Genomic DNA, 67,241 nt, shown 5'->3' with positions numbered 1-67,241 from the left:
GTAAATGTAAACGAGTTATAGAAGAGAAAAGGGAAGATTTTTAACGGTTTTTTCGATATATGTATCTCGAAAAGTAACAAAGCAATCGATACTTACAAAAAATCAGTCGATAGATTTTTTTTATAACCTAAAACTTTCTAATTTAAAATTTTTTGATAGGAGCTATAGTTTTTTCGTTATTATAGAAAACCCGATTTTGCAACTTAAAGAACAAGAAACTCAATTTAAAATTTAATTTTCTAAACGGTCATATTTTTTTTCTCCAGGTAATAATTTCTGTAAGTACTTCTCTATAATGCTTGGACTATTAACCCTACACTGTATACTTTATGAATTAATACAAAATTTGCAATTTTAATTAAATTTTCTGTCAAAATTACTTCTTGCGTGAATTTTGGGCAACTCTTTAGCTTCTCCATATACTTCAAATAAAATCGTGAAATATTATACGCAACTCGTGTGCACCTATTTTCACTCGTAAGAGTGTCGCATTACTGGAAAAAGAATTACTTTACACTTTATTGCGTAAATAACTATTTAATGTCTTGTACCAAACCTCTATATTACGTTAGTCTTTTGTGCAGTTTTAATACAAAAACACTTATTAAAAGGACGACGACCTTTGTCGGCGCACACCCACTACTTACGATACTAATTACACATTCGATATAAGTACTCGGTTCGATAGATTACCTAATAAAATGCCGTCTAGTCTACGGCTAGGTATGGCTTCGAACCCCACATCATCAATCGGGTTTCATTAATAACGATGACCGAATAGGAAAAGGCTTGTTTGTATTTTTATTTGCGATAACGGCTAAAAATATAATTGCTGTAACTTGTACGGCAACAATAAATATGAATGATCCCCGACATGGTTTGGTATACTTCACAACAAGGTACACCTGTATTCTGCCGTCCTTATTTAAAATGTCCTGACAGTTTAGTGGCTTTTGTAATGTTATGCGCCTAATTATCTTAAATGTCATATTGAGACAGTAGGCCTTTTTAGTAGTGACGTCAGAATTTCTCTGAATTTTTACTAAATCGATTTTCGACCTTATGTACTTTGGATATAAGTGCCAAAAAAGCTTTCTTTGTCATGACCTTAAATATCGCGATATTCTGGCAATATCTATTAGAAATATTTAAGAAGTTTCAAACCCCAAGTGTCAAACTACAAGAATTATAGAATTTATATTTTTAAATTTATAGAACAATATTGACTTTTATAGTAATTAATAAATTAAAATTATATCAATGCTACTGAGCATACGCATTACAAATAACTTCATGTAAGCGAAGTAGCCTCGCAACAGAATATCATTCAAGAAAAGTTTGGTTCTGGTTCAGAGTAAATCTATAATAAACCACTTGAAGAAAAAAACACTCGATAAACAGACTGACACAGCACAGCACCAAGAAAAACAATAAAAATACTTGGTAGAACTAGAAAATGCCAAGATTAAACAAAAGAAGAGAAAATACGCTAATGATGACAGCTATAATATAACAACAAGAGCTCACCTGCGTATGAGGCTATTCTTCCCGTGCATGCGCATTATGAATAACACGCGAATGTTAAATGTTTACTTTATTTAAATTTAATTCTTTTATATTGTTTTTTGTAAGTTTTAAGCACATAAGTGTATCTATTTTACGAAACACATTAAATATTTTTAAATACTTCTAAATCCCTGTAAAAATAAATTAATTTGATATCCAGATATCCAGTTTACCATGGAAGTAAGAAAAACGCCGCTCTTCCCTTCTTGGATGTTTTGGTTGAGAGGAAACCAGATGGCACTTCAGGACAACGAGTATATAGGAAGCCAACTCACACAGACAGGTATCTGAATGCGGTGTCCCACCACCACCCAGCCCAAAAACAGGGGATCATAAATACCTTGATTCATCGAGCGCGGATCATCAGCGAGCCAAGACACTTGGCCGAAGAACTAGAACACCTACGCAAGGCCTTGAGAGGGAATGGCTACACGCCGAAAAATATAGAACGAGCTATCAGGAGGAGACATACACCCATTGGGAAACAGGAGTACTTAGCGACGACGTACCTTACCTTACGTGAAAGGTTGTACAGATAAAATCGGGCGTCTTTTGAAGAAGAGAAATATCAACACAGTAATCACTACTGTAAGGAAGGTGGCGGCAGCGTTTCCAAAGACCTGCAACAACGACCAGCTCCAGGGCCCCGGTGTGTACAGTACTCCTTGCTCTTGCGGAAAGGTCTGCATAGGACAACCTGGAAGGCACATCAAGACGAAGTTAAAGGAACACAAAATTCACCTCAAAAATAACAACTGGGAAAAATCGGCAGTAGCAGAGCATAGGGCGGACACAGGACACACAGTGAATCTGAGTGAAGCCATCATGGTGGTGAGAGAGAGACAAGATTTTGGCCCCGACTATACAGAGGAGCTTTAGAAATTTACAAAAATCCGAACAACTCCAACAGGGATGGTGGCGTGGATCTGCCAGGTATATGGAAGAGAGTCATCCGTGAAAGCAACCCACTGGAACGTCAACAACGCGTACGAGATCACCCACCGGAACATCATGGACCAGTGACCACATCAAATATAAATATTGACAAGACTAGTAGATCTCCAGTTTCAGAGTAACTTCTGAAGAAGAGAGCGATATGTCTCTCGAAACGTCAAGTGTTGTAAACCGACGACGTGGCAACCAGCCCGGAAATCAACCAACCAAAATTAATTTGAAGTTGTTCATTTCTATAGTAGGTATCTATATAAATAGTAAACAAGGGTCAGACTCGATCTGTACAATTTCAACTATGATAATTCGTTGCGGGTTGCCTAAATATGTGACGTCATATTAAAAGAGTCTTTATATTTGATGTGGAATGCTAAGGAATTTTATCTGTTTCTATGGTTGCCACTTTGTTATAAACTTGTTAATTGATAACTTTTAATATAGTCCATTGAAATGTTACATTTTTTTGGGCTTAGCGTGCAAAAGTCAGAGCACGCAATTTTATTTTTTGGATGTCAAGAGGGGGTTAGTGTAAAGTTAAATCCATGTTTGTGGGGTCGCAACCCTTTTGCATCGGCCGCCATCTTGTAAAAAGAACTGTGAATGTTTTTTATACTACTACTTACAGTATCAGGCAAACTATTCATCGCACAGAAAATTTGTAAATACATTTTTTTTGCAAATTTGATTCCATAACGTTTAGTCGTAGAATCAAAAATAACAAAGTTATTCACGAAAATAGATAAAAATTTGAGAACAAATTTTCTTTTGGTCGTTATAACTTTTTTCTGATCATTTTACAAAAAAAATACATCAGAGCATTTTGATATAGGGGTTTTCAAGGAATAACTTCTATTACAAACTTTTTCAAATTTTATTTATTTATTAGGGTTTTACAGCGATGCGAAATTTACACTATTCTCCAGTACTAGTAAGTATACATTAATATGAATGATTAGGCATATTTCTCTCATTTTTCCATTATTTTTATAAGAAACATTTTAATAATTGACATTGCAATGTTGTTAATTAGTTATTGACTCTTTTCCCCACCCCCTACGAGGTTGAGTCTGGTGGCGCGTTTTTTACGTCGTATCCCTAGTAGGCAGAATCCACATAATAATTAGTGTAATTAAAAATATCGAAATATATTTCCCAATCTACTGTGGCCTCAGTCTCTTTGATGGGCCAGGATGTGGCTCAGGATCTGGTTGAGCTTCCGATATTGAATTGTTGAGGAAGGATGGAGAATGAAGTGGCGTCATTGTTGGCAGTTCATGTCTCCCCAGAACACATTCAGGCACACTGCAGAACATTTGAGGCCTGCCTTCCGACATCCACACATTGCTCCACAGTTTCCCTTGCATCGGCAGAATATTAACTTTAGAAGCTGGAGGTTTTGAACTTTGAACAGGCATCAATATTTGTCCATACTTTTTCCAGACCCAGTTTTGAGGGTCGTTGTAATTCCCGAGCCACGACTGGACCTGATGATAGACTCGGAGGTTGTACAAGCGGGCTGTATCTTGTGTTGGAGGAAGTGAAGACAAATTAAATGTATTCTTTGTCACTCACTTGGCGAATCGTTTATATCTAAGACTGTCAAGAGAATCATCATCTTTATTGCCACCATATAAAGAGATGAAAAAACGTTCGCCAACTACAGTGAGCAAAGTAAGGTCGACTCTCTCATTGAGGAATAACGCTGTTCCAGTAGCTAACTCAGGACGTGTCTCCAGGGCTGTGAGAAATTTCATTTTACCGATGTTTTAAGCTGCTGAAGTCGTGTCACATCCTGAGAAGGCATGGAGGAACAACATATTATCCACAATGACGTCTCCGTACATAAAACTTGATGGACAATATAATTGTTCGGCTGTACGTCCTTTTGATGGTTTAAAAAAATACATTTGAATGTGTTCTTGCAAATGCCGTGAGCAAGACAAGAATATCGATATCTTCGGCGACAATAGTGTCGAACGATTGGGATGCAGCAAGAGCAGAGCGAACAAGAGCGGAGCGAACGATGGGGGTATCTGCATCTGATTCTGCTTGGTCGACACTGAAACCCACCTCTTGTCCACAAAATTCAAAATATTGTCCACAAAACTCAAAATACTTTTCACAATTAAATACGTCACGCACGCACGTGGTAGCACAACTGGAAGAAAACTTTGAAGCACACATCTTATGCCTATTCATTCATATTAATGTATACTTACTAGTACTGAAGAATAGTGTAAGTTTCGCATCGCTGTAAAACCCTAATGAATAAATAAAATTTGAAAAAAGTTTCTAATGGAAATTATTCTATCTATCAAAATACTCTGATGTAATTTTTTTGTAAAATGACCAGAAAAAAATGTATAACGCCCAAAAGAAAATTCGTTCCCAAATATTCTATAAGTCTTTTTCGGGAAAGTGGTGAATGGAAAGGAACATATTTTCCTAGAATTAAAAAAAAAACAATTTGAAAGAGTGAGATCTACTAGTTCTGGAGAAGCCTGAGACTGTGCATAGAAAAGAATGATAAATTTCTAATCAAGATGTTGAGGTTAGGATATTGTTACTGGCATATTCTCAAGAACCGTCTATATTTATTTTAATTTTTTTGTTTAAATCTTATAATCATAATTCCGCACCGACTAAATTAAAAATTATTAAAACAATAAAATCAAGATTCCGTTAAAACGGAACATTCGAACATTCGGTTTCACCGGCTGTGATTGGTGCAATTTTTTACAAGATTCTATTCAACCAATCAGCGATCGCATTATGAGTGTAGACGTCATTTTGTCATTGTTTACTGTAAATGAATCATTCATATTAGTAACAAGATTAAGGAATTTTTTGTTACCAGTACCAGGCCTGCAATGTTGGTTGCCTAAGCTGGACGGTCACGTGGCTTGTAAATATTTAGGAAGGCTATGTATATTATGGTAATTCTCATCAAGTTAGATGTTAAATGTTATGTTAAAAATATATATCGAACTGGAGGTATTTAGAAATAGCAAAAATAAATGTTATAAGTAGAATTCGGGGCTCTGTCGGATAATCATAGCCATCGCGTCGGCCTTTCGCTACAGTGCACCATACAAAACCTGTAATAACGGCAGTTATTGGTTTCGCGTTTGCTTCGTGTATACGTGTTTTAATATTCCAATAATGCCGAACGCGCGAAGGGGTGAAAAACGTCCTTTCGCTGATAAAATTAGCAAATTTATTTATATTTTATTTAAACCTACTTCCCCGAGCTCTAGTTATAAGCCAAAAAGTTCTCAGTATTTCAGGTGATGTAAGGTTCTTGAGGAGGCATGGCNCAGGACTTTCGGCCATAAACTACTATTGTAAAGTTTAAATAATTGTTAGTTGAAACAAATATTAATGTTTTGTGCAGAATTTGTGTACTTGTTAAATTTTTACATTTTAAATAAAAACTGCAATACCATGTATTTTTTTCTCATACACGTGTACATGTCATCCTTATTATAAGAAGTATAAAAAATACATTTGCTTCAGTAATAAGTCATATGTAGCAAATGTATTTTTTATACTTATTAAATAAATGAAACTTTAAATTATATTATTTGTAACCCATTCGTCGCATGAACTTGCCACCCGCCTGCATGATGGCATACCAATTGTTTTGAAATTGCGTGTTGCCTATTATTTATCCTTATAAATAAGCCTTCTTCTTTTTTCTGTTTTGTGGTGTTCGCTATGGCGACATGATATTCCAGATTTTTGTGCCTAAATTGCAAGATATGGATGTAGACGATATGTGGTTTCAACAAGACGGTGCCACATTCCATATAGCCCGAGAAACAATTGAATAATTTCCTGGGGGTGTAATTTGCCGTTTTGGTGAAAAAAATTGTCCGCCCAGATCATGCAGATCAATAGATCAGAGCCGTTGGACTTTTTTCTCTGGGCTTTTTATTGGAAGTCTAAGGTTTATGCCATGACCATCCACGCCTTGAAGGAGGAAATTGAGTCATGAATCAACAAAATTCAGTCGCATTTATGCAAAACGGTCATGGAATATTTCGACAAAAGAGTGAGTATGTGCCTGCAAAGCCGTGAAGGCTATTTACCCGATATGCTATTCTATACTTATTAGTCCAAGCATTCTGTGACGGCCCATGTTAAATTTGCAGAAATTATTACCTGGACAAAAAAATATGACCGTATAGGAAATTAAATTTTAAATTGAGTTTTTTGTTCTTTAAACTCGATCCAAAATGGCGAACATGGCCAAAAAAAATCGCAAAGGTGCACAAAACGGTTTTTCTTAAATAACTAAAAAACTATAGCTCCGATCGAAAAATTTTAAATTAGAAAATTATAGGTTTTAAAAAGACCTATCGCCTGATTTTTTATACGTATCAATTGCTTTGTTACTTTTCAAGATAAATTTAAAAAACCGTTAAAAATATTTTTTTTCTTTTTCTATGACACATTTAGGTTTACGTTCCCATACTTGCTATTTAGGGTAAATACAGGCCGCTTCAAGCAAAAAAGTACATTTTTGAAAAATTTAAAAATATTAATTATTTTTCGAGATTTATCGATTTTTTGGAAAAAAGGTGCTCTCGGAAATTGGCTATATCTTCTCAGCATATGGCCCCACAGTAACGATTTTTAGTTTATTTTCTTCCTAAAGAATTGTGTTACCATGCTATTAAAAAATTTTGACGATTTTATTAATTTTAAGGATCAAAACTGACTTTCAAAAAATCGCACTTATTTTGGGTATGTTTTTTCAAGTAACTATGTCAATTTTTACTTTATGACAACGACTTTCATAGAAAGAAATTGGCTGACATTTTTTCACGAATTTAAATAAAAAATGTAAATAAAATCTAGAAGACGCAATTAACATCTTACAGCGATTCGCTTAGTGGAGGTTAATACTAAATACCTATATTTTCAAGGAAAAAATAATAGGATATGTTTCACTGATTTTTAGTATTATTAATTGAGTAATAAAGTGAAGCGTACAGGCGCGCGTTCGCTCTAGGAACTAATGACGTGCAATCTAAATGTCTCGCGCTTGCAAAATACTTATTCTGGGGTCGTTTGACGAGATAAACACGAATATTATAGTCATTTTCGCCTTAGAAGTAAAATAGGAATATTTAATTTTTATTTAATTTACATTTTTTTGTTACTTCTGTGGTCACTTTAATAATTATTTACTATTGCAATACTATTTTTTGTGTAATTCTTTAATTTTTTTTTCTAATTACTAATTAACACAATTACTAATACTAAAAATCAGTTAAACATATTGTATTATTTTTGTTACTTGAAAATGTAAGTACCTATTTAACATTAACCTCCATCAAGCGTATCGCTGTTAAATGTTAATTGGGTCTTTTATATTTTTTTTAAATAAAAAAGTTACCTCGGCTCCTGGTCATAAAAATTTTTTGTTTAAATCGTGAAAAAATGTCAGCAGTTTCTTTCTATAATAGTCGTTGTCATAAAGTAAAAATTGAAAGTCATTTTTTGATACTTAAAATTAATAAGATCGTGAANGCGACAACAGTGTCGAACGATTGGGATGCAGCAAGAGCAGAGCGAACAAGAGCGGAGCGAACGATGGGGGTATCTGCATCTGATTCTGCTTGGTCGACACTGAAACCCACCTCTTGTCCACAAAATTCAAAATATTGTCCACAAAACTCAAAATACTTTTCACAATTAAATACGTCACGCACGCACGTGGTAGCACAACTGGAAGAAAACTTTGAAGCACACATCTTATGCCTATTCATTCATATTAATGTATACTTACTAGTACTGAAGAATAGTGTAAGTTTCGCATCGCTGTAAAACCCTAATGAATAAATAAAATTTGAAAAAAGTTTCTAATGGAAATTATTCTATCTATCAAAATACTCTGATGTAATTTTTTTGTAAAATGACCAGAAAAAAATGTATAACGCCCAAAAGAAAATTCGTTCCCAAATATTCTATAAGTCTTTTTCGGGAAAGTGGTGAATGGAAAGGAACATATTTTCCTAGAATTAAAAAAAAAACAATTTGAAAGAGTGAGATCTACTAGTTCTGGAGAAGCCTGAGACTGTGCATAGAAAAGAATGATAAATTTCTAATCAAGATGTTGAGGTTAGGATATTGTTACTGGCATATTCTCAAGAACCGTCTATATTTATTTTAATTTTTTTGTTTAAATCTTATAATCATAATTCCGCACCGACTAAATTAAAAATTATTAAAACAATAAAATCAAGATTCCGTTAAAACGGAACATTCGAACATTCGGTTTCACCGGCTGTGATTGGTGCAATTTTTTACAAGATTCTATTCAACCAATCAGCGATCGCATTATGAGTGTAGACGTCATTTTGTCATTGTTTACTGTAAATGAATCATTCATATTAGTAACAAGATTAAGGAATTTTTTGTTACCAGTACCAGGCCTGCAATGTTGGTTGCCTAAGCTGGACGGTCACGTGGCTTGTAAATATTTAGGAAGGCTATGTATATTATGGTAATTCTCATCAAGTTAGATGTTAAATGTTATGTTAAAAATATATATCGAACTGGAGGTATTTAGAAATAGCAAAAATAAATGTTATAAGTAGAATTCGGGGCTCTGTCGGATAATCATAGCCATCGCGTCGGCCTTTCGCTACAGTGCACCATACAAAACCTGTAATAACGGCAGTTATTGGTTTCGCGTTTGCTTCGTGTATACGTGTTTTAATATTCCAATAATGCCGAACGCGCGAAGGGGTGAAAAACGTCCTTTCGCTGATAAAATTAGCAAATTTATTTATATTTTATTTAAACCTACTTCCCCGAGCTCTAGTTATAAGCCAAAAAGTTCTCAGTATTTCAGGTGATGTAAGGTTCTTGAGGAGGCATGGCACCTAATGATGATTATTGATTGCATAGACTGTTTAGATACTTTTTCGTTTGTGTATTATGTGCGTTGCAATTTAAGGTATTCTTCCGATTTTGAGCTATTTTGTAGGGTGTAGAAATTAAGGATTTCTGAACATGAAGATCGTATAAGTATTGAAGATGAAGGTGCAGTTGTAGTAGTGAATATAATAATAACGAGAATTAGTCCATAAGTCGGAGACTTGTGCGGGAGAGGAGGAGAGGAGATATCAAAGAAGCAAAAACGAATTTCTTAGAATATCCTTGTTAAGAATATACAGTGTGTCCCACTTAAGATTGAACGTTCCATAGCTCCCCTATAAGTCGTTTTAGAAAAAATATCGTTAAACAAAAGTTGCTTCTAGTTTTATTGTTCGTCCCTATAAAATATTTTCAACTATACAGAGTGTTGTTCTTTAAATAGAAAAGCCTGTATATTATGCTAGTTTTAGGTCAAGGACGCTTCGTTTCCGAGTTATTCAACTTTTTTTGAAAATTTTCCCGATTATATCATTGTATTTAACATCAAATATCTTCTAAGTTATTTATGATACGGATTCACGGTTTTCCCCATTCGATTCAGAGTAAACTAATTTTCTATTATTTTGGCTCTATGGAAAGGAAATTATTCTTACAAGATGCAGATTGTGCGGCACTTTAAATTTCAAAATTTTCACTCATACAACTCATTTTTCAAATGGAACTACTATTTTTTTCTTCTTATCATTCAATTTTATTGAAGAAAATGTATATCTCACTTGCTTTAGGTTAAGTACATACATATTGTTTATTTAATTTGTCCCCATAGTTAAAAAATCTAAGATTCACTCGAACTTTATACAGTTTTATAGAATATGAAAAATTAATTAAAATGTTTCAAAATTAAAACATTTTTTTCTAAAAATATTCAAAAATAATAACTCTTATCGATAATGTAAATTTAAATTTTGGGTAAATTACATAAAGAGTGTAAAATTACATGCTTAATGTAACTTTACTTGTATTATGTAATTTTACAGTACATACTTACTGTAGCGTCAAAATAACCAGTGATGTGATTTGACATAAATTTTTTATGTGTGGTCAACCCATTTGAAAGATATAACCAAAAACAGATTTTTTACAAAAACTTTAGCACTCTATATCTCGGATGTTTATATGATTTTTTATATCTAGTGAAGGTAGTCTTTGCTTTTAAAATTATTTACACTTACTTTTAAAACTAACCTTTTGCACCTTCAAATCTTTTGTTTACAAAATTGAAACAAATTGCGAAAACTATTTATTTAAAATTAATTAAACTATGAAATATATCAACCAAATAGTCTATCTAGTACACTATACGCTAATATCCCGTGAAGAAGTCACATCTGTGAAATAATCATGATGTTATATACCGTTTCCCATGGTGATTACTTTTTCAGGTGTTCATTAAAAATGTCTAATTTGGCCTGTTGAAAATCGAAGCATCCGCTATGTGATGCAACACCAAGTGTCGACAGATTCGTCCGCTTGGTACAGACGCTTGAACATGGCATAAACCACAAACCCAAATGACTGGTATAGTATAGTGCCTCTTCCGCATGGAAAACAGATAAAAGAAGAATAAACAAAGGCAATTAAATGGTGTAATTTGAAAAAAAAATCAGCGGTTAGCAGAACAAAAAAATTTGATTTTTTGCTGTGCCTGTACCTTTATTTATCATCGAGATACAGGACGTCAAAAATAATTACGTAAATTGTTAGTGTCGTAGATGCCATGTTTTTTGAAATATTAGAATATTCAAAAGACTGCGTTGACCTTGGAACAAGTACCTGCCAGACAAAGAAAACATGTCTATTTAAAAATATATATTATTTTCTTAAAAATGTACAAATTATGTAGGTATGACTTAAATATTGAATAACAAAATTTGATTAAATTTTTGCAGAGACTAAACATTCACAAATTGATGATTTTTAGGAAATATGGCCATTCTATACACAAGACGTATAAAAAAAATATAAATAAAGTATACAATTATACTTATAATAATATAAGACAAACTTGCAACATTTTTGAGGATCTATTTTTTTACACATGATAAAAACCACCCCGTATAACTTTTATTTTAAAATAGAACATATTTTCTTTACCAGACGATCGTCAGCTGTTCCTTGCCAAAGCCTACACAGTTTTTTCAATATCACTTTTTCAAAATATGAGCTTAAGCAAAACTAAATACAGTTTGCCATTTTTTTGAAATTTGGTACACACTTTGATTTTCTATTAAAAAAAAATATAATTAGGTAAGTATGTACTTACATTTTGGAGATAAAAAATGATCAGAACAAAACGTTTAAAAGTTCAAAACAAGTTTATGTAAAAAAAATTACGTCTTAAGTACTGTTATAATGTCTAACTTTTAATGCCGACTACTGTTGGAATAATAATAACAAGATAAAAACCTCAAATATCTATTATTATGTCGCGATATTATAGCTGTGTCCCGATATTATAGCGACGTCGGCTATTGATTTTGTCAAACCTTACTACTTACTAGCCACCGGATAATATTAATTTCTCAAAAACACGGCTACAAATTATTATACATGGTGTTTTGGAAAAAAGGACCATACATTCATAGGGTGACAGAACACCAAAAAAAATAATAATGTTATCTTACGGACCGTAGGTTTATCGTCTGAATTGTTTAAATCACATTTTAACCATATCTTTTCCATAAACCAATATAATGCAAAAAATTGTACAGGTAAGTTTTTGAGGGTGCTATTAGTGTTATTAATTTATCACCACAGTGTGTCCTGAAACATCTAAGAAAGATCTAAATCGGTATATTTTCATCCAAGGAAATGCTATGGTCCATTCGTTTATGAACACCCTGTATATTAAAGGATGTAAGGTGATCGACTTCGTAAAAACGGTGTGCTTTTAGCGATTTCAACAAGAGTACTTTTTCACGTAAAATGAAATTGTCGTAGTATGCAGTGTGAGAGAGCATATGTTTCTAATACCCGCAACCATAAAATTTCCTTAATGATTTGAAAATTCTGCCGCCACGACGGTGAGGAATCCCTGATTGCCGACAAGGCGTAGTAGATGCTCTAAACGATGCCTAAATGTCATCCATTCTTTCGGACGATACAGGGCGATGACAACGTATGCCTATCTCTTCCCGAGGTCGCCGACAAGCGCAAGGAGCGCCAACAATTTCGCCACCCTTCCCAAGAAAAATGACGAAAATAAAAAACATCGAAGAAACTTCAAACTCGCACCCATAAACGACCTTAGGGTCAGTATTAACCAAGATTATTTCCAACCCTTAAACCACTAAGAGACGTCCGTAATCGTCGAAGTCGCAGTTTTTCAAACTCTTTTCAAAAATTATCTAGATTTCGACCGGACCACGCACCAGGCCGCCCGGCGGAATTCACTTAACCAGAGTACGAACATCAACTCAAGTTTTCCACAGTTTAATAACCAGAGCACGGATGCCTAGCCAGAGCGTGTACCCGATCCGAATCTCAAAGATTTGTATTGTATAAGCAATAACCGCGTTGTATACATTGTATTACAACTTAAATAGTTCAATTAAGGTCATGAATAACGCTCACATACACAGTTTTCACGCCGTCATTCACATACAGCTTTTAGCTGACACGTTAAAGGGGAAGCGCTAGAGGTACCTGGAAACCCTAAATCAGAAAGCAGTCGACTAATATCCTAGCACTGCAGGTGAGAAAGGAAGCAGACAAAAAGGCTCCCCGAACCCATTATGAGGGTTTACGACCCTCTCAACATGTTAAGGGGACATGATGGTACAAATTGTACAACCAAATGAACTGAACCATTAAAATCCGCGACATGGCGCCCAACATGGAGTTATATCACCCAATGAACGAATGATATCTAAATTCGCGACAAAATTTTACCTTTAAGTATGTGCACATACACTGTAAAAAAACTAACTTAAAAAAAGTTGTCCTAAAATGTCACTAAAAAGTCATAGTAAACGACTTCTAGTAGAAACTAAAAAATTAACAACACTGATAAACATCCTAAAAGGTCTATCTTTGCCAGATTTCAGTGCATTTCATTGTTTTTTGGAAATGATATGACTAATGCTTGATTTTAAAAAATATTTGACATGTATGTCACAGAACAAATTCCATGGTTCATAAAACATATCGTTTATCTTATATTCTATCAGCTCCTCAATTTAAGGTACCCTTTTCCAATACACCCTGTAGGGTTATTTCCATAAATACAGCTACACAGAGTGTCCCACCGGGAACTACGTCGATCGTGTCTAGGAAAGTATTGCTACGAAAATTTTGAAAATTTGGCAACATGGCAATCAACCTGGGGCGAACACAACTAAAATGTGTAGAACTCTCCAGCACTTCCGGTTATACCGGAAGTCGACACCAACTTCGTTATTTTAAATGGGACACCCTATATATTATTGCATTTTCGGATTCTACGTGAAATTTGAGGGTCACTTTATTAAATATTCCCTATTCTTAGCAATTCTTTTCAGGAGCATGATATCAAGTGGATTTTTGGTACCTGCAAAGGGCATAAGTAACACTAAATTATGGTATACTAATAAATTAAAATATTTAAAACTAGGTGTTTAAGTTTTGCAGTTACATTTCATAACTTCAAACAGCTATAACTTTGTTAACTTAAATGAAACACCCTGTATTTTTTTACTCTATCGTATACAGATTCAAATTTCCTTTCAAGCCATATAAGCATTGGTTGCCGTTACTACTTTTAGAGATATTTGCAATTTTCTATTTTTTGCAGTTTTTTCGTATCAGACCTATTGTCAAATTGGCTATGACCAGAAACACTCCAAAACAATTAACTGAAATAACCCGGTGGGACACCCTGTATATATAGATTATTACATACACATAAAATACTTCAAAATATTTCATTACATTCACACTAGCATTTCTTATTATGTTACATGTTTGGCGAAATTCAATAAATTACAGTATACGTGTTAAATATTTTAAGCAAACCTTTTGAATTATATTTAATTTTACTACCATGGCATTAAGCATTCTAGAACAAAACCAATTCCGCAAAAAGAAAATAAAACTACATACTAAAGATGCGACCTTCAGTGCGGCCTCTGAGAAACTTACAACAAAAATTCACTCCCTAACGGTACTGCATGCAAAATTTTGAATAATGAATGCGAACTTTTGTCAAACTATTCACGGCGACACCTGACGTTACCGTTCAGTTTTATTGATATGCAGGCTAACCGCGGCCTAGCTATGGACGCAGTAGGTTAATTTACTGTAATAAAACGACTCTTTTACGCGATACACCTCACAGGAAACAAAAAAAGTGAGGATTATACAAGAGGCAAACAATAATTTTTCTTTTTAAAAAGTCGGTAGAAAGAATTTTTGAGGTTAAAATAAGACCTTGTTTCTTATAAACGTTTATCCAACAAATGATATACAGAGTGTTAAAGTTTGTTATTTTTTCGATTTTTTAGAAATAATTTCCAAACAGATTTGAATATTGGCATAAAACTTGGTATACGTGGGTTTTTTTAAATGCTAAATTTAAATATGTCATTGGTTTAGATGCTGTCTATAGAGGGCGCCACCTATAACCGTATGCTTTAGTTAAATTGGCTCTAACTTTTTTGCTACCCTGTACATTGACTTTTCGTATTAGTGAGTTTATTGCCTTATCAATTTTAAGCAAGAAAGGTATACTTGGTCGAAATCGCTCAGACCAACTATTTCCTAGATATTAAATGCACACCATATTTTCAAATTTAATTAAAAAATTAACTATTACGGTTAAAATTTTAAAATTTATTTTCGCCATCTAATCAGTAATGGAATGATCTTGAATTTTAGCTGTTTACATTTTTTGGATACAACTGTTTTCGAGGAAAACACTGCTGATTAAACGGTAGTGTTGTCATTATCAAAATAATTAGAGAAAAAACATAGTAGGCTATGACTGTGTAATTGACAATCGTATTCTGTCGAATTTATCGACAATTTAGCTGAAAGTTTCATTCGGTTCTTAGTTTTGATGAATCTGAATTTTTTAATCTGATCAAATGAAGTCAAACAGACCAGAAACCTAGGAATGCAAAAGATATTTAACCCCACTGACTGCCGCTATTGCTAGATACAACTACTCTATGAGCTGCTGACCCTAACTAGCATTGAATTACTTCACCAATACCCACCAAATAGCTGGTAATAAATCACCACTGGCCTACAAAAAAAATTCATATACTTTTTGATATGGTATGATACCTTCATGAATTTTGAAACGCTGCAGACGATAGAGCCATCAGAAATGCTCAATTACGTCAGTGTTTTCACTAACCTCAAAAAATGTTTGTTCTTGTAATTGTTTTTCCTATCTCTTCTGTTCTTAAATATGTACTTCCAATTCCTTGTAAAAATAAACTAATTTCAACTTGTTCATTTTTATAGTATCTACGTAAATAGTACACAAGGGCCACATTCGGTCTGTACACTTTCAACNCATCCTTATTATAAGAAGTATAAAAAATACATTTGCTTCAGTAATAAGTCATATGTAGCAAATGTATTTTTTATACTTATTAAATAAATGAAACTTTAAATTATATTATTTGTAACCCATTCGTCGCATGAACTTGCCACCCGCCTGCATGATGGCATACCAATTGTTTTGAAATTGCGTGTTGCCTATTATTTATCCTTATAAATAAGCCTTCTTCTTTTTTCTGTTTTGTGGTGTTCGCTATGGCGACATGATATTCCAGATTTTTGTGCCTAAATTGCAAGATATGGATGTAGACGATATGTGGTTTCAACAAGACGGTGCCACATTCCATATAGCCCGAGAAACAATTGAATAATTTCCTGGGGGTGTAATTTGCCGTTTTGGTGAAAAAAATTGTCCGCCCAGATCATGCAGATCAATAGATCAGAGCCGTTGGACTTTTTTCTCTGGGCTTTTTATTGGAAGTCTAAGGTTTATGCCATGACCATCCACGCCTTGAAGGAGGAAATTGAGTCATGAATCAACAAAATTCAGTCGCATTTATGCAAAACGGTCATGGAATATTTCGACAAAAGAGTGAGTATGTGCCTGCAAAGCCGTGAAGGCTATTTACCCGATATGCTATTCTATACTTATTAGTCCAAGCATTCTGTGACGGCCCATGTTAAATTTGCAGAAATTATTACCTGGACAAAAAAATATGACCGTATAGGAAATTAAATTTTAAATTGAGTTTTTTGTTCTTTAAACTCGATCCAAAATGGCGAACATGGCCAAAAAAAATCGCAAAGGTGCACAAAACGGTTTTTCTTAAATAACTAAAAAACTATAGCTCCGATCGAAAAATTTTAAATTAGAAAATTATAGGTTTTAAAAAGACCTATCGCCTGATTTTTTATACGTATCAATTGCTTTGTTACTTTTCAAGATAAATTTAAAAAACCGTTAAAAATCATTTTTTTCTTCTTCTATGACTCATTTAGGTTTACGTTCCCATACTTGCTATTTAGGGTAAATACAGGCCGCTTCAAGCAAAAAAGTACATTTTTGAAAAATTTAAAAATATTAATTATTTTTCGAGATTTATCGATTTTTTGGAAAAAAGGTGCTCTCGGAAATTGGCTATATCTTCTCAGCATATGGCCCCACAGTAACGATTTTTAGTTTATTTTCTTCCTAAAGAATTGTGTTACCATGCTATTAAAAAATTTTGACGATTTTATTAATTTTAAGGATCAAAACTGACTTTCAAAAAATCGCACTTATTTTGGGTATGTTTTTTCAAGTAACTATGTCAATTTTTACTTTATGACAACGACTTTCATAGAAAGAAATTGGCTGACATTTTTTCACGAATTTAAATAAAAAATGTAAATAAAATCTAGAAGACGCAATTAACATCTTACAGCGATTCGCTTAGTGGAGGTTAATACTAAATACCTATATTTTCAAGGAAAAAATAATAGGATATGTTTCACTGATTTTTAGTATTATTAATTGAGTAATAAAGTGAAGCGTACAGGCGCGCGTTCGCTCTAGGAACTAATGACGTGCAATCTAAATGTCTCGCGCTTGCAAAATACTTATTCTGGGGTCGTTTGACGAGATAAACACGAATATTATAGTCATTTTCGCCTTAGAAGTAAAATAGGAATATTTAATTTTTATTTAATTTACATTTTTTTGTTACTTCTGTGGTCACTTTAATAATTATTTACTATTGCAATACTATTTTTTGTATAATACTTTAATTTTTTTTTCTAATTACTAATTAACACAATTACTAATACTAAAAATCAGTTAAACATATTGTATTATTTTTGTTACTTGAAAATGTAAGTACCTATTTAACATTAACCTCCATCAAGCGTATCGCTGTTAAATGTTAATTGGGTCTTTTATATTTTTTTTAAATAAAAAAGTTACCTCGGCTCCTGGTCATAAAAATTTTTTGTTTAAATCGTGAAAAAATGTCAGCAGTTTCTTTCTATAATAGTCGTTGTCATAAAGTAAAAATTGAAAGTCATTTTTTGATACTTAAAATTAATAAGATCGTGAAATTTTTTTAAGAACTGGTAATATAACTCTTTACGAAGAAAATAAACCGAAACGTTACTGTAGGGTTATCTGCGGAGAAGATCTAGCCAATTTTCGAGATCGCATTTTTTTTTCAAAAAATCGATATACATATATCGAAAAATAATTAATATTTTTAATCTTTCAAAAATGTACTTTTTTGACTTGCCGCGAACTATACTTACAGTAAATAGCAATTATGGGAACGTAAATGTAAACGAGTTATAGAAGAAGAGAAAAGAGAAAATTTTTAACGGTTTTTTCGATATATGTATCTCGAAAAGTAACAAAGCAATCGATACTTACAAAAAATCAGTCGATAGATTTTTTTTATAACCTAAAACTTTCTAATTTAAAATTTTTTGATAGGAGCTATAGTTTTTTCGTTATTATAGAAAACCCGATTTTGCAACTTAAAGAACAAGAAACTCAATTTAAAATTTAATTTTCTAAACGGTCATATTTTTTTTGTCCAGGTAATAATTTCTGTAAGTACTTCTCTATAATGCTTGGACTATTAACCCTACACTGTATACTTTATGAATTAATACAAAATTTGCAATTTTAATTAAATTTTCTGTCAAAATTACTTCTTGCGTGAATTTTGGGCAACTCTTTAGCTTCTCCATATACTTCAAATAAAATCGTGAAATATTATACGCAACTCGTGTTCACCTATTTTCACTCGTAAGAGTGTCGCATTACTGGAAAAAGAATTACTTTACACTTTATTGCGTAAATAACTATTTAATGTCTTGTACCAAACCTCTATATTACGTTAGTCTTTTGTGCAGTTTTAATACAAAAACACTTATTAAAAGGACGACGACCTCTGTCGGCGCACACCCACTACTTACGGATACTAATTACACATTCGATATAAGTACTCGGTTCGATAGATTACCTAATAAAATGCCGTCTAGTCTACGGCTAGGTATGGCTTCGAACCCCACATCATCAATCGGGTTTCATTAATAACGATGACCGAATAGGAAAAGGCTTGTTTGTATTTTTATTTGCGATAACGGCTAAAAATATAATTGCTGTAACTTGTACGGCGACAATAAATATGAATGATCCCCGACATGGTTTGGTATACTTCACAACAAGGTACACCTGTATTCTGCCGTCCTTATTTAAAATGTCCTAACTGACAGTTTAGTGGCTTTTGTAATATTATGCGCCTAATATCCTAAATGTCATATTTAGACAATTCTGAATAAGCTGATTTATTATGTGATGTGAAATACTAAGAAATTTTATTTATTTCTATGTTTGCCACTTTGTTATGGACTCATTCATTGATCTCTTAATGTTTTTTAAGGGAAGTCTAGGATTGTGAACAGAAAAAAATATAATAAATTCCTAAAGACGGTTGCGGAAAACAAATTTTTCACATCGAGATGTTGAGATTAGGGTAGTGTTACAGGCATATTCTCAAGAAATTGTAAGTTTTTATCATTTTCAGCTCGGTTACCGTCTATATTTATTTTGAATTTTTTTTGTCTAAATCATCTAATCCTAATTCTGCATCCACTAAATGGTCTATCTTGAAATACAGTCTTTATAAATGATTACAAGCTACGCAATCAGTAATTTTATTTATTTCCTTCATGTTAACAATAAAATTTTGATAAAATTAAAAATTATTAAAACAATAAGATCAAGATTACGTTAAAACGGAATATTCTGTTTCACCGGCTGCGACTGGTGCAATTTTTCACAAAATTCTATTCAACCGATCAGCGATCGCATTATGAGCGTAGACATCATTTTGTCATTGTTTACTGTAAATGAATTCATTCATATTAGTGATAAGATTAGGGGATTTTTCGTTACCAGTACCAGCTATGCAATGTTGGTTGCCTAAGTTGGGCGGTCACGTGGCTTGTAAACATTTATGAAGGCTATGTATATGATAGTAATTCCCATCAAGTTAGATGTTAAAAGATATATCGAACTGGAGGTATTTCTAAATAGAAAAAATAAATGTTATAAGTAGAATTCGGGACTCTGTCGGACGATCATAGCCATCGCGTCGGCTTTTCGCTACAGTGCACCATACGAAACCTGTAATAACGGTTGGTTTCGCGTTTGCTTCGTGTATACGTGTTTTAATATTCCAATAATATCGAACGCGCGAAGGGGTGAAAAACGACCTTTCGCTGATAAAATAAGCAAATTTATTTATTTTTATTTATACCTACTTGTTTATTTATTTGTTTACGACGAACACGCCTATGACTAGCCGACGAAAACCCTGAGCTCTAGTTATAAGCCAAAAAGGTCAAAAGAATTTCAAGTGATGTAAGGTTCTTGAGGAGGCATGGCGCCTAATGATGATTATTGACTGCATACTGTTTAGATATTTTTTCGTTTGTGTATTATATGCGTTGCAATTTAAGTTATTCTTCCGATTTTGGGCTATTTTGTAGGGTGCAGAAATTAAGGATTTCTGAACATGAAGATCGTAAGTATTGAAGATGAAGGTGCAGTTGTAGTAGTGAATATAATAATAACAATCATAATATCTCTACTCCTCATTCTAACTACATGAATTAGCCCATAAGTCGGAGACTTGTGCGGGAGAGGAGAAGAGGAGATATCACAGAAGCAAAAACGAATTTCTTAGAATATCCTTGTTAAGAATATACAGTGTGTCCACTTAAGATTCAACGTTCCATAGCTTCCTTATAAGTCGTTTTAGAAAAAATATCGTTAAACAAAAGTTCTATTTTTATTGTTCATCCCTGTAAAATATTTTCAACTATACAGGGTGTTGGGTTTAGCCAACCAAGCGCGCTAAAGAGCGCTAACCAAGTTTAGTTCTTTAAATGGAGACAGGCTAGTTTTACGTCAAGGACGCTTCGTTTCCGAGTTATTCAACTTTTTTGGAAAATTTTCCCGATTATATCATTGTATTTAACATCAAATATCTTCTAAGTTATTTATGATACGGATTCACGGTTTTCCCCATTCGATTCAGCGTAAACTAATTTTCTATTATTTTGGCTCTATGGAAAGGAAATTATTCTTACAAGATGCAGATTGTGCGGCACTTTAAATTTCAAAATTTTCACTCATACAACTCATTTTTCAAATGGAACTACTATTTTTTTCTTCTTATCATTCAATTTTATTGAAGAAAATGTATATCTCACTTGCTTTAGGTTAAGTACATACATATTGTTTATTTAATTTGTCCCCATAGTTAAAAAATCTAAGATTCACTCGAACTTTATACAGTTTTATAGAATATCAAAAGATAATTAAAATGTTTCAAAATTAAAACATTTTTTTCTAAAAATATTCAAAAATAATAACTCTTATCGATAATGTAAATTTAAATTTTGGGTAAATTACATAAAGAGTGTAAAATTACATGCTTAATGTAACTTTACTTGTATTATGTAATTTTACAGTACATACTTACTGTAGCGTCAAAATAACCAGTGATGTGATTTGACATAAATTTTTTATGTGTGGTCAACCCATTTGAAAGATATAACCAAAAACAGATTTTTTACAAAAACTTTAGCACTCTATATCTCGGATGTTTATATGATTTTTTATATCTAGTGAAGGTAGTCTTTGCTTTTAAAATTATTTACACTTACTTTTAACACTCCGTATAAACACCTTTTGCACCTTCAAATCTTTAGTTTACAAAATTGAAACAAATTGCGAAAACTATTTATTTAAAATTAATTAAACTATGAAATATATCAACCAAATAGTCTATCTGGTACACTATACGCTAATATCCCGTGAAGAAGTCACATCTGTGAAATAATCATGATGTTATATACCGTTTCCCATGGTGATTACTTTTTCAGGTGTTCATTAAAAATGTCTAATTTGGCCTGTTGAAAATCGAAGCATCCGCTATGTGATGCAACACCAAGTGTCGACAGATTCGTCCGCTTGGTACAGACGCTTGAACATGGCATAAACCACAAACCCAAATGACTGGTATAGTATAGTGCCTCTTCCGCATGGAAAACAGATAAAAGAAGAATAAACAAAGGCAATTAAATGGTGTAATTTGAAAAAAAAATCAGCGGTTAGCAGAACAAAAAAATTTGATTTTTTGCTGTGCCTGTACCTTTATTTATCATCGAGATACAGGACGTCAAAAATAATTACGTAAATTGTTAGTGTCGTAGATGCCATGTTTTTTGAAATATTAGAATATTCAAAAGACTGCGTTGACCTTGGAACAAGTACCTGCCAGACAAAGAAAACATGTCTATTTAAAAATATATATTATTTTCTTAAAAATGTACAAATTATGTAGGTATGACTTAAATATTGAATAACAAAATTTGATTAAATTTTTGAAGAGACTAAACATTCACAAATTGATGATTTTTAGGAAATATGGCCATTCTATACACAAGACGTATAAAAAAAATATAAATAAAGTATACAATTATACTTATAATAATATAAGACAAACTTGCAACATTTTTGAGGATCTATTTTTTTACACATGATAAAAACCACCCCGTATAACTTTTATTTTAAAATAGAACATATTTTCTTTACCAGACGATCGTCAGCTGTTNAATGCGACATTTACTTAAAACTTTGATCTACTAACCTTAAATGTTTTTCTTTTTTATGTGTTTTGAATACTATTTGTTGTGCTAGGTTTTGGTTGAATATAAGTGCTATAAAAGATAACTAAATTCTGATATGTCCCAGAAAAGTATAACGTAAGAGTATTGTTACAACGAAACCATTTTTTTAAATATATATTTCTCGTTACAGTTCGTTTTTTACCCGTATTCCTAAAGAAAATTTGGATAGTTCTAAACAAAACGGGTACGTACTTTAATATTAATTATAAATTATGTATCGCATTTTAAGAATAATAAAATGTACTGTATTTATTAACAACTTTAAAAAGTGCAGTTCAAGTAATATTTTGTACAATAATTATCCTAATACATGTGCATATAGGGTCAATTTATCGGATTCGAGAGAAAGAAAACGAATCAGAACGTTAAGTAGTGATGATTCAAATGAGGATATGTAAGTTTAATATATTTTTTTAAATGTAAATCTAATTGTCAGTTTTAGATCTTCAAAATCTAACGATGAAGTAAAGAGAGAGAGCACCAGTGGTAAAACGGCTATTGGTACAATAAAATTGCCCGAGAATAGGTAACTTCATATTTTATTTATTTTTTTATTTAATAAGGTATTTCGACCATTTACTAGATGTTTTTACTCTTAAGCCTCAGTACTTCATCAAAAATTCTTTGTCTTAGGGGTTAACTTATTACAAATCTGATAAAAAGGTAATATAAAATCGTAAATATAAAAATAATTTTGTTATTCAAAAAATTTATTGAAAACTCATTTTTTACTTGCATTGCGTCAATAAGCATTTTGTTGCTGAAATACAGTAAAGCATATCTTTGAAACTTATAAGACAATTACAATGTTTTTAAATACATCCCCATACATATCTCTACACTTTTGAAGTTTGTATAATCCCTTGAGATTTCAAACGATCGCAATAATCAAAAATATGGTACTAATACACAAATATTTTCCCTCCCGTATAGCTTAAAGAGAAGAAGTGGAAAAAGATCACGTATTTTAAGCAGCGATGAGTCCGATGATGATGTGTAAGTAGAAAAAACATTTTTGAAACGAACTATCCTCTAAATAAAACACAGTTCTAGTTCCAAGCAATTGAATTTAAAGGACGAATGTGTTAAATCAGAAGTTCAATCTCCACAGAAGAGAGATACCAATAAACAGGTAGAAGATGTAAGTCAGGATGAAATAAAAAAAGAAATAGAAAGGCAGGATGATGCAGCGAGAGAAGATTATCAAGATGTTGATAAAAATGAAATAAAATCACCCGATAAGCCAAAGATAAATAATTTAATATTTGGTAAGAGAAACTTTAGCTAATATCATTAAGGAGGTTTATCGGGTACTGGGGTATGTCTAAAGTCTTACGAGAGTTTCTGTAGATTCGCTAGTGACTAAAGTAGTAAGCCTTTACATTTGGCAACGTTGGCTATCAAGCATATGGAGGTTAAGTTAGTCAACAACAGCAGTTTGAAGGAGAATTATTATAAATTATTTTTCTTACAAGTACCTAATCGATTTCTATGAGCTGTTGCGCATTCTAAGTGAAAAGACCAAAAAAAATTTGCGTTCTCATAAGACTTCGTACTAAATCATGAAAAATTATTTTATTAATATCTCGTCTCTTAGGTATCCAATCTAGTCATATTTTTTTTGAGGATTTTCTTCATATTAATAAGCTTATATTAATTTTTTTATGAATATTTGTTTGTCATTTCCAAATCAGATAAACCTCCTTAAGTTGTAAAAAAATTCTTTGAAAGTAGAAGTATGTTGTATACAACTATATTATAACATGGTGTTTCATTTTTTAGAAGCCAGAAAATGTACATTTTTCTTATGGCAATAATATGCTATCTATTATTCCAAAATATATTTTCAATTCTCGTGAAAGTGCTCTTTATCTTGTGCAACATTAAACTATTACTTGTATAATGTCATTAGTTTTAGTAGTTTTATTTTTAACTTAAAAATGAAAAGAAATGGTCTTGTTTAGAAACATTTTTTATAGGAAAACAGAAAACCAGTGATGATAAAAAGAAGAGCACTTCAAATGTATACAATCCCAATCAAGTTAATTATGATCCAATTAAACATGCGTCTTGGAAATATAAGGAAAGGTAAGCATTAGTGTTTTGTCCCAGTTTACTGTTTTTGGTGCCTTATTAAACCAGTTTTCTTTGTATTTTTACATGTATTATGATTTGTAGGTATTACTTATTTAACTTGGGAAAAAATAATTTTCATTAGAATAGTAAAGAATAGTGTCCAACTTTCTTTTGGAAAAAAAAATACATTTTTTATTGATTTCTGTAACTAAAGTTTCAGCGCAATTACAAAAAAATAATTTTTATTTTAGAGTTCCATATAGCGCTTTGGCTAGAACATTGGAAGAAATAGAAGATGTTTCAGCAAGATTAAAGATTATTGAAATATTGAGTAACTATTTTAGATCTGTAATAGTTTTAACTCCTGAAGATTTATTACCTAGTGTATATTTGTGTTTGAATAAACTAGCCCCTGCATATGAAGGTAAGTGATTTTTGTAGAGTGCCAGACGTGAACTGATTCCATCATCCCTTCATAATGCACTTATTCAATTTCTAAACCCCTTAAAACCGTACTGCACTGGACCCATGACGGGCAATGATGTATTACTTCGCATTGAATATGATCCTACTATAGTTATTTATTTTCATTTTATATTTTGTATATTTTTAAATAAAACATTGATCGATTCAGGTCTGGAATTGGGGGTAGCTGAAACCAGTTTAATGAAAGCCATAGCGCAGTCTACTGGCAGAAGTATGGCTCAAATTAAAGTGGATGCGAAAGAAGTGGGGGATCTGGGAATTGTCGCTGAAAAATCTAAGTCTAACCAAAAAATGTTATTTAAACCAGCGAGACTCATGGTAAAGGGAGTATTTGATAAATTAAAAGACATCGCAAAAATGACTGGTCAGTCGGTTAGTATAATTAAATATTAAATAACTTAAAAATTAGGTGAATGATAGTCAGTCTGCTTCAATTAATTAAAATAATTTTTGGATTATATAAAGTGTAAACAAATTAAAATTATCTTATAGTAACATAATATAACAATGCGATATTATTCTAAAAATGTATATATTTTAGTCGCAAACCAAAAAAATTGAGAAGATCCAGTCGATGTTTGTCGCTTGCCAGGATTCCGAAGCTAGGTTCTTAATTCGTTCTTTGGCAGGAAAATTGAGGATAGGCCTTGCGGAACAATCAGTGTTGCAAGCGTTAGCTCTGGCTTGTGCCATGACTCCTCCCGGTCAAGAATATCCCCCTAAAGAACTTAATGTGGCTAAGAAAATGTCTGCGGAATCATTTAAAACGGAATATGACAGTTTGGCACTAATATTAAAAACAGCTTATTGGTAAGTTCATCAGATTTTAATAAACACTGGAATCTAGTACACATAATAAAAAAAGTGATTATTTTGAATTACGAAGGTTTCACCAGTTTTATTGCCCAACATTCGGTTGGCAATGCCCGTTTAATTCATCAAGATTATTTTTAAACTATATCTTCAGTCCAGATATTCAGTCATATGTTTCCATATTTCTATGTTTAAAATTACACTATGGATTTGAAATATCTTACCGATTATTTTTATATTAAAGAAGCTTTTTATTCATAAAAAAAATATATACAGGGTGTCCAATAAATAATATGATGTATGTCTGCTTTTGACGCGGATTTACATAGGTCGGTTGTCTATCTTCTGTCATAGCTCCACGTTGGGCGCCATGACGCGGATTTTGCTCGGTTTCACTAGCATATGGTGGAGTTGACCTACTTTTATCTTCCCGCAGCAAATTAAGAGGGGGGTAATAAACCCTCCAAATGGGTCCAGAAGGAGCTCTGGGACGATTCTGTTGGTAGCTGCGATGTCTGCGGAGCTTCGCGAAAATTTTTTGAAATATCGGTGAAAAGTTGAATTGTTTTCTTATTTTTGGATGAGAATTTCACAAATATTTATTTTTACTCACTGTATAATAAAAATAGCTTATTAGAATTAAATGTGTGTGATGCAGAAATTTGTTTTAGTGAGTGTCCAAGTTACGATAAAATAATACCAGTTCTATTACAACAAGGAATAAAAAAATTACCCGAATTTTGCAAATTGACACCAGGAATTCCTTTAAAACCGATGCTAGCTCATCCCACGAAAGGTATACAAGAAGTTCTGCAACGATTCGAAGGGCATAAATTTACGTGTGAATGGAAATATGATGGTGAACGAGCGCAAGTAATAAAATACTATCGTAATTATTCTTGCTCGTTATTAACATACATACTTTGTAGATCCATATAAATGGAAAGGCTGTGCATATTTTTAGTAGAAACCAAGAAAATAATACAACAAAATATCCGGATGTTATTTCTAGACTTGACAAATGTACGTCAGATGAAGTGAAATCATGTATATTGGACTGTGAAGCTGTAGCTTGGGACAGGGAAAAGAGTCAAATTTTACCTTTTCAGATTCTAAGTACCAGAAAGCGAAAGGTAGGTGTTTTATCCTGCATCTCTATACTTTTCAGAAATTTGAAGGCTATATCAAACTATTATCAAGATATTAAAATAGTATTATTAACCTTATCCTGTAGTAATAATTTCCACAAAATTAGTAACTTAGACGATCTAATTATCTATCTTTCCAAATCAAATTTTTTAATATAAATTTCATATGCTGAAAGAAAAAAGACGAACTTATAAATATTTTTTTTTACCCATTTTGATTTTCTTGTGGTTACCTTTCAACCTTTCTGGATAAAAAGGGGCCCACGTGAAATAAAAATAAGTTTCGCGTTCCGTGGAGTGAAGCAAGAACTCGATCGTCGCAAGCCACCCATATCCGCAAAATTACCAACCGCGAACCTAGAAAAACGCTGAACAACATGGCGCCCAACGTGGGGCTCGCTCCGAACGAAAATATGGCGCCCAACGTGGGGTTCGATCCGAACGAGAACAATATCAACAATTAGACCAAGGGTCGGCAACTGGCGGACCGCGGTCCAGATCCGGACCGCGGAAGGTAAAATACTGGACCGCCAAAAATTTTTTGAAAGTATAAATTACTCAAATAAATTATTTAAAAAATGTTTTTTACGTTTAAGTGCCAATCTTATCATTTTTTCTAGTATTTTACAATTGTGTGAGTGTGGGAGTTCTTAATGGTTAGTAAGCAGGTTAATTTGAGTCCAAATTAAAATAAAAAAAATAATATGAATTTTTTTTTGGACCTCGTTAAAAATTTTCAAAAGTATCCGGACCCCACACAAAATTACTTGCCGACCCCTGGTCTATACCCATTCAAATGAACAGAGTATCTTTGTCTTATTTCTGACTACTTAGGTACTTATTATATTTTTGATACTTTTTCATGAAAATCATGGGGTTGAAAATGTTGACTTGAACGGACCCTAATAACTAACAAATTCTCAATGTTTATAATAGTACTGTTTCCATATAATGAATTAGTTTTCAATGACACATAATGTATCCCATAACTCATAACACATCGTAACACATGCTGTATATTATATGAGAATGTATAAAAATTCATAAAATATTTGCATACGGAAATGACGTATATTTCCAGTAGCATTTCATTCATAACCACTACTCCATTACCTCAATTATTCCTGTTCCGGTAGAAGAATCACGATAAAACTACCAGCATCGATAAAAAATGTTATTTATGCAACAAGTGTATAAAGTAACAGGTTTTTCACTAGCGCGACAGTCGCAAGAGTGAAAAGGATACTTTATACACAAGTTGCATGTATAATTTTCCTACTATCAAAAAATATATGTCCTGAAGTTATAAACTATTTCATGCACTATAGTAGGATCGTATTCGATGCAAAGTAGAGCAGAAAATTGTCGGTCTTTTATCAAAGGAAAATTGTGTCATCATTTTTAGGAGGCGTAAGATGAATCATTTCAAATTTAAAATGAAATTGAATGTAAAATCTGAAATACCGCTGCATACGCACTGTGTTCTGGTAGTAACTGTAGTCGCCCAGGTGCATCGAGTGTACGAAGTGATCGGTTATACGTCAGATACTAACCTGGCGAGCTTGGTCATAAAGCAGAGACCGACTCCAAAAAACAAGTAAACAACAGTGACAGAGGTAAAATGTAGTACATATGTGGAATTTAAAAAACAAATTGGATTTATAATAAATTACATTTAAAATAAATAGTTTATGAAAATAAAGGAATTTTTGTAGGAACAAGGGTGCCAGACGTGAACTGATTCGTTCCTTCATAATGTATAAAGAAATTATTCAATTTCTAAACCCCTTAAAAGCGTATTGCACTGAATCCCTTGACAGACAATGATTTACTATTTTGCATCGAATATGATCCTACTATAGTGCATAAAGTACTTCATTCTACGCACTAGGGCCTAAATAATTTAAAAATAAGTCAACTTGTCAACTCGTATTGCAGTTCTGACGGCTAGTGTTGTGAAGGAATGCAAAAATGTCTTATTTTGGGTGCTGATCACGAATAAGATGGCCAGAATATTAAATTTTTGATCCAGCACCCTCGAAACTGGGAGTAGCCTTGTTGAATTCCATAAAGTCAGATTTGAGGTAGTTTTGGCACGCATAAGGGGGTTGCCAGGGTTCTAATCGTAATCTTTATATTCGTAATCATCAGGTACCCTTGATTAATTTGGTTCCATTTATTATTAAAATATCTTCCGAAATACTCTGCAAAAAAATTGGCAAGTCTTGTCTTTGTCAAAATACATATAAAATGTCAGTAGCCAATTAAACTGACGATTTTTTTTTTTTTTCGTTTTAGATATTGGAAATTTTAAAATTGCTTCGACTTTTTCAAGATTTGGTAATATTCCTTCTGATGTAATAATATGTCCTAAGAATTTTACTATTTGTTTTCAAAATTTAGATTTATCCAATTGTATTTTGAAATTGATTTGTCTAAATCTTTCAATAATTAGTGTGATGCTTCCAATAAAAAAAAGATGTTGAAAATATTAGTATATCATCCATATATACTAGACATCTGTAGTGTAGACCTAATAAAACATGATTCATGATTCTTTGGAACGTCGAAGAAGCATTTTTGAGTCCAAACGGCATTCTGAGAAACTCACAATGTCCATTGTCTGTTGAGACTACTGTTCTCTCAATATCTTTGGAATTCATTTCTACTTGATGATATCCAGATAACTCAGTCCTATGTTGTACAATACTGACTTCGTCCTAATTTGTCCAAAACGTGATTTATATGTGGTGTAGGAAATTTATCTACAATTCTGAACTTTCTTTTTCACTGTTGTCCATTTTTTTGGGAACGATCCATATAAGGAATGACCGTGGTGATATTAAACCACGTATTATGTTTTGTTCAAGCATGGAATTTATTTGTTTTTTGACTTCATTGTAAGTTTGTAGAAATCTATACGACTTTGTGTATACTGAAGTATCATCAGTTCTAATTTTGTGTTTGACTTGGTTGGTAAATGTCAATAGAATTTCTTTACAATAATATATGTCTCTAAATTCGTAGCATACTACTCTAACTGCTTCGTATTCTTCCTCATTGCACTGTCTCAGATCTAAATGCTCTAAACTTTTCTTTTGTAAATTCTCGTAGTCTTTTACTGAATTTTTCTTCATCTGTGTCAATCGGTTATGTTTCAAAATTACACAGCTACAAAAAAGTTGTCAGTGTTTTCACGTGACATGTTATCCGTAGTATTTTTGATTCCTGATCACGAATCCGGTGTCAGAATTGAGCTATCACATCAAAGGAATTTCCTAACCTCAAAAAACAGGTCAATAAAAAACAAAAATTCACGAAAACGTTCTAGGAAAAAAAACAAAAATTTTTTTTGACCCCAAAACCTCCCGTATACCAAATTTCGCGCGAATGTGTTATTTTTTTTTAAATTTGATCGGACATCTTGGATCCGCCATCTTGAATTTTGCAAACTGGATCTCGAATTCGTGATCAGCGATCCCGAAAACCCCCTTATACCAAATTTGGCGCGAAAGTGTTATTTTTTAAAATTTGGTCGGCCATCTTGGATTCACCATATTGAATTTTCCAATATTGACCTTGGATCCGTGATCAGCGACCCCGAAAATCCCCGTATTCCAAATTCGTGATATCTGACCTTAATTAACCCATTTCTTTGAGGTTACAAAAAGTTCATGTTCAGCGGGGTCTTAACCATATAAATCAACATTTGAATATAGAAAAAAAATTTTTTCTAATTTTCCTGTTTTTTGAGGTTAGGAAATTCCTGTGATGTGATAGCTCAATTCTGACACCGGATTCGTTATCAGGAGTCAAAAATACTACGGATAACATATGTCGCATGAAAAGTACAGACAACTTTTTTCTTGTGTGGCTGTGTTATCTAAGTCACATCCGTTTACACGTTTACCTATTAATGTGTGCTGTTTACAAGTATAACTGATGCTTCTCTATTTTACATATTTACTATTGCAACAGGCATTTCTATTTTCCCTCATCGCTGGTTCTGAGCTAGTTGTGGGGGATACGCAGTAATAGAAATTCAATGCCCTTCGAAAGCGGGAAGAGGGTGTTCGTAGATGCAAAAAATACTTCTCTAACTTCGGCATTCTTTCACTACATTAACAGGTGATAGTTGTCGGTGTTGTCATTGTGACAGATTCAAATATGCAGAAACACTGTATTTTTCGCATACCGGTTTGGCCAGGTAATTCTTTCGCATAGACTAAGTAAATTACACGCATCTCCCCTATCAACTTCGGGTGGAAGGGGTCGAACATGACATATATCATCGAGGCTGCGACTCTGACTCTCGTAATTGGTTGGCTTTGGGAGCGCACGTGCCCCGTTGCATTTTTTGTGAACCGACCGAATACCTAAAGCGCTTTGCTGTTTGTTTATTTTTATTATTATTCCACTCAAACTTTTGGTAAGTAGACGGATTATTACAAAATAAAAATGGTGTACAGTGTCGAACAAAAAATTAATATTATTAAATGGTATTGTCGTGCAGAAAGTGCAGAGGAAGTCGTTGGTTGATTTATAATTTCATACCCCGACGAACAACTAGAACTGCTAGAACTGTTTTAAATATTTTTCATAAGTTTGAGGAGTGTGGATGTGTTAATCGGTGTACGAAATGTAGCAATCTGGAACCTCGTCAAATTCCTGAAGTAAGGAGAGAAAAAGAGGTTAATGTCTGTGTTTTTGTGGAAGTAAGTGAGCCCTGTTCTTCCTCCCAAATTTTGGAAGACCTTGACATTCCAAGTCGTACAGTTTGTCGCATCTTAAAAAAGAATGATTTACAAAGCCTATAAAATGCAAACTTCTCAAGAAATTATTATGGGTGATCAAATAAGGCGTATGGAGTTTTATGAATCCATTAGGGAAAAAATAGATGAAAATAATGAATTTGATAGGCAGATTTTATTTACAGATGAATCATCTTTTTCCCTACTTAGCCGTCATAATCCTTCAATGGTCCAATATTGGTCCCGGGAAAACAAGCATTTAAGTATACCATAAAGAACGTAGTACCCTCAAAAGGTAAATGTTTGGGCTGGCATTTTAGGCGATAATATTGAGGGTCCCTTTTTTTATTGACAGTAACTTAAATGCTGAGAGATATTTGGATTTATTACAAAATAGTGTTGTACCAGCTGTACGAAACTTGGATGTAAATTTTGAGGAAATTTGGTTTCAGATGTCCTGCACACAATGCAAGGCCAGTTCAAGATTATTTGGAACAAACCTTTCATGAAAGGCTTATTTCCACAAGAGGTATCATACTTTGGCCTCCTCGATCTCCAGATCTGACACCCTGCGGCTTATTCTTATGGGGTCATTTAACGCAACTTCTCTACAAACATCGACAAGAAAGAGCCGCAAATTTGGACGAATTGCGGCTTAAAATTAGAAATATTTTAGGATCAGTTACTCCTGAAATTTTATCAAATGTTTGTCAAGAATTTTACGACAGATTAGGGTATTGTGAAACTCAAGCACGTGGTTTAGTTGAACACATTATTAATTAATAATAAGCTTTATTTAATAAGCATTTGAAAATAATTCATTATTTTGCATAAGAATTATTCTTGGAAAGCCCGAAATGATTTCACTTAAAACCTCGATTAAGCTTGTGCTTAAAGAATCACGCGTAAATTGTGGTTTTTATAATGAAACCGTCAGTTAAGCATAGCTGACGGCTTATCTTCAATAGAACGCATATTTAAATTACCCCAGATAACACAACTATTTATAACATGCACTCAGCGTCCACCATAATCTGAAACATAAAATATTAGACCAGAGATAACTATCCAGCGGGAACGAATAAATATTACGCAAATACAGGCATTCCTACATATTTGAAATTTCAAGTCACGCACCCTTTAAAGTCGCTCAGGTATATTAGGAAATAAATGCAACAAGAGTAGGTACTCGAAACATTCAGGCAACAAGAATAAAAAAGTACAGCAGCATAATAGAAATACCTAGAAAACAGTGGTTATTCAGATACCACAGGTTCTTCAACAATTGAAGTTAAACTAATCTTAGTCCAAAAATGCTTCTTCTGATTTTTTGTGTAGCAGTAAAGCGTTCTAAATATTAAAGAAGGCCATTGGCGACACGAGACACGAGTTTATCAATGGTACAGATGTTTTCAGGAAGGCCAAGAAGACATCGAAGATGAGGCGGCGAGATCTAGTCGAATATGAAGGTCCTTCTAACAGTTTTGTTCGATTACAATGGAATAGTTCATCACGAATTTTTACTGCACGATGTACAGTTAACAAGTTTTGCGTAATTTGCACGAGGCAATTAGGAGAAAACGACAAGAACACGAGAGACAACTCGTAGATTTTACACCACGACAACGCACCATGCATACCGGTTTGCATATCCAACAGTTGTTGGCGAAACACCACACCGTTGTAACGCCGCAATCACCCTATTCTCCGGACATGACCCCTGTGACTTTCCTATTTCTCAAACATAAAAGAATATTTAAAAGGCAAAATCGCAAACCGTGCTCAAAACGATACCTAAAGGAGCGTTCCGCCAAACTGCAAACAATGATGGCATAAGTGTATAATATAACAAAAGGGCTGCTTTGAAGGGTATGGGATAAAAATTGAAGAATACATAGGTAGGTACTTTCTGAGAAAATTAACAATTCCCGTTAATTTTTTATCAAACCTCGTATTTTGACTCATCTCTTTAAACCTAAGATCTTTAGTTTTCGTTTCATTAAGCTTCTATTTTTTCGGAAATTGAATTTTTTCTTTTTAATCGAAATCTGTATTAGCTATATTCAAATTGTTTAATTGACACCAACAAGGTATTTTCACGTACTGAAAATTTCAAAAACTATTCTTGGGAAAGGACCCCGCACAAAATGAATGGAAATTGGGTCCCGCTAGATTTGGATGAAATTGTAATATGTTATAGTTCTCGACATTCTGATGAAAAGTTGTCACGGTCCCAAAGTGATTCTATGGAAAGTTTCAGAGACATAGAGGGGGGAAGTGTGTGATTTTGGCTGTAGGACTGAGTAAGCTTCACGAAGTTTCAAGTTGATGCATTCAAAAACTGAGGCATGTAATGAATTTTGACCAGTAGGTACAATGCGTTTGGGATCGCTGAACCTGAATTTTTGGATAGCTGAGCTATCTAAGGTCACCTGGAGGTCAGGTAAAGGTCGTTTCAAGGTTAAACTGAAGAAAAGACGTATTGAATTTTGACCAGTGATTGTAAAGGTTTTTGGGCTCGCAGAATCTGAATCTGGAGATAGCGTAACCCTAAAGGTCACCTTCAAGTCAATTCAAGGTCTTTTCAAGATGAAACTAAAGAAAAGTCTGGTACTGAATTTCAACCAGTGCGCATATAAGTTTTTTTTTTGGGGGGGGAACTGAATTCGGGGATAGCTTAGCCCTACAAGGTCACATTTAGGTCAAGTCAATATCATGTCAAGGTCAAAGTAAAGAAAAAGCCTTTCACGAATGTTAACCTGTAAATATGTATGCTTTTGAGATCGCTGAACCTGAATTCGGGGAAAGCTTAGCCCTATAAGGTCACCTGCGGGGCTTGAATTGAGATTAAGTCAAATGAAATGACCTTAACTTGATTTCCAGGTGACCTTATAGGGCTAGGCTATCCCCGAATTCAGGATCAGCGGTCTCAAAAGCATACATACTTACAGGTTAACATTCGTGAAAGGCCTTTTCTTTGACTTGACCTAAATGTGACCTTGTAGGACTAAGCTATCCCCAAATTCAGTCCTCCCCCAAAAAAAAAACTTGTATACCTACGCACTGGTTGAAATTCAATACAAGCCTTTTCTTTGGTTTCATCTTGAAATGACCTGGAATTGACTTAAAGGTGACCTTTAGGATTACGCTATCTCCAGATTCAGATCCTGCGAGCCCAAAAACCTATACACTCACTGATCAAAATTCATAATAAGTCTTTTCTTAAGTTTGACCTTGAAACGACCTTTACCTGACCTCCAGGTGACCTTAGATAGCTAAGCTATCCAAGAATTCATTTTCAGCGATCCCAAAATCATTGTACCTACTGGTCAATCACACACTTCCCCCCTCTATCTCTCTGAAACTATCCATAGGATCACTTTGGGCCCGTGACAACTTTTCATCAGAATGTCGAGAACTATAACATATCACAATTTCAGCCAAATCTATATCTCTGAAACTATCCATAGGATCACTTTGGGCCCGTGACAACTTTTCATCAGAATGTCGAGAACTATAACATATTACAACTTCAGCCAAATCTAGCGGGACCCAATTTCCATTAATTTTGTGTGGGGTCCTTTAGTACATCAGAAAAAAAGGGAATATTGGAAGAAAACTGTCGTTTTTGGTTTTCTCTCCTAAGCAAAAAAATTGATCAAAACACTAGATTTATTTTGCTAAGCTTAAACAAATTAATAGAATTTACTTATTTCTAATAGCGATGCTTTCAAATCTGGAATTAATAGAACTCAAACACCAGTTTAACAAAATATTATTTTTATTCAAAACAAAATGAAATAAAACCTCAGCCTTTCATATCCTAGATTTTAACAAAAGTTTTTTGTTTTTTTCGAATTTTCTGAGAAAAAAACGGTTTTCTTCCTGATGCTCAATTTTTCCGGAATTTTTATACCTCTGAACCCACGTCCTCAAAACTCAATAAGTGATATCACGTCACGTGATCACTTTTTAAGCGCGAAAATTGAAAAATTAAGTACAGAAAAATTTAAAAAATCTCATTTTGTATCAATATTCCTCCCCAAAAATTTAGTATTTACACAGTTTCATGCTACTAAAAATGTAGAAACAAATGCTTTTGTTCTTTCAAAATATTACAATTTTTTGGGCAGATGCTAGAGCCGTTGTTACTGAAAAGACGGCTGCAATATAAAAGATGCCATCCATATGTTGTTTATTTCTAATTTTTTTTACAAAACTGTTAGAGGCTAATAGATTTATTATTCTTAAAACTGTAAAAGAATTCAGTTATCCGAATCATGGTTAATTAATTAATTTTCTGGTTTATCACGTGCTTAACCTCTCCTAATTAATTCTTAATTTATGTAAATTAAGTATACTGACTTGTTCAACTGCGTATTTTAAGCATTGCGACTACCTTACTACTACAAAAATGACCTACTTAAATACAACTGTAGTGATTGGCCAAGTTTTTTCTAACATAAATTTTAAAAAATCGCGTAAACGTAAAAAAAATTCACATAGGTTTTTTACATATTTGTACTGACTTCTATACACAAAATATGTAAATGATCTGAACATACATCGCGCGTGTATAGAGAACTGTGCTAGTTGTACAGTAGGCATGCTTAGATTCATTTGTGGCGTGATAATATGACACAGTATAACTACATAAATATATTATAAATAAATACTTATAGACAAGGCGAAAACCCTGCATTCGTGGGAGAAATTTTCCGACTCGATTTTTTGGCATATTCAGATTCGTGAGATGTTCCTTAACATGAATCGATATGATGCCGGCCGGAAACCGGAAACAAACTTTTTTTAAATAAATTGTAAAAATAGTTTTTTTTTGTTTGTTTTGGCACATAATAAACAAAAGAGTTCCTATGCACTATGCCTCTAAAATTGATAGTTTTAAAGTTATAAACAATTTAAGTTGCTAAAACTGCGAAAATTACTATTTTCAACGGCTGATTTTCGGGTTAAAAATTGTTATTTTTGATGTTGCCAGGTACCTAAATTAAAGCTTAAACATCCCCCTACAAGATGCTGAAGAATTTTTGGGACTCGCATTATTCTAAAGCCTTGTTTTTTAATTGTTAATAAAGCGCTATGAGCCGCGTGTGCGCCTCTCTCATACGCGGATTCGCTATTTCGTCTAGCGGATTCAACTTATGTTCTTTAAATTTAGCATTCTAAGTACTATTACTACTCATAAGATAATGTAAAACTTGATTATTTAATTTTCATAATTCATAATAATTTTATTTAATTAATTCAAAATTGTACGAATAGAGTGTAGAAAAAAATAAAAGGGCAATAGTATCAAATACATTTGATTTTTATTAAAGAACATTTATTTAATACTGCATATTATTATTATTATCACACATTTATTCAATCATAAGAATTCTCACACTGTTCTATGTTACAACCACAGAAAGGTACATAAGTGACATAGTTTTTCATACAAGAACAAGCTTTAGTCTTACAGTTTTTTGTACATTTACATTGTTTAACTAAATCTTTGGGTAATGGACCTTTGGTAATAAATTTAGGTAATATGTAATTTACCTGTTTCATTTTGATAACCAAAAGCTGTGAAACACAAACTTTGATATTGAGGAAAAATGGAACTTTTTCATATGTACGTTTCTAAAGAAGCTCTTAAGACGTGTAATTTCAATGCATCGGAAGTGCATGGTATTTTAATTAAATTAATACCCATTCCGCTACAATGAGAGAAAATTAATTTTCTAGCTTCATCGGCTGTTTTGCCTTGCTATTTAATATTTTTAGGTATAATCTTTGTAATGCATCAAACTCTTCGTTACTTAATTCAGACATAAAACATAAGCTGAAGCTGCTAGAAATAACAAATTCGCGTATGAGAGAGGCGCGCGCGCGGCTCATAGCGCTTTATTAACAATTAAAAAACAAGGCTTTAGAATAACGCGAGTCCCAAAAACTCTTCATCATCTTGTAGGGGGATGTTTAAGATTTAATTTAGGTACCTGGCAACATAAAAAATAACAATTTTTAACCCGGAAATCGGCCGTTGAAAATCGTAATTTTCACATTTTTAGCAACTTAAATTGTTTATAACTTTAAAACTATCAATTTTAGAGGCACAGTGCATAGGAACTTTTTTGTTTATAATGTGCCTAAAAACCTAAAAAAAAATTCCGGAGTGAAAAAAACTATTTTTACAATATATTTAAAAAATGTTTGTTTAAACAAATGGGCACCAGATTTCCGGCCGGCATCATGTCGTTTCATGTTAAGGAACATCTCACGAATCTGAATATGCCAAAAAATCGAGTCGGAAAATTTCTCCCACGAATGCGAGGTTTTCGCCTTGTCTATTAGGTAAGTAATTAATATGACTTTAAATTATATAAATCTCTCGGTATATCTTCACTTGAAGTTATTGAAGAGTATGAGAAATATAAATAATAACCACATTGAACTTTGCCCAACCTTTACACACAGACATCCAGATTGTAGCTTAATATTTACTTATTGTTTCACTTACAGCATATTTTGTTTTCAGTTTAATGTTCTCAAGAAGTGGCTATTACTCTCGAAATGGTTGAAAAATTAAAATGCGCCTGGACGAGTGGACGCGGGAACAAGGGCAAAATTTTAATCCAGAAAAAGTCTTCATATAAACGAAAATACATGAAGAATGTTTTTCCTTATACTTAAATATTTTAAATTAGAAGTCAAGTTCATGGAAGAAAATGTATCTCATTTATTTGTCTTAGATAAATTCATGTTATTTATTTAATTAGTCCTCATACTTAAAGAATGCTAAGATTAATTCAAGCTTTATTTATACAGTTTTCGAGGGTATGAAAACGCATTTGGTAGCTCATTTTTAAATTTAAACATTATAGGATAAAGATGTCACTAAAAAAATGTATGACTTCGTTAACTAAACCTGCTGTACCAAGTCTTTCATTGTACTATTATTTTAAGAAAGCTGTTTAATTAACTGGTTTAAGTTATGTTCTGTATTATTTATCTTTAGATATAACTCAGAAATGTATATTTTATTCTTGAGAATGTCATTTACTGCATTTATAAATCTTAAATTTATTTAATGTTACTTTTTCTTCACATAAGTACATCATAACTTGTCTTGAAAAAATATTTAAATATGTAAGAAATATTTTCTTTCTAAAAATATTACATAATAACAATGATTTTTTTTCTTAAAATACTACGTAGTTCTCCTGTTTCTCAGTAAAATTACACTTTAGGTGAATTACACAAAAAGTGTAAAATTACATGCTTCATGTAACTTTACGTGTACATATTATGTAATTTTACATTAGATACCCATTGTGGCGTCGAAATATCTAATGATCTAGTGTGTAATGTTGCATAAAATTTTTATGAGTGTAATATTTATTTTACTTATTCACTCTTTGAATTAAAATCAATATAACATAGTGTTTTCTAAAAAAAATATTTTCCATGTTTAAGGATTGTATAATTTTGGATATTTTCGACTTTTGGGCTTATCCTTATGATTACAATGAGAGGTAAAGGCTTAAATCAATACAAAATTCTGACTCCCTTCTGATTCGCAACCATTTTAGGTATATCAAGAGGACCTTTATAAGTGATAGCCTGTGAAAAATAAATTAACTGTTCATACATAAACTAATTTTTACTGGTGTGACATCTATTTCAAATCAACAGAACTAAATGTTAAACAGGTTCGGTAAGATGACTGAAAGTGTCTCCATAATTTTATTACAAAAAAAATAACTTACTCGAGTATTTCTGTGGAGAAAAAATTGTTTACGAAAGTAAAAAAAAACATACAAATTTATAAATTAATTACACACTAAACGAACTAAATAAAATACTTCATTTTATACCTATTTAATGTACATGCTACCTTTGTCTAACACCGTGTAGTAGGTATATTATCATTTTTTTGTTTTAAGAATATACAGAGTGTAACTTTGAATTGAGATTATATTTATACGGAAGCTACCTTTGACCTTTATAAACATGTATCAATAGTTTATTTTTTCAAATTTCGTGGTAAAAACTTATTTTTTTCTTTTTTTTTAGCAATTTTCATACTCTGCCGCTGGACAACTCTGTGTGACCTCAAACAAAGGTGCGCGTTAGTCTCGGTGAATGCATAATTGGAAACTGGACTATGCATTGTTGTCAAATCTCATAATTTAAAGGTTAATAAAAAGCAAATTTTCACACCACCAGTCGTGAGGTACTGCTCTTTGGTGCGTTACTTTTGTTAAGTGGGTGTTCGTCAGGAACCCTATCATCCCACAAAAATGAAAATTTAATTATTTTCGTTAAATAAGATAAACTATTAAACAATAAGGAAGTAATCAAATAGAACATTCAAGCAGTAATCAGTAATGATAAATGCACAAAAATAAGTAAATAATCTGTTTACGCACCTTATGAATCTCTTAAATGTAAACCAATCCTACAAATATTTTCTTATTCGGCACATCGTCTTCTTGCAGCAGAATTGTTTTCTCCAGAATAAAAGTAAGCTCTAATAATGGCATCTCTTCTTGATTCCCTTTTTCATAATATCACACCAAAAACTTGAAAATTAAAACTCAAAAATACACTGTACTTGCACTAAACACTGAAATAAATAACTTTCCAAGTTTATTTATTTACTCCACAAAAAGGCACTCGAAATCTAAAATAAAAATGTAACAGAACGAGACAGTGACGACACGACGTAATCCGCAATTCCTATTTCGCCGAATTAATATGACAGTTTGTTTACCATCATACCAGGTGTGAAGTCAATTGGCGATAACTGATTTTTAAAACTGAAATGTGGCATGTCAACAGAACAACGGAGGCTAACTTTCGCTGCCCCCTTCGTAAGCGTTCCGAACAGGGTCGTATTCTGCTTAAATTCAAACTGTTTACAGTTTAATTTTGTTGCTATATTATTTATATTGGATTCTGAATAAGAAAAAGAGTGGGAACATACTATATTTCGTTATATACGCGTCTCTTGTTACTGTACGTAGTGACAGTAGTATAGTTCAACTAAACTAGGTCAATGCCATAGGTCATAGATACTGAGATTCGCAAATTAAATACATACCCTGCTTAAGAAAATAGTAACATAACTGTTTGTAAAAATTTAAAACGATTTAAAAAAAAATATTTTCATGTCGAGCAGCTCAGTATTTTCATTACCTACTTTTTATTGTTAGTTTTTAAAAAATGCAAAAACAATTATTTTAAAACATAAATCAGTTTTATTTACAATTAGTAACGTGTATCTATATACCAATATTGATTACTACGTAATGTGAAAATTTTGAAGTTCTATAAAACATTTTTTTAAACATTCGGCGCCTCGTCCACAATGACATAAAAAATATGGTGACTTTAAAATAACACGTCACCGTCGTTGTCATAGAAAAGCAATATGTTTTCACTGAATTGTTTTTCATTAGTTTCTCTGTCTAGCAGTTGATTAAAAGTTATTTACATTTGGTAACGTATCTACTTATTAATACTAGTTAATACAAGGTGGATCATTAGTGTGAGAAAATAAAATAACTCCCTTGTTACTCATAATACAGAAAAAAAGTTTACATAAAAATTAAACAGAATCAAGAAATTTAACTACACAATTTGACACATACAGGGTGATGAGTAAAAACGGGACATGCCAAATATTACATTTTTTAAATGGAACACCCTGTATATTTTTAGTCATATGGATTTCTGAGAAAATTCTATATGTGCCAATATAAACAGTTTACCATTTTAGTGCGGGGTTGCCAAGTTATGTAGAAAATTCTTCGAATTTTGGAAAAAACATTAGCCCGAAGAAGTTGTATTAACTTTCAACTACTAACACTTGGAGCAAAAAATTTTGACACAGTTATAGGCAAATGTTATTTTATAGAATACCACAATATTAACTAATAAAATTAACTCAAAGCGGACCTGACAAGTTGACACAATGTGATAAGTTTTTTCCAAAGCCATTTCGTGCGACCGAAAATAATAAAAAAGGTTTTTCCAGAAATGTTGCTATAAAAACTAACAATTTTAGGTGTAGAACATACTTAATATAAGTTGAAGTGGACTGATATCGGAATAAAATAGAATAATAAAATACAGGTTGTTCCATTTGAAAAATTTTAGAAAATCAAGTTTTAACTTTATTAAAATGATCGTATTATAAAAAATGCCCTGTATAAAATATCGATATTAGCTAATATAGGAGTCTTTGCTTGACATTTGTCTATAACTCTGTCAAGTATTTTTGCTCCAAGAGTTAGTAGTTGAAAGCTCTTCGAGGTCATGTTTTTTCCAAAATTCGAAGAATTTTCTACATCGCACTAAAATGTTAAACTGTTTATATTGCCATATATAGAATTTTCCTCAGAAATCTATATGTTTAAAAATATACAGGGTATGCCATTTAAATGTAATATTTGGCGTGTCCCGTTTTTACTCATCGCCCTGTGTATTTCAAATTCATTTTGTCGTTTAGGTTTTTTGATTCTGTACAACTTTTTTCTGTATTATGAATAACAAGAGAGTTATTTTACTTTCTCGCACTAATGTCCCACCCTGTATATAATAAATCATTCAGAAACGTTTATTTTTTATTTTTTAGAAACAATATAATGTTATTTTTTAACGTTCGGTGCTTCGACCACAGTGATATCAAAAAAATGTGGTGACATTAAAATAACACGTCGTTAATTATACAAAAACAACTAAATTATTTTCCATATTTATTACCCCACTCACTGTGGTATTTAATTTAATAGTCAACCAAAAATAATTAATTTTCAGTCTTAAATCGTGATGTAAACTCTACTATTTAAACTTGATAAAGTATTTTAACTACCTACTCGTACATACGTGCGTTACATCGTACATAAAAAATAATAAGTACCGGTTATCCTTCCGGTAGGCGACTATTTAAATAAATTATCAACGCCATCAAATTCGGTACACCCGAGATTGATTTAAGTGGGACGTAAATTTTACGACAGCCTTAGCCTTAGTAACCATCACCACTATAAATAAACAAAATGTAAATCAGGGAGTAAATCAAGCAGGAAAACTGTGTGTTTGGACGGCTTCCCCTTAGGTGTACACAGTACAAGATACCTTCCGTTGTCCCGCGGTGCAATTGACTCTGGAGGGGGTAAAATCAATAATGCAATCTGAAGGGTACCGAAATGCCGGACCAAACGCCGTTATTTTGTAACTAGGTGTCGGATTTTTCACGAGCATTTCAGGTGCGTACTTAGGGCATTTAATATTTATATAAAAATATAACTAATTTCTAGCGACTGTGAATTCGAACCAACGATGCTAGTTATAACTAGCGATTTTCTGTCTCCATTAAACAAGGTACAGTCCGTACAATATTTGTTGAGACAGAATTCCAAGAAAAGAATAAGCCAATAAAGTTCTGTTATGGGAACTACTGTAATATTTACTGCGGCCTTAAAATTTTCCCAGTTATTTTCAGAATGTTAAAATATATAGCGTGCCCCAAAATAATGGAACAAAATTCATATGTTTTTCTAGTTCGGATTTTAAAAAATCACTGAAACAGATCAATTAGTAAATAGAAATTGTCACATGTCTGCATTTTTTGAGCCATGTTTGACAGACCTATAACATTATCGAAATTATTTTGAATAGGACGATCTATATTTTATGGTATAAATTAAATAAATAATTCTAAAGACTATAAGATTATAGGCGAAGGCGAAGCGAAAATGATCGTCAAAATGTGATGCTCGCCATTACTGAAAATCCTCACTCATCCATTAGATCTATCTCAAACAACTGCAACTTGTCGAAGTTTTAAAAGTGGTATCCTTACAAAGTTAACGTCAAGAACTATGGACAGATGACACAGACAGAAGATTACAGTTTTGTGAGGAAATTTATTTGAAAGACATCCCAATGGAAACAATCACATAATTTTGACTGACAAAGTAAATTTTTGCTTAAAATGGACCGTGAAAAGGCAAAATACTAGCTAGGTTGGAGCCCAGAAAATCTGCATTGGATGCTAGAAAAAGTGAATATTCGGACTGGAATAATAGGAAATTGAATAGTGGGACCTTACTTCTTTGAGGGTAATTTGACAGGCGACACTTATCTAGATGTTTTGCTAATTCCAGTCCTGGAATTAATTTTTCCTAACCCTAATGAGCACGATATGCCCACTGGTGATGTCTGGTTCCAACAAGATGGTGCCCCTCGATATCTTCGCCTCGATGTAAGAAATTACCTTAATGAAGTTTTCCCAAATCGATTGATAGGCAGAAGAGGGCCGCTTGAATAGCCACTACGCTCCCCTGACTTAACCTCACTAGAGTTTTTGTGGGGTTATCTAAAAAGCAAAATGTATGTGAACAGACCAGACACTATCGAAGGATTGAAAGATTGTATGAGAGAAGTAGTACTAAATTATTGTTTTCATTTAATTCCTCCATTTTTTGACAACTATGACAAAAAAGTAGGTATAACCTACTTATATATTATTATTAGATGAATTCGTTTTTAGAAGGGCTATCTATTTATACTATAAAATATAAAATATAGAGCGTCCTATTAAAAAAAAATGTCGGTAATGTTATAGGTCTTGTAGAGAGCTAGTAACAGAATAAGTTCGCGAATATCGACTTGTTATATTTATATTCGCATTCGTATTCGCGAATATTGAAAATTTGTTGTGCGGAACAACCATAATAGACTCTTTTAATGTGACGTCACATATTTAAGCAACCCGCAAATTGTCATAAGTAGTTGAAATTGTACAGACCGAATCTGACCCTTATGTACTATTTACATAGGCACTATAAAAAATAACAACTTCAAATTAATTTATTTTTATGAGGATTTGGATGTATTTAAGGAGGTATATCGGGTTTACTCAAATGCACAGATGTACTTGAAATGTATATAGCGTATTACCCAGTGCTCCCTTTGTGCGTCATACTTTTTTGAATTTTTTTTTTAATCTAGATTTTGAGATATTGTTGTTGAAAGTTGTTCATTTTAACATAGGTTTATATGGCGAAGATGGACGGCGCGGCTCTTTTTTGCCCATAACTGAGAAAAAATGTAGAAATTGTGAAACAAAACTTTTCCAAAGATAGTACACAGTATTATCTTATTATTGGTGTAAAACTAATGTAAGTTTTGACCATAGTACAGCTGTATTAATTAGAAACAGAAACCAATAATTGCATTTCTGACTGACTTGAGGATTAATGTGGCAACGTCGCAATCAGCTGACAGCAAAAAGGGAATACATTTGAAAGACTTGATAAAAACGAAATTGATTTCAAACACATACATTTTTCTTAAATCCCATGTACATTGTTATCAACAATAAATTATCCACAACAGATGATTTTTTGTAATGTTTTTAAAAAACTAGATTAATTAAAAAAGACTAGGAAGCTGTGACATATTTATTGGAATAAAAAATACAGTTAATAAATCCTTTTAATATATTTAATGGTTTATAAAAACATCGTAATCATTACCCAGCAAAATTTAGGGTTACATAAAGTTTTCTTTACTTGATTAGTATAATTAGTAATACCTACTTGAGATAAAAGCATTTGTACGGAATAACAAAGGAACATAAATATTTCTAAGCAAACCTAATATCTAAAAAATTAGTTATAGTGCAAAACTTTTGTAAAATTATTAAAATAGAGATTAAGAACAGTGAGTAATAATGTAATTTCTATCACAGAACCTTCAAAATTGCATTTTCTTTGACTTGACGAGAGATGGGCGCGGTGTCATTTCATTTCTTTAGAACTAAATTAACATGATTCTCGTTGTTTTACCAGTTCACATGATTTACTGATTTTAAATAAAGGATACAAATCTTCGCGAGGATAATACGATATATTTGCTATATATAATAATTATATTTTACATAGTTTACACACAGTACATTTTTGAACGCGTACGCATCTTTACCCGAATTTGTCGCGCAATATCTCCGATGTCCGAGATCTGTAGGTTCGCAGTGTGTACAACTGCTAGTCAATAGGCCTCTTGCACATGCCGGTTTTTTTATATTAGTTCACATATTTAAATATGGACTTATTTGAAATTATTAATTATACAATCTTTTGTGAAAAATTCTACTCGAAAATTGACTAAATCGTACGTTGAAATTTGGAGATGAGCATCCTGTCGTCATCGGTAAGTAAACTGGCCGCTTCACATTAGAAAACGATGTCGGTCCTATTACTTCTTAAAAACATTTATTATTTTTAGTTTACATACGATACGATAACGATACTGATGTGCTGTTATATTTATTAACTGGTATCCATTCTATTATGTAGGTATACCTAAATATGCACCTATGTAGCAAAATAATTAAGTATGTGCAGGTATAATATTTATGTAGGTATTTTTTCGACGTTTAGTTCAAGTGAGCTTTCCTCGGGTAGCATAATATTATTAACTACCTAAATAATATTTTGAATCTAAATTTGTTATTTTAAATAATCATAATTAGTTTTTAGTTTTTTAAAAATTCTTAAGAATATTTGTAACATGACGGAACAATGTTATGCTAAAGCCCAATCAGACAATTTACCGAATTCCATGATGATTGCGGAGTTTTTCGAAAAGCATTTTATTTTATTCGGCAGAGGTAAGGGGAATAAAAGCAAAAAGGTATGAAAATGTGATTTATAGATATCTATAGTCTGTTTAGAAATGAAAAATATTTATTTAAATTTAATTAATAGACTTTTATTCCACACAAAAATATATGTATTTTGAAAATTCTAATTATGGTGAGTAAATGTAGTGTTGTATAAATGTACAATAAAGAAAATAAAAAAGTAGGTATATTAAAATTCATCCTCTGAATATTCTGATGAATTATCTTCGTCTCCTAGATTGATAACGATAGGTTCCACAGTAACGTCAATTAAATTATCGAGTTCCCACATTTTCTCCTCTCCTTTTTGTACATGATGTATACATCTTTGCCAGTTATCTGCAGTTACTCGTTCCAAGGAATTTTTTAACAAAATTTTCACGTCACTTAATTTAAACGTCGATTATTTCGCGCTACATCTCCTTTTACCTGCGCACAGACTAATTCGATTGGGTTACGTTCACAGTGATAAGGTGGTAACCGTAGTACCGTTATTTGGCGATTTGTTGCCATTTCATCGATAACATATTTTTTCTTGATCTTTATTAAGATTGACAAGTGTCAAAAGTTCCTTTTTCACCATATTTGTTTCAAAAGAAGTTTTTTCCGGATAACCATTGAATTATATCGGCTTTCCTCCAAGCAGTCGTAGGCGTCCGCTCGGTCTGCCGTGAATGGTAACTGGCATTATCCATGACAATTACAGACCCCGGAGGAATAAGATCCAACATCTGTGTAAAATACTCTTCGAAAACATCTGCGTTCATGTCTTCGTGATAGTCACCTGTATTTTTAGATACAAATAAAAGTAAACCGCCATCTACAAAACCACTGGCACTACCTATATGTGTCACTATTAATCTTCGCTCTTTACCTGAAGGTGCCTTGAACCCTGTTGAAAGTCCATCCAAAAATGCTTGTCGAAAACTTTTTACATTTTTATCTTGCCATACTTTTGTTACAGTATATCCCTCGTTGACCCAAGTTTCGTCTAGATAATAAATATTCCTCCCTTCGTCACGGAATTTTCTAATTGATCTTAAGTAGGATCTTCGCCCTTCCACAAATAAGAAGTGAATTTTATTTGTGGAAGGGCGAAATGGGCGTTAACTATGGCTTACTTTATCGCTCTCACGTAACTTCTGATAGACCATCGGTACTTTCCTACACTGTATAAGGTATCGTACTGCTTATTGACACCACTCCACACATTTAATAACCAAAGCAGTCAGCTGCACTGTCGAAACGCGTTATTGTATATGTCGCACTTGCTATTTACTTACCGATGACGTCAACTTATCGACATTTACACATTGTTTGTAGTATTCAGTAAATAAATATTAATTAAATTAATTAAATAAGCCATTTCAATGGGAAATTCAGTTCTCTAAATAATTTTTCCTATGAACTATAGCGAAATTTTGCTTCGTTTTCGAGCAACAATTAAAAAACTGAAAGGGGTGCATTTTCACCCCTACCTACAATTTCCACCCTCTAATTTAATAGCACTCCGCGCTTTTTTCATCTAAAATGACCATTTGAACGATTCGTGTAATAAAATATCTTGAACGTCATAGTTCCTTTTAAAATCCTACAACCAATAGCCTACTTGGCTTACTTTACACGGAAGCCCCGTAGAAGCGGCGCGGCGTGCCGCCCTGTCGCTGCCGCCGAACGGTAGCGGTGTGGGGACGACGGAACGACGAAACCCAGTTGTCGCGGAGGGAATTATGTCATGTAAGCGACACTCCGTTCTATAAATATAAATAAACAGGTGCGTAAAAAATAAAAATCTGTTATCCGATATTCGTGATATTTATGTTAAGAGCCTCGGCGAGGCGAAGGTTGGGATATTATGTTGTACGGCGTACGTGAAAGGAGTAGGTAACCAGCATTCCGTGTTAACCTAACTCGGAGGAGATATAAAGAGACTGTTGCTCACATTTCATAACCGCTATCAAGTTCAGTGCTAATTGGAACTTGTAAAAAAACTACTCTCCGTGTTTGCTACTAAAAAATTTAACGGGGTGATTCGCAAGTAAATGTATTCCGTGGATACTGCGAAAGGATACGTAAAAATGCTGCCGCTTTACTTAAATCGATTTATGTGACTGACAATTTAGCGAATTTTTACTTTATTCGATCTATCCTAGTGTGGTATTTTATGATATTCTATCATCCTTGTAGTTTAAAACGTCCTAAAGTTGTGTGCAAGGGGCATTTCATGCTAAATCACTGAGGTCGTGTCGTGACCCGACCATTTTTAATTTTCCAAATTTTTTGGTATTATTTTAGTACCCATTTCATGATTTTTTTCAAATTCGCCCTTCAAGAAGTTATGAGTTTGGGGTTTTCGTCGGCTAGTCATAGGCGTGTCCATCGTTAACAAATAAATAAACAGGTAGGTATAAATAAAAATAAATAAATTTGCATACTTTATCAGCGAAAGGGCCTTGGCACGTTCGTCATTATTAGAATATTAAACACGTATACACAAAGCAAACGCGAAGCCAATAACTCCCATTATTATCGGTTTTGTACGAAGCGCTGTAGCGAAAGGCCGACACAACGGCTATGATCATCCGACCGAGTCCCGAAATCTAGTTATGAGCGTTTTGAATATTTTGGGTAAAAAATTTTCAAATACCTGTAAATAACTTGGCAAAAACTAAAGGTATCATAAACTTTTGTTTTTAATTTTCCTCGTTTTGAGATGCAGTTTTATTTAAAAAAAAAGTATAAAAATAATACACTTTAATTTTTTGAGTTTTTTGATTTTTAAACCAAAAAAAGTACTTTTCAAAAATTAGAGGCGTTTTTAGTTTAAATTCTCAAAGAAATAGTCTCCATATGCAAATTTATGGAACAGGTTCTAGAGTGGACTTTTTTTTCGAATTCTTTTTTTTATATGTTTCATTTTTTAAATATTAAACCTAATTTTATTGTAGTAGTAAATCGCGATGACTAATTACTAAAAATACCATATTTTTAAAAAACTACTTCTACTAATATTGTCATCTTTAAATATACATATCTACATTATTATTATTAACTAAATATGTATTAGGATTTTTTTTCAATATTAAAAAGTTTGTTTTGCATAATGCCATAATACTTGTTATATTTTTGATCATTTGTACTTAGTAAAAACATTTATCACTATCGATATCTCGGAAAGTACTGATCCGATAAATCTAAAAATTTAGTAACCTAGCAAAGGTAGTACGGCCAACACAGCTAAAATATTTAGAATTTTATGGCACTTGCGTTTATACCGGAAGTCGACATTAACTTTCTTATTTTAAATGGGACACCCTATATATTATTGCAGTTTCAGATTCTATGCGAAATTTGAGGTCACTTTAAATATTCCCTATACCTAGGAGTTATAGATTTTGAGATATTAATTTGTAAAGACAAAATTTGACAGATGCAAGAGTCCGAGGAGATGATAGTAACTTTTTTCAGGAGCGTGATATCAAGTGGACTTTTGGTACTTGTAAAGGGCATAGATAAGACTAAATTATGGTATACCAATAAATTAAAACATTTTATACAAGGTGTTTCATTTTTGTTGTTACCTTTTGATATGTTCAAACTTTGTTAACTTAAATGGATTTTTTTACTATATCCTATGCAGATTAAAATTTCATTTCAAGCCATATATGCATAGTTACGGTTGCCGTTACTACTTTTAGAGATATTTGCAATTTACTATTTTTTTGGAAATTTTTTCTCGTATGACCTGTTGTCAAATTGGCCATGACCAGAAACACTCCAATAAAAATAAAATAACTTGACACTTGTCAAGTTAGTTGTCAAATTATTGTTAAGTCTATAATAGTTTCTGTTGAAAATTTAAATAAAATTACCTGGGGATCGTTTAAATTATACTAATGAGGATTATTTTAATTTGTTCGTTATTTACGGATAAAAAAAAAACAACAAATTGTCTACATATTTTTGAAATTACCTTGTCACATTTTGTCTCGCATTTTGTAATAGTTTAAATAACTAGGTGTACTTCACAGGGTCTAACGACAATTACAGTATACGATAATTCAATAAACATAGTCATCTAAATAAAAAATTTAAATAAATTTAAAACGAATACATTGAAGATGAATTTCCAGGGCCGTATTTAACAAAATTAAGTTGACGATGCAGTGCTGGAAAGACGAAACGTTAATGTAAAAATTGATTATGCTATGTACAGAGGGCAAAAGTTGTCATGAGAAAGTGTTCTTCTTTTTCCAATATCACTTCATACAAGGCTGGAATGAAACAAAAACGGATTTCCAAAATTTAATTTTTTTTTAAATATTTTGAAAATTAACCAACCAATAAACCAACTGAAAACACTTTTACTTAAATGACATGACAAGCACTAATCATTCAGTTATTTATTCGAATAAAGAAATTAATAACATTAGTCATCATTTTAATGATTTTATTTGAACAAATGCTCAAAAATATTTCCATTTCCACGAACACAGGCCCGAGATTTTTTTAGTAACGAAAATGTAATTTGTTCGAAATTTATTGTTGCTTGAATATGATGAAAAGCAATATTTAATCTTTCTCTAACTGCTCAGAATATCAAAGTTTTTTTTTTCGAGGAACATAAGAGAATAGTAATTTGTAGAAAATTGAAAGACGAATCCGAAAATATCATGGTTGTTACCGTAAAGCAGTGGCGTACTATTTTATTTAGAAAAATATGCCACGATACCCTGTATCTCCATCACTTGACCATGTAAATTTTAGGAAAAGCCCTCATGTTTTGGACACTGTTTACATAAATACATTTACCCAATTTCATATTATTTCACTTCCTAGTTTTTAAATTATTTAAAAAAATTAAAATCATTTTTTGAAGTTTAACACTCTGTATCTTTTTAACGAAGAAAAATTTCATCAAAGTATACGAGATTTTATTTTTGGTCACCATTTGTGAATCACCCTGTATTTCCAGTAAAAATGCATAAAAATACATGACATGACAATTTAACAGTAGTAACAAAACAACGTAGTTTATGAAATTTAAAATATATTGATGTAGGTATACGTTTGTCGTTTACGATTCGATAAAAATATAAAAATTATTAAAAACGATAGGCTCATGGTCCATAAAAGCCTTATTTTTTCATCACCTAATTTTTTTGCACTAATTTACCTAATAACGAAGCGAATAGTGACCTTAAAGTTTTGGGAAATTTATTTTACTAACTTTAACCTCACTAATTATTAAAAAAAGGGTGATTTCCGGAAATCTGATAATTTTTATAAGTAATCATTAAAGTGAAAAAAAAAAACTGTAACACGTACAGGGTGTTAAAAAAGTGTAAAAAAGTATTGTAATAAGAAAAGAAGTTAAAGTTTTCAAAAGAAAAAAATCTGTTTTTGTCTCGGCTTTTGAACCTTCCAAACTATTATCTAATATCTAATAAGTCTGTAGAACTTGCAAGTTCTACAATAACGAATTGAAGAGGCTCTCGAGAATACTGCAACGCAATTAGAGATATGTATTTAAGAAAGCTCGTAATTAATTTTTAAAGAGATATAAAGCCTGATTGATTCAAGGTAAACAGTTGCCTAATCTAATTTTTTCATAAAGAAAAAGAAAAATGTTAAACCTCTCCAATTCATTTACCCGTATATTTTTCAAAAATCATTTTTGCAATTTTCTCGAAAACTTTGCGAAAATTATTACATTATTTATCATCGCCATATTCAAATCGTGCAAATTTAAGTAATAATGCCCCATTTCAAACTTCTCTTATGTTTTTAGAAATTTTTCTTTTTAAAACATTTTACAATTTTGTTAACACCTTGCATACATTTTATCAGCAATTTCAATCTCTGTTTTCTAATTATAAATACCCTAGACCCTAGCCCTAGATAGACCGGGAGATATTAGACTGAAGTTCGACGACGTCTTTCTCGTTTATGTCTCTGAGAGTACTGAAAGGTAACCGAGAGACAAGTACAATAAACTCGACAATAAACTAAATTTAAAAGATGGGCTGCGGGACACCTTTGTGAAAATTCACTTTTCCTTTTCAAAAAAATAATGTGTACAGCTCGGTGTACAGCGACGTATTTCTTACTTATGCCATGTTCGTAAGTTTAAGAGAAGTACTTATCGATTTTATCACAAAATTTTTTTGGCATAAGTGTCGCAAGGGACCTAAAAATGGAAAACTGTAAGAAAATGTGAAAAACATCTTTATTTGTCAACATATTTCTCATTTATGCCAATTAGAAATATGACATTATATTCGAAAAGCTCATAAAAAACATTGGCATAAGTCCTACTAAGGACTAAAGGAAATAGGGCTTTGGAAAAGCTGCGGAAAATTTTACGTTTTGGTTAACGTTTTTCTCGTGAATAAATTAAAGCTTATTGCAAAGAAAAAAGTGAGTGTTCATTTTTTTAAAGGGTATAAGTCCCTGATGAGGACTATGCTAAAAATTGTTTGAAAAGTTGTAAAAAAATTCATGAAAATTGTTACGTCTTTCTCGCTTATGTCATTTTGCATGCACGTAGGAAACTACATTATAAAGTCATATAAATGTAGGCATAAGTCCACATTGGACTTTAATGTTGTAAATTATTTTGAATTTTAATGGGTCGAAAAAAATAATAATAATAAATAAAAAGTAGAAAAATAATAGAAAATTGCCACAATTTTCTCGTTTATGCCGTTTCATACACGAGTAGAAAATATTATTAAAAGCCATTTTCAAGAGTGGCATGAATGCCACAAGGTACCGTCGTATGTAAAAATTTTTTAAAATTTTATTTCATCGCCTGCGCAATTTTCGACATACTTATACTTACTTGCATTTAGCGTATTTTTAATTTTATAAATATAAAATAATTCACGTATTTAACGAAAGTTAATAATAAACTATTTCGGCATAAGTCCCCACATATTAAAAATGATTTTTAATAAGTTTTTGCCTTGCTTGCAGTGTTTCTATAAAAAATTATATTCGACTCACTTCAAATACCGAAAAGACACCAAAAGCACTAAGAATATTATTTATAAATTTCACGATAATACTTACTCGTTGAATGAATAAAATGCAAGGGCATAATATGAGAAACCACCCCTAATACTACGAGTAGAAGACAACATAGGAAGAAATATAGATAAACTACATATTTCACAGAAACTTACCTAATAGTGTTAGCACATATATGGGGCGATATCGATTTTATATATTTATAGACGAACTAATCCCCGAATAAAAAGTCTAACCTCCACGCTACGTGACAGGCACAAAGATACACACACACACCACCCCTCTACACTCACCCCTGGCCTAACGGGGCGCCCCGCTTCACACCCGCAATTAAAACAGTCGAAAAGAACAAACTAAAACACGCACAGACCCGTACGAACGCACTGTATATGAGGATCGTCAACCGAAACCCGGTAGCCGTTCGATTTTTCGAAAATCGCGATCGGGCGCGAATAAAAACAAAAACACTCGGACGTGTGTGTTTTATCGCGCCGGCGAAACGACGTTGGCCTAGGAAGCGCGACCAGCTGCGATGTGACTGTTTTCGGGCAGGACGCGTGCGCGCGCGCCCATGGGTTCTGCTCGGCAGGTCGGCCAATGGGACCGTAAAAAGTGCCGGGGGCGAAATGGGAAATTCGGCGCGTACCTGGACCTCTGGGACGATGTCGAACAGTCAGTGTGGCGGAAGGATCTTTAGAAATCATTATTTACCTGATAAGGGCATCGAATGGAGTAATGTAATTGAGGAAATCAAAGCAAAATACTTTATATCTTAAAAAATAATAATAGTAACTTAAAGACATATACAGATATATATCAGATATCAGTACACTGCAGTGGCGGCTCGTGACATTGTGAGTAGGTGACTAGGGGACTAAAGAAAAAAAAGCGCCGCAGGCAAATATTTTTATATTTTCAAGGTCAAAGGACTGAATGAATCTAGAAATTTTTATTGGCTTATTATCAAAAAACTGATGTTTACGAGAAGGACTTTCATTCAGATTTTATAAAAAACATAAATATTTGTGCAACTACTTAGTTATTTTATTAATCTGCTCTTAAATAATAAATAACAATCCATTTCCCCGTCACCCGTGAGGTATTATTCTTTGACCATTTTTTATTATGGAGGTCATCGCAAATAGCCCTTATATAACCATAAATTAAAAAATTAAATAACATTAAATATGTAACTTGAAAAATGTTATCTACAACAAAATTAATAGAAAAAAAAACAAAATATCTCACATATTCAAAAAAAAAAAAATTTCCAACTGGGTTTAAGAATATTAAAATATATGAAAAAACATAAAAACAAGTTTATACAGGGTGGCCCAAATTTTATGCAGGAAACTTCGAAGGCAGATAGATCTCTTTAAAATAGTAATTGCTTGCCTTGTAAATATAGTTCTGGAAAGGCATCGTTTTAGAGATACAGGGTGTTGAAGCTGTAAAAAAATTATTTATTGTTTATATCTCAGGAATCTATTAATTGATCTCAATAAAATTTGGTACAGATAATGTATGACAGTAGGCTTTGCATTCCCTAAAATATTAGATCTAAAGGTTCAACCAGTGGTGTACAACTGGACAGGGATTACTCCCTTTCATAAAAAAAAACTACGCCACTGTATTTTTTACAAGTTATTGTAACGGATTTATGTTCTAACGCACCAAATACGTAAAAAAATGTCAATTTTTTCTCTAAGATTCACCTTTCTCAAGTTATTCATACCAATACAATCCCCTTGTGGCAGACACTTCAAACGATAATAAGTATTACAAGAATATTTATGTTTATGCTTAAAAGTAAGTGCAATTTATAAGCAGATCAACAAAATTCTTTCCACATCACCTGCGAGGTAGTACTCTTAGTATGTTTTAGTTTCGCCTGGAGGCCAAATCCGCTATCTTTACAAATAATAACAATTCAAATCAAAATGATAATAAAAATACATTTATCAAGTAACAACAACTAAACAAGAAACAAAATTAACGTTACGTATTTACAACAATTGTTCAAAATGTCATCCACATTGATACATTTCTGACATCTTATTAATGGAATTAATTGAAGCTAATATCATGTGGTGGTTTTCTTTTAATTCATTACAGCCGTCTTCTATTCGCTGCAGCAGTTGTAGTCTTGTATCTATTGGAGTAGAGTAAACTTTACTTTTCAGATAGGTAACCCCAAACACAGAAGTCCAAGGGGTTTAGATCTGGCGATCTGGTTGGCCAAGACACTGGACCCTCTGCACCATTATGGTTGACTTTGGCATTTGGTCTTCTACCTATCCATCACCCGATATCATTTTCATTAAGCCATTCTTGTATTACTCTCCTAAAATGCGCAGGAGCACCATCCATTTGTATCCAGCTATTTTGCCGTATATTTAATGGAACATTCTCTAATAATGATGGTTTTCTAGAAAGTTTAGAAATGATTGGGAATTTAGATGGGGTCGTAAGGAGAAAGGTCCACAAACTGTATTGCGAATTATTTTGAGCCACATTTTCACAGAATATTCGTGTTGAAAAGATCTTGTCCGAATTTCATGAGGATTTTCTTGTGACCAAATATTGTGAAAATTCACTACTCCTCGCCTTATGAACGTAGCCTCATCGGTCCAAAGTGTGTTTCTAGTGAGAATTCTGGATTATGTTGTGACTTTAACAACCACTGACAAAAATTCAGGCGTCTCTGCATCTCCCGGAAGAAAATTTCTATTTCTATTAAGTATTTTTGTTGTTTTGCTTGGTGTTGTGCTGTGTCAGTGTGTTTATCGAGTGTTTTTTTTCTTCAAGTGGTTTATTATAGACGTATTCTTAACCATAACCAAACTTTTCTTGAATGATATCCTGCTGCGAAGCTACTTCACTTACATGAGATTATCTTTAATGCGCATGCTCAGTAACATTGATATAATTTTAATTTATTAACTACTATAAAAGTCAATATTGTTCTATAAATTTAAATATGTAAATTCTGTCATTATTTCAGTTTGTCACTTGAAGTTTGAAACTTCTTAAATATTTCTAATATTATATTGCCAGATTATCGCGATATTTAAGGTCATGACAAAGAAGACATTTTTTTGGCACTTACGTCCAAAGTACATAAGATCGAAACTCGATCTAGTAAAAATATTGGGAAATTCTTCAAGACAATGTGCACTATGAGGTTGCCTATTATTTGGCGTATGTGACGTCACTACTAAAAAGGTCTATTCCAATGAACCATCAACTTCATCTATAGACATAAGTCACAATGCTGCTAGCATTTACATTTACCGAATATCTACAAATTCTGGTACTACTATCAATAACTATGCTAATTAAAATTAATTATTATAATAAATAAATCGGCAAATCCGCTTATTATTAAATTGTGTGTAAGTATATTTATGAAATTACCGATTTTTGTTATATTTTTACTTTTTTTTTGGTATTGTTTAATTCTAGGTGAAACACAGTTGTGTCACACGTGCAGAAAACGCATTAGTAGCCCTCAGCTATTAGTGGCTAATATCCCGTGACGGCTCGTGACATTGAGAATATGTAAATCATATTCATTGATTAATTAACAATAAAAAGAAAAGGCGAAAATTTTCAAATTTTCAAGGTCAATCGGCTTTAAATTAATCTAGAAATTTTTAGTAGCATTTGTAATATTACCGAAACACTGTCGTTCGCAAGAAAGATTTAGATTTTATAAAAAATAGAAATAATAGTTCGGTTCGTGGACTTAATGACAGGTAGGTACAGGTTTCTTCTTAATTCTGCGAACATTAACGCACACCGAATATGTTCCAAAGAACGTTGTTAAATCTCTCCTTATTCCACACGCCCGACTTTATACCCACAATTAAATACGTACGTAAATACTTCCGAACGTACACTTTGTCTTTTAATTTCCCGCTTTTTTCCATATCGAAAGACGGCACAGGTCTCTCGCAATTTAAAAAAGCCGTTTTGTCCTCAATTTGCTAATTGGAAAATGGCGTTTCCAATAAAATTCATACTTACTGGAAACATAGGAATATTTCTACAATTATTGATACAAAACAAATATTAACAAACAACCGTTATAATCGTGCACTGGGTGACGCATCGTGTACACTGTTTAAAGTGGCGACGGGCGGTGGCGATGGTGATAAGGTGATACTACTTCAATTTTTGCGTCACTCTTTCCCCCACGCCATAGTTTACTCCCGTGTTGGCAGCTGTAAACAACGCTACGAAGTGAAGCGGAATACAAACTGATTTCGATTCACTTGCTTACATTGCTTATGCTATACGTTGTGTGCTACGAGGGTGATGTTCGCGCAAATACAATACATTTTCAATATAGAATTAATTATACCTAAATTTTAAAATTTATATAAAATTAAAAATAATTTTAAATTGTACAACCGAACGGAAATTTTAGGTGAAGCGGTGAGTCACTTACGTCACCTGGCGAGCCGCCACTGCTAATATCCGAGGGCAACTAATGCTCCTTTTCTGCCATTGTAGTGTAATATACTATAGTTACATTTTTACAGTGTCTGGTGGTGATCTGCTTTGTTTTCAGAAACATGATCCGGTTTTAATGCCGCTAGAGAGAACATTCAATTGTAATACATTATTGTATTTAATGCCTTTCTGCATTTTCACCTTTTCCGAGACATTAACAATTGTCTGAAATTCTCGGCCTTAATACAGGGTGTTTCTAAAATAGGGTTCCAAACTTCTGCTGCGTTTATAACTCATTAAAATAAGCCAAAAAGTTCCTATTAACATGTGCCCTAAAACGCACCCTTAGGAAGTTATATGCCCTTAAAAGGGCTCAAACAAAACTGTTTTTTTTTTTTTTATTGACAAAACGGTCGCAAATAAATAGAAAAAAATTTATGGGTCTTACATAACTTTTTACGTTAAATAACATGGGCTACTCCGTTTTTCGACATGCAAATCATATGCGTCCCATTTAGGTTGGTGAAGGGGGTTTTCGGCCCGTAATTTTTTTTATTTCAATTTTTTTACAATTTTCTCTACAGATTTATAAAATCTTAACAATTTTACGTAAAAAATATTATCTTTGTCCAAATCGATATTTCCAATGGTTTTCGAGTAAATTGAGTTTGAAAATTACTCTGCTCTTTAAGTTATTAGGCCAAAAATTACAAAAATCTGTTTACCATGGCAAATAAAAGACTGACGTTGCCACAACGCTTAACAATTTAAGTTATTGATAAACTGTCAATTGAGCTTTGCAGTGTTTAATTAGTAAAAGTGGTGAGTGGAAAATTTAAGTATACAACATTATTGCAACTCATAAAATGGAGTCATATTCAAACACGGAAATGGCAGATATGCACTTTATGTACGGCCGTGCGGCTGGAAATGCATCAGAAGCGAGGCGTCTGTATGCGGCAGCATACCCGAATAGAAGACTTCCTTCTCGACAGGTATTTCAGAGGATCCATCAACGTTTAAGAGAAAATGGTTCGTTCCAACCAAGAGTATATGATCGTGGCAGAGACAGTGTCGCACATATGCATAACATAAGTTTTTCCGTAGTTTGGCGAATTCTTTGCGAACAACTACTTCATCCTTTTCATATCCAGCGTGTCAAGCTTTAAATCCGAATGACTACGAATCATGTCGGCAATTCTGCCAATGGTCTTTGCGAAAATCGAGGCGGATTCCGAATTTTGCATCTCTTATTTTGTTTACGGATGAGGCAAGCTTCAGTAAAGATGATTATGTCAATTTTCATAACGCTCATGAGTGGGCTGATGAAAACCCACACAGCATATTTCAGTCCAGACATCAGATTCGGTTTTCCGTCAACGTTTGGGCAGGCATTTTAGGCGATCGGCTAATCGGACCGTTTGTGTTGCATAATCGATTGAATTGTGAGGATTATTACAATTTTTTAGTTAACGACTTGCCAGGACTTTGAGAAGATGTCCCTTTAATTGAACGCCAAAGCATATGGTTTATGCAGGACGGGGCGCCACCTCATTAACCTACATAATGTAAGACAACACTTAAATGAGTTGTATGGAGAAAAATGGATAGGCCGAGGAGGTCCTGTTCCTTGGCCTCCACGTTCCCCTGACCTTAACCCCCTGTACTATTTTTTGTGGTGTCAACTTAAGGCAATGGTTTATAAAATTCCAATTGAGACTATTCGGCAACTACGGGAGGAAATTGAAACCGCGTGCATGGAAATAAGGGAAACAACTAGAATTTTCCAAAAAGTTCGCCAATTATTGAAGCGTCGAGCTAAATTATGCATCGAAATGCAAGGTGGTCACTTCGAGCAGTTCTTGTAATTTAACTTATTATTATTAATTTTAATCCCATTATTTTCTGTCACATTTAGCTATTGTCTGCAGTAGTAATTAGTTCTTTAATTAGTAAGTGTAATTCTAAATTTAAATAGTCTTAGTTTATGTCCTAAATTATTTATTAAATGATCGGATCCTTCATAACTGCAATTTATTTAAATAATGTTACTGAATTTTCAAACCCAATTTACTCTAAAACCATTGGAAATATCGATTTGGACAAAGATAATATTTTTTACGTAAAATTGTTAAGATTTTATAAATCTGTAGAGAAAATTGTAAAAAAATTGAAATAAAAAAAATTACGGGCCGAAAACCCCCATCACCGACCCACCTGGGACGCATATGATTTGCATGTCGAAAAACGGAGTAGCCCATGTTATTTAACGTAAAAAGTTATGTAAGACCCATAAATTTTTTTCTATTTATTTGCGACCGTTTTGTCAATAACAGAAAAAAAACAGTTTTGTTTGAGCCCTTTTAAGGGCATATAACTACCTAAGAGTGCGTTTTAGGGCACATGTTAATAGGAACTTTTTGGCTTATTTTAATGAGTTGTAAACGCAGCAGAAGTTTGGAACCCTAATTTAGAAACACCCTGTATACGAAAAGCTGATTTTCTCTTCAAACAAAACAAATCTAAAATTAGATTAAGGGATTAATCAAATTTTGAATATTGTAACAATTGTGTAACGCTCTTATAGAGTCTTAAATGTAGTATAATACCAATAATGAAAAACTATTAGAAATATAAGTAATACAGTAAATAACAAAATTACGGTTATACACCTGTCGTTTTGCATTTACCATTATGAAAATTAAAACCGTGAAATGCATTTGAACCGACAAACACAAACAAAAATAAACACCATATATACTATAACCTAGTGTTCTGATTGCTTTTGAACACATGTCATCTGTTGCTGATCCAGTCCAGAAACATGTGTTTAAAACGCTCGTCGGTCCAAAAGAAATTTCTTGGGTGCCGAGAAGTATTTCTTGATGTTAGCGGACTGTTCCGATTACTTTGGCAGTGAAATGGTAGTGTCAAATGCCTCTTGGCAAGGAGGCCGGTTTATTTTTGAACTTACTTTCGCAATTTTTAAGATACCCGTTTATAAATACCCCTGCGGTTAAAAAAAAAGAATATACAGCATGTCCTGATTTATACTAAAGTATATTTTTTTAAATGGACCATAGAAGGCATATTTAGATGCTTCACTCATAAAAATTGTGTGTAAAATTACACTTTATGTAATTTTATTCAAACAAAAAGTAACACAAGCGTTGCCTTCTTATAACAGAACTGCACTCTTTACATTATAAGAATATATAGGGTGTCCGGAAAAGTCATGTCAAATATGAAGGGGTGTACAGGAGAGCAGAGAGGAGAGCTCAAAATAGTCGTTGTATTTCATAAAAAAAAAAATCTATCGGGCTTCGTTGTGGAGTTATTCGCCTCCAAAGAAAGAAGTTTGAAAAACAAATTCCATTAAAGCTTCTAAGTTGTTACCACGACAACAATGAAATTTCATGGTAATATTCATTTCCAAATTTAAACTGATATTCAATAAGCCTGAATTATACAGGAGCAGACAAAATGATCCATTTAAATTTATACATCTTTGACGGTGTTGCCAAATTTGATATTTTTCTGGCATAGTTCGATTCCTCTCTCACTTTGTTAAAAAAAAAGGTATGTATATTCTACTTCAGTCGATATCTTCTACCGTTTTTAAGAAAATCGAATTTTATTAACAACATACATTTATTGTATCAAAAATGTGATACTAACATTTTTGTAAAAATCTTGATTTCTATAGAATTAAAAGAAAAAAGAGAACTGAAAGTAAGATGTTCAATATGTGCACCTTGAACTTTCAATTCATTTTCTTGCTCAAACACCTCTACTGTACTCAAAATAACATGTGGTGATCATTTCTAATGATGTCGGCGTATGTAATTATGCGATTTAATAATTGTTCTCTACTATTTATAGAAGTTTGATAAAAAAGACTTAAAATGGCCTCAAAGACAAAAATCGAGAGAATTAAGATCGGGACACCGAGGCAGCCACGGAAAAGGACTACCTCGACCGATCCATCGATCGGGAAATGTGGTATTTAACTAAGCACTTACTGCCCTACTGGTACACCATCGGGCATAAGCCATATGTTATTTCAAATGTTTAAAGGGACGCCTTCCAATAACGGGTTAAGGTGTTGCAGTAAATATAGGTAGTTATCCCATTTAAAGCGTCATCAATGATATGTGGTCCCACTAAATAGTTTCAAATTCATCCATGTTTCAATGATAAATTCTTGTTAGTGTTTTATCTGAATAATAAGCATGGGGGTGTTCGTCACTTCAAATATGCAAATTCTATTCTATTTGGAAAGCGGTTGGCGTAAATCCGAACATGTTCAGTATCATTACATTGTGCAAGTTCGTACATTCGATGAATATCTGCAAATTCTTCATAGCTAAAATCCTCCATGAATCAACAAATGGTGTCAAAATAATTTATGACAAATATCTAACTGCTAATTATACATATTTGTTGACAGTCATCTCAATTTCCAAGATTTTTGCAAAAATGTTAATATCGCATTTTTGATACAATATATGTATGTTGTTAATAAAATTCGCTTTTCTCAAAAACGGTACAAGATATCGGTTGATATATGGTATACCTTTTTTTAGTAAATTGAGAGAGGAATCGAACTATGAAATAAAAATGCCAAATATGGCAACGCTGTCAAAGATGTCTAAATTTAAATGGATAATTTCGTGTGCTCCTGTATAATCCGGGCATATTGAATATCAGTTTAAACTTGGAAATGAACATAACTATTTTGAGCTCTCCTATATACCCCTTCATTTTTGACATGACATTTCCGGACACCCTGTATAAGTATTTGCATAATATTATAAAAAAAAAACGGGCAACATTAAACATGGAACTTACCATAAAATATACAGGGAGAGGGTAATAATAAGTACTAGAAAAAGTTAACAAATATAACAGAACAAAATAATAATTTCTTACTCGTAAGAAAAACGATTGTAGAAAATAATTAACAGTTGTCTTAAGTATTCCGAGGTTAATCGTCACCGGCGATCGGTAAATACCCATTTCAACAACGAAAATAACCGTTCAACATTTACCGCAGTCACAGTAGCATAAGAATCTAAAATTGTGTAAGTTTTTAATAGATGATATTTTTGCTAATGGTGGCGAAGCATTAACTATTTCACATATTAGTAATTCCACTATCACTGTAAAATAACATGTTCATGCCTCTGATCTAAAGCTTCGCATCGTTCAATTTATTCAATACGTATCTGAGGGATGATGGCCATGCATTTTATTGTCGTATGTGCGCCTATGAGTGAGTTTCACGCTATGCTTGGTCGAGTGTATGGCACGTGTTATTATGTCAGTCAATAGCATTGCGTATCGTGAGCATAGAGCGGTACACCGCTTCACCACAGGTTTAACCTATTTCTGCTATTGCAAAGCGTATTGCCACTTACTAGCATAATATAGAATACTACTGTTTATTTATTTGATTGTCGCGATAAAGTTTCTAATGTCTAACCATTAGTTATTTAGACGGCATACTACGTAATGTTAAAACTACATTATACAAGTCATATTGAGAATGTAATTTTATACTTTACTTAACAAAGAAAAATCAATGTATGAATTACATCATATCATTTCTACAAAGAATATTATGCTTTCTTACATATTTATATTTTTCCAATATGACAACGTATGACGTACCTGAATAAAGTGAAAATAATGTTAATCAAAATTTAAAAAGATTTTTTAATGAAGCCTAAAGTAACATAATTTTTTGAATTATATGTAATTATATGTAAAGATAACAATAGGCTTTGTTAAAATACTAGTACACTGAAAAACATGGCACAACAGGTTTAAATTAACAAATTCAGTAAATTTTAAAAAAAATCTTAATATACAGGGTGATTCATTAATAATGGGACAGAGCTTAAGGGCATGTTGCTGACCTCAAAATAGAGCGATTAAGCCAAATATGCCTTATCCGAATGTTGCTCCTTTTCGATCTACAGGGTGTTAAAGTTGAAAAAATATTTTCGATTTTTTTAAATATCTTGAGCATCTTTGAACGGATTGTCTTGAAAGTTTGTACACCTATGTTTTCTGAGGTGGTAATTACGGAAATGGTAACTATTTTGCAATCACATCTAGGATGCGCTAGTTGTAGTGTTCCGTCGGAGTAAACATATGTCAAACTTTTTTGTCCTTCAAAAATCTGAATTTCCAATAAGAAATTATTAAACTACGTTCAATTCTAAATAAAAAAGATATACCTGTTAAAAATCGATAAACTTAACCGTTTTCGAAATAAGAACGATTTACTATTTCTTTACAAAATTATTTGTTTGAACGTACGCCTTTAAATAAGATGACTTAAATGAAGTAGGCCGCTGTCAATGAAATGTCATGTATTATTTATGTCAATTCTAAGCAACTTATAAATACTAGACAGTTTAGTTCTTCTTCGTTTGTGATTTTTTTCATTAAAATGCCGCGTCATAATGATTATTCGTTTGTTGAAATGAGAAACATGGTATGTGTGTATGCCCAAGAAAATTATTGTGGTCGTCATGCAGCAGCGAGGTACTTGGAGTTATATCCAAATAACAGACAACCTAACCACAAGCTTTTCAAGACGTTGTACGACAGATTAGGAGAAACGGGATCATTTCGCCCTAAACGAGACGTTGGAAGGCCTAAAGTATTAGCGGCGGAGCAAGAAGAGGATGTTTTAGTGCGAATTGCCGAAAACACGCAAACAAGCACACGCCGAATTTCATCAGCTACTGGTGTAAGTCAGCCTTCCGTCTTCAGAATACTCCACAAAGAAAAATTGTATCCTTACCATTTTCGTCCGGTTCAACAGTTGATGCCACAAGATCCTCCTGGTAGATTTCGGTTCGCACAGTTTCTTCGTCGGCAACAAAATGCTGACCCTACATTTTATAATAAAATATTGTTTACGGACGAAGCTACATTTACCCGGCGCGGTGTATTTAATTGGAGAAATAGCCATTCCTGGGAACTGGAAAATCCTCACTTGCCACGAGAACAACATTTTCAGAATGAATTCTCAATAAATATTTGGTGTGGAATACTTTCCGATAACATTTTGGGACCATTTGTGTTACCCCGTCCACTTAATGGGGAAAATTATTTAAATTTTTTAACAAATGACTTACCACTCGTTCTTGAAAATATTCCCTTAAATTTACGGCAAACCTTTTGGTTTATGCATGATGGTGCTCCCGCACATTACTCCCAACCAGTAAGAGAATATCTTGATATAAATTTTCGAAACCGTTGGATTGGTCGCGGCAGCGAAGTGCCTTGGCCTGCGCGTAGCCCTGATTTAAATCCCCTAGATTTTTATTTCTGGGGAACGTTAAATCTTTAGTTTATAAAGATGTTATACATACTCGAGAGGAGCTGTGGGCAAAAATACAAGAATCTGTTAACATTATCAGAGACCAACAAAGAAGTCTATTCAGTGTCAGACAAAATTTTAACGAGAGAATAAAAAAATGTATTGAAAACAATGGTCGCCACTTTGAGAATCTTTTGTAATTAGACTTAAGCATAATAAAATTTTCAGTTGTTACTGTGTTTGTCTTAATTCGTAATTAAGTCATCTTATTTAAAGGCGTACGTTCAAACAAATAATTTTGTAAAGAAATAGTAAATCGTTCTTATTTCGAAAACGGTTAAGTTTATCGATTTTTAACAGGTATATCTTTTTTATTTAGAATTGAACGTAGTTTAATAATTTCTTATTGGAAATTCAGATTTTTGAAGGACAAAAAAGTTTGACATATGTTTACTCCGACGGAACACTACAACTAGCGCATCCTAGATGTGATTGCAAAATAGTTACCATTTCCGTAATTACCACCTCAGAAAACATAGGTGTACAAACTTTCAAGACTATCCGTTCAAAGATGCTCAAGATAATTAAAAAAATCGAAAATATTTTTTCAACTTTAACACCCTGTAGATTGAAAAGGAGCAACATTCGGATAAGGCATATTTGGCTTAATCGCTCTATTTTGAGGTCAGCAACATGCCCTTAAGCTCTGTCCCATTATTAATGAATCACCCTGTATATATTATGTCATTTCTGTGAAGAATCAAAATATTTATTATGACTAAATACTGCACATAATACTACATAATACCTAATTTTTCAAACGTTTGTTAGTGAAGTCTTTATCATTTGGTAAATTAAATTTCGAAAACGGAAGAAAACACAGAGCCCCACAAAATAAAAAAAAAATGTTGTGTACCAGAGATATGAGTACATAGATCTTGTGTATTTTTTACGATTTACGTCATTTTTAAATAAAACTAAAAAATCCCCTAAAATAGAGGTCGAACGCGGAAATATCAGTTTTCGAAAATTGCGCATTATTGTTGCAAAAAGCGATGGGTGTTGATGAAATTTATGGAAAAGACGGTCAATCCAATGACCAACGTGTGCCAAACGCAGATTCAATTGACCGTGAAATTGTTTCTACTAAACGTTAATTTTAGAAATTAATATCGTAGATATAAGTTCTAATTGATCCAAAGAAACGTATCAAAAAAGAAAATTTCCAACAAGTTAGAATTAAGTAGCCCTTTATAAATAACAAAGTAGGACGTGCAAAACAGCGTTATAAACAAATTGTCCCAGGGTCAAGCAAAAGCCGCTCGGGAATTCGCTCTTTTTGCATTAAATATAGCTTATTTTTACGGTAATTTAAAAAAAAATCACCTAAGATAACTTTTTTATATAATGTTAATTGTTACTTACCTATTGGACGTATCAGACAGGGATTTTAAAGACAATTAAAGAAAAGGTTAAACTTTTATTTCCAAATAGTTTTACATTGATAGTTCATGTAATAAACGTTAATAAACGGACGGCACGCGAGAGAAGGGGCGCCAGGTCTGCGCACGCGCCGTTTTTTTTAATCGAATTTGAAACGTTCAAGTAAAAAATCTCGCGCGCTATGGAGAGAGACGTTCACGCGCCTGTGCGGGCCCAGCGCTCCTTCTCCCGCGTGCAGGCCGTTCATTAATGTTAACTTTTACTGCTGCTAGCGCGTTTATTACATGTACTATTACTGTAAAATT

The 67,241-nt window shown here is 32.8% G+C and overlaps 1 protein-coding gene across 1 annotated transcript; it reads left to right on the top strand.

Moving 5' to 3' along the window:
• Window positions 1-22,649: 22,649 nt before the first annotated feature.
• Window positions 22,650-33,430, top strand: LOC111691955 (DNA ligase 1-like). The gene is made up of 13 exons (XM_023455512.1): window positions 22,650-22,764; window positions 22,820-22,873; window positions 23,012-23,083; window positions 23,132-23,215; window positions 23,623-23,685; window positions 23,737-23,957; window positions 24,669-24,777; window positions 25,017-25,189; window positions 25,400-25,623; window positions 25,793-26,061; window positions 26,736-26,937; window positions 26,994-27,197; window positions 33,380-33,430. Exons 1-13 carry the CDS (start codon window positions 22,745-22,747, stop codon window positions 33,428-33,430), a joined length of 1,746 nt encoding a protein of 581 aa, XP_023311280.1. The 5' UTR covers window positions 22,650-22,744.
• The last annotated feature ends 33,811 nt before the right edge of the window (window positions 33,431-67,241 follow it).

The sequence above is a fragment of the Anoplophora glabripennis genome, unplaced genomic scaffold (assembly GCF_000390285.2).
Source record: "Anoplophora glabripennis isolate ALB-LARVAE unplaced genomic scaffold, Agla_2.0 scaffold432, whole genome shotgun sequence".
In the NCBI taxonomy this organism is placed as follows: Eukaryota; Metazoa; Arthropoda; class Insecta; order Coleoptera; family Cerambycidae; genus Anoplophora; species Anoplophora glabripennis.
Note: the sequence above shows the minus strand (reverse complement) of the source record. Positions and strands in the feature narration are given on the sequence as shown.

Excerpts from the sequence above, each read along its gene's own strand:
- LOC111691955 (XM_023455512.1), top strand. The coding sequence starts at position 22,745 with ATGTCCCAGAAAAGTATAAC. Across the intron at positions 22,765-22,819 it reads ATGTCCCAGAAAAGTATAAC|TTCGTTTTTTACCCGTATTC; the intron begins GTAAGAGTATTG and ends TTCTCGTTACAG. Across the intron at positions 22,874-23,011 it reads GATAGTTCTAAACAAAACGG|GGTCAATTTATCGGATTCGA; the intron begins GTACGTACTTTA and ends ATGTGCATATAG.